This window comes from Vigna unguiculata, chromosome 3, assembly GCF_004118075.2.
Source record: "Vigna unguiculata cultivar IT97K-499-35 chromosome 3, ASM411807v1, whole genome shotgun sequence".
Classification (NCBI taxonomy): Eukaryota; Viridiplantae; Streptophyta; class Magnoliopsida; order Fabales; family Fabaceae; genus Vigna; species Vigna unguiculata.
In genome coordinates, this window is record NC_040281.1 from 44,349,048 (window position 1) to 44,421,136 (window position 72,089).

At 30.9% G+C, this 72,089-nt stretch overlaps 3 protein-coding genes across 3 annotated transcripts; 1 reads left to right on the plus strand and 2 right to left on the minus strand.

Moving 5' to 3' along the window:
- Positions 1 to 16,836: 16,836 nt before the first annotated feature.
- Positions 16,837 to 22,344, minus strand: LOC114176644 (glycine-rich RNA-binding protein 4, mitochondrial-like). The gene is made up of 4 exons (XM_028061753.1): positions 22,129 to 22,344; positions 21,981 to 22,049; positions 17,203 to 17,309; positions 16,837 to 17,133 (listed from the first exon to the last, which is right to left on the minus strand). The coding sequence occupies exons 1-4, from the start codon at positions 22,262 to 22,264 to the stop codon at positions 17,026 to 17,028; spliced, it is 420 nt and encodes a 139-aa protein (XP_027917554.1). The 5' UTR covers positions 22,265 to 22,344; the 3' UTR covers positions 16,837 to 17,025.
- Positions 22,345 to 40,533: 18,189 nt separating this feature from the next.
- LOC114175603 lies at positions 40,534 to 45,916 on the plus strand. Its single transcript, XM_028060366.1, has 12 exons — positions 40,534 to 41,125; positions 41,234 to 41,279; positions 41,637 to 41,709; positions 42,173 to 42,256; positions 42,411 to 42,527; positions 42,895 to 43,362; positions 43,640 to 44,046; positions 44,161 to 44,260; positions 44,359 to 44,418; positions 44,520 to 44,606; positions 44,764 to 44,892; positions 45,270 to 45,916. The coding sequence occupies exons 1-12, from the start codon at positions 41,116 to 41,118 to the stop codon at positions 45,570 to 45,572; spliced, it is 1,884 nt and encodes a 627-aa protein (XP_027916167.1). The 5' UTR covers positions 40,534 to 41,115; the 3' UTR covers positions 45,573 to 45,916.
- A 964-nt stretch (positions 45,917 to 46,880) lies between these two features.
- LOC114177348 (STS14 protein-like) lies at positions 46,881 to 47,729 on the minus strand. The gene has a single exon (XM_028062647.1). It carries the CDS (start codon positions 47,666 to 47,668, stop codon positions 47,150 to 47,152), a length of 519 nt encoding a protein of 172 aa, XP_027918448.1. The 5' UTR covers positions 47,669 to 47,729; the 3' UTR covers positions 46,881 to 47,149.
- Between the last annotated feature and the right edge of the window lie 24,360 nt (positions 47,730 to 72,089).

Sequence of the window (72,089 nt, forward strand, 5' to 3'; positions counted from 1 at the left end):
GGATTATGTTCATCCCTATTATAAGAAAAATGCATATCTGGCTTGTTATGGACCTGAAATAACCCCCATAAATGGACAACAAATGTGGCTTAAAAGTGATTTCCCAGAGCTGCTACCACCTATCTACAAAACACCACCAAGACGTAGGAGGGAAGCAAATGAACATGTTAGTCACTCAAAGATAAGTAAGAAAAATATTGCAATGAAGTGTACAATATGTAATCAGTTTGGACATAATATCAGGACCTGCAGAAAGAGAAACACAACTAGAACAACCAGACAGGTAACATTTAATCCAGTTTTCTATCTTTATTTTGTTATACAATATTCAAAATAATTTGAATACCCATTTCACAGAGTAACACACAAAGGAACACACAGAGGAAGACCCCTGCAGCAGCAGCAACTGAATCTGGATGTAGCAATTTTGCACAAGCAAGAAGGCAGAGGCCTCGTAGGAGGGAGAGATCCTCATCTTTGGCTGGCACCAGCAGACAACGAGCAACAACAATAACAACAAACTCAACTCCACAAGTTATAGGGTCCCAAGCAAGTAGCACTGCACCCACTGGACAACCCACGTGATTTGATTCATTGTAACTTTGTAGTTGGTTTGTTGGATTAAGTGAAAACTTTGTTTTTTTTTTGTACATGAATGCATTATTGTCCCCCACTAATGGAACATTATAGCGGTGGGTAGGCATGTGGTGGACCACCTTTTGTTATAGGCACCACTTTTGATGCAAGGGCCAGATTTTGATCATGGACCACTACTAAAACATTGCAGCCATGATGCTTTTTGTAATGACTTAGCAGTTGTTTAATTCATATGTTTCAATGTCCACTTTATATAATTATATGTTTGGATCAAACTGTCAAAATTTTCAAATTAGTAAAGAACTAACCAGTATGTAAATAAAGCCATATGTTTGGTTCAAATTGTCAAAAATTTCAAATTAGTAAAGAAGTAACCAGTACGTAAATAATTATATGTTTGTTTAAGCCATATTTAAAACAAACTAGTATGTAAATAAAGCTACCAAAACGGATAAAAAAATGGCCAACAGATTGTTAATTCCACAAGGGTAATGGAACACCAATTAAACCAAGTGAAATGAAACACCAATTCATTCATTAATAGCAAATCCCCACGAATAAAATACATATCTAAAACAACCCCTAAAACATAAAAACCTTCACTGCCATAGCTCACAACTACATACCTAACCTAATTACAATTCACCTTCAACAAGAACATAACCACAAATAAAACTGTAAACGCCCACAACATAAGAAATAAATATTGCAGGAATTTCCCTAATCTTCTCTTTGTTTGCAATTTCTTCTTCAACTTCTCATTTTTCTTTGTCAATTCCAGGATAACTTTGTCCCTATCTAAGCAAACTTCATCTTCCTCTACTATTTTTCCGCTGTTAGCTTCAATTTCAGATTCTTTACCTTCGAATTCAGATTCATCTTCTTTAACCCACTCAAAATAGTTGCAGTGTGAATTGGACTGCAAAAGGAAAAAATTATAGCATTTCCGTACATCAAAGTCAAGCAAAAGTGATGGAAATTGTTATACTTACAGCCCAATTTCTACATCTCCAAAACAATCTGCCCTTATTCTTCACAGTAGTTGCCTTTAGGAGCAACAATTTTTCCCCACACCCACATACTTTTGATGCTATTTCCGAAGACGAGGCACAACTCTGCGATATTTTCGAACCAATCTTCCTCTGCGTAAAATTGAAACCTTTGCTACCACTCTTCATAATTGACTCCAGACAAATGTTGTTGTCTCAGTTTCCCCAACACGAACCAATCTTCCTCTTCAGTCACACTCTTTAGCACATTACCACTATTCCAATCCCGTTCCAATCCTCCAATCGCAATGTTAGGGTTCAAATCCTGTATTTGAAGCTTATGAGTAAAATAAAGTAATTAACTTTTATTTTGCCACGTTTCACTGTAGCTTAATTGACCCTTAAAATAACGAGTGACATGGAACTCCGTTTGCTAGCTCAAAAAAAAAACTAACGGCATGCTAAAATAGGGACCAATTCCATGAGTTTCAGAAGATGGAGGACCAAAATAGATTAAAGTTTGAAGGAGGGACCAAAACCAAAAATGCTCAATAGTTTGATAACGTAAAACATAGTTAACCATTTTTTTTTGGACTCATGTGATACGTAAGTAGAATATCTTATTATAACATGACTATTTATAAATAATTTGTATTATTTACCCTATTTAAAATAATTTGTATATTTATTTAAAAAACAATATTTTTAATTATAAAATATTATTAAAAATAAACTATTTATACTGTTTTATTTTACAATTATAAATTTAATACTTAAAGAATAATTAATGACAAATGTATTAAAATATATTATCAATAAAATTATTTTACATTAGTTTTAATTTTTTTTTAAAGAAGGACAAATAATAATATTTTAATATTACATATAATTATCAAAGAAACCTTATAAAATCAGGATTGTTTAAAATGTAATTTTTATTATTATTTTTAAACTGCTTTGTCTATTTTTTTTTCTTTTTTGTCATTTTATAAAAAGGTGATGAATGCTAATATGTACTTCTTTTTGCCAAGACAAAAACTAGTTTAAATAAAATAAATTTTTCAAGCATATATACTTTTAACTAAAAGAATTGTATATTGAAAATAATTCATTCTTTTTAACAGCATTGTAACTAGTTTAATTTAAGAATGCAAATTCTGTTTTATGTTGTAACAACAGTTAAAAAAAATCCTCCATAAAAAATAATTTATACAATTTATATGCATTGCTCAATGAATTGAGTAGATAGATAAATAATACTTGGTGCATATGTATAAATTCAAATAAATAGTTATCTGGAAGATATTTGTAGGCTATTAACATTTTCACTGCAACAGGACATGTGACGTACAATGATGATCATATTTTTATTATTTTATGAAAATAGCAATGATGAATGATGATTACTTCTGGCTTTTTAATGTATGACATACAGTATATGCGTGATCTTGGATCCCAACCATTATTACTTGGAACACTGTTAAACTTTTAGCAGAAATTTAAGAATATTATAAACTTGCAGCGTTTGTTTCTTACCATTAATTGGATTCTTCGAGGGGGAAAAGAGATGCTTTGTCATCACCCACTCTCCTTTTTTGTTTTTTTTTCGTAAGACAGACCTACAATTTGATAAAGAAATGGAACTCAATAATTACTTTGTCTCCTCTTCATTTTTCAGAGTCAGTTTGAAGATTTTAATAAACTTTGTTTCTTTATGCACCAACAATTATTTTTCTCAACGTAATCCTATTTAAAAACTTTCATTTTATGGACTATTGATCTCACGAGTTATTTTTAGTGCAATTTATTTTTATAAAAAACTGAATAGTTTTGGAATTGCATTGTCTGAATTATGTTTTGCAAGTTCTGGAATTTTGTCAGATTCTTGATGATGTTGTGGAGTTGTATTGGAACCTTTAATCTTCAAAAAGAAAAAAATAACTATTGTATACTAATGCAATTTGCAAGGAATCTATTTCAGTTAGTTCAACACTTATAACTTCATTTGGGATAATTGGTGTTGTTTGCAAGTTTTTATGAACCATTTCCAAACATCTACATCTTTTGGACTTTATTTGGTGCAAGTTCTGCAAAATAAGAGGTATGTTGGAACACCTGGATGGAACTCCGCATCATCAAGTGCAGAGACTGAAATTCTTTTATTTAAGTATGGAACTGTGTTCTATTTGGATGAGTTAATTTAAAAAAATAATTAATTTATTTGAAGAATTTGAAAATTTTTGAAATAAAATGATTTGTTTAGATAAAAAAATTAAAAAAAAAAATTAAAATTAAGATATTTTAGGAAGATATTTTAAATAATTAAAATAATAATTTGAAATCCATTCAATAAGGGAAGAAAATTAAAGTTCCACAAGATGAGGAATTTATCAGTCAACATGAAGAAAGTTCAAAAAGTTGATTCATGTCAACCTTTAGTGGGGTCGAATCATCTTGACATCTAATACAAGCTAAGTTGGTTTGGGTCAAAGATCGACTCGAGCCGGTCCTGACCAAAGGTCTAGTGAGTCAAGTCGGTCGACGCTGAAGGTTAAGTCGGTCGACACTAAAGGCTAAGCTGAATTTGGTTTGATCGGAAGTCAAGCCAAGTCAGTTAAGACCAAATGTCGAGTTTAGTCAGTCCGGTTGAAGGTCAAGGTGTGCAGACCCCGCTCGAAGGTTGAATTGAGCAAGCCTCGAACATAGATAAGCTGAGCTTGCCTAAGCCGAATATGGAGTCGAGTCAGTCTAATCGAAGGTTGAATCAAGTCAGCTTAGATCGAAGATTGAGTCGAGTCAATCTGAGCCGAATGTCATGTTGAGTCAGCTAAATATCGGGTCGAGTTGACCTGCAAAGTCGAACTGAATTGTCCTAAATTGAAGATCGAGCTAACTCAACTCATACTTAAGGGTGAAGTTGAGTTTTTAATTGAGTGATTACTCCTTTATCAATATAGGTTGGATTATGAAAGAATGAATGCAATTTGCATCAAAGTCAAGGATTGATTATGCCAAAATACCCTCCCAAATACAGTGCCACCTTCTCCTAATTAATAAATTTTTGATTTGCCTCTATAATTCATCTCATATTTGAATACAACTTATATTGTGGCCCCTTTGATGTAAGATGCTCAACAAAAGAGTTTGATTGAAAAATTCACCTGCTATTCCTCAACTAAACATTTCGTTGTGAAACTGGTGCTAGCTTTACGCAATTTCTCATAATAGAGAAAAAAGAAAAAAAAAAAACTTGCCACACACACAATAATTTCTTTAACTTTTTGACTTGTTTCCTTTTTAATTTCCTTCATGCAATCACACATACCTGTGGGAGTGGCTTTAGTGCAATCAGAGAGCTTTGTAATGATTATTTCTATCCAATTTCTGAGCATGAAAGGCAGAGCGAAGAGAAAACGATAGATAGAAACATGTTAACTTTTTTTCATGAAGCATCGGAAGCGAAAATTACATGCACGTAATGTTTTTGTAAGACATTTGGATTGTGATTAATTTATTTTTAATATTTCAATTATAATTTTCAGATTTTAATTTAGTCTATTTTTAAACAAATTTTTTATTCTCAAATATTAAATTGTTGGGTTTTGATCACAGCTCCTGTGGGGTCCCAAGGGTTGAGATTAGATGTGATCAATAGAGTGTCCCATGTGTTAGTCTAAAGTGTAACCCAACAAATAACCAATTTTTGTATAGATTGTAGTAAAGAACACTCACCTAACTAATTATTAATCACAAACTTCACTCATTTTTGTGCTTAACGTGAACCACAAAGAACGTAAATCACAACCCTGTTTTAAACAGTTTCTATACCTTAGCTTTAAGAAAAATAATTATTTGAAAAGATGATTATCTAACATGATAAAGATCAAATGCCATTTATAGCAACTATTATAACTTTCAATAATTTTTAATTCACAATTAAATTGAAAGTTTCTTTCCACTGAAATATATTTAAAAAATGTAAATCAATACAAAATTATTTTTTAAAATATTAATTCAAAGTCATTTTATAACCGTTATATATATATATATATATATATATATATATATATATATATATATATAAATTGGTTCAATGTATAATTATTTATTTTACTTATAACTTGTATATAAAAGTAAATATAATATATAATTACATTCACCTGTTTGATAAAAAAAAAATGCATTTTGTAGAAAGTTATTAATAATAATGTAATAATTAATATCTATTCTCTCACATTTTTATCATCAAGGTAGAGTGAATATGATAATATCTTTGTATCCACGGACACAGAGTAAGAGGGAATAAAATACTAGCACAATATATTTTGGCGACATCAACTAAATTTTAGTTGTTGGTTTATATATCAGTTATGTTATTCTTTTCGAATAATACAGCATAATGAAAAGGTTTTAAAAATTGTTAAAAAACTAAAACCATATTATTCTAGAATTCCCAAACAAATATATGCAAATATATAATTATTCTAGAAGTCCCAAACAAATATATGCAAATATATAAATCTAAAGCACTAGAAAGTAGCTAGATTTGTTTGGTCTTGTACATTTTTACTTTGAAAAACGCCATATAATTATATTTAATATTATAAGAATCTTTAAGTGTATTTTTATGATTCAAAGTAACTTGTTACACGGGATTTTTTCAAAATATTAATATTAAGTATATTATATCATATACTAATACATGATATTAGGAACACATTGAAAAATTCACCATCATAATGCAGCGGAAGAATTTGGTGTATCTCGAGGAAGCTTTAGCACCTATTTGTTTTAATATATATAATTTATTTTAATTTCAATGTATTTTACATATTTGATATTTTAAAAACAAATTATATCATGATAATATTTCTCGAAAATCCACTATTAAGATAAGAATTAATAAGAATTATCTTGTAAATCAATCTAATACGAAAAAAAATTAAGAACTAACCTTCAGCTATTATCACTGTCATAAGAATCATTTAATATGTTTTTTCGTTTCAAACTCTCACTCTATTTAATGTGCTTTTTCGTTTCAAACTCTCAATCTCTAAACTTTGATGGTCTGTCAATGTTTGGTAGAGGGTATACGTCCTTGGGGCACGCACATGCGCCACTTTCCATTTGCCTTCTTGACTAATACCACGTTAGTTAACTAGGCCGTGTACTTTGCCTCTTTGATGGACTTTGCTTTTAAAAGTTTCTCGGCCTCAACCTTGGTGGTTGTCAGGGTTTACAAAGGGGGTTTCATTGCGGAGAACAACACCAATGAGATCTGAGCCTAATCACATAAGACACTGACACCACTCTCAACCCAAAACCTTAAGGCAATGAGTTTATGGGTCTTTATTCTTATATAGTGCTCCACTTTCTCATTTTTAGCCAATGTGGGACTTAGAATCACACTTGGATTCCTAACAATCTCCCCCTCAAGGGTGAGTCCCTTCAACCACATTGGTACACTCCCCCTCCAGCGAAAGCATTCCCCACCACGAGTACCCCTTCTCGTACTGTCGTTCATCTTAACGGGACACGCTTACCTGGAACCCTTGCCAGGAAGACTTTCGATACAGGGACCTGCACTCGTCTAAGCCGGTTTTAACCAAGCTCTGATACCACTTGTTAGGTTTATAAGGAGGGGGTATCACTGGGGAGATATAACACCAATGGAGGGGGAGTGTACCAATGTGGTTGAAGGGACTCACCCTTGAAGGGGAGATTGTTAGGAATCCAAGTGTGAGTCTAAGTCCCACATTGACCAGATATGAGAAAGTAGAGCACCATATAAGGATCAAGGCCCAAAAACCCATCGCCTTAAGGTTTTGGGTTGAGAGTGGTGTCAATGCCTTATGTGCTTAGGCTCAGGTCTCATTGATGTGTTGTATCTCCCAATGAAACCTCCTTTGTAAACCTAATAGTGGCTTACCTTCTTTCTTCACCCAACTCCCTCCTCTTTTATGACACCAGTTTCGCTTCGCCCCTTTGAACATAGATAGCTGGTATGATGCTATTATAGGGTGTACACTTGGCATATCATGTCTAAGCAAATAGGTCAACGTTGTCCACTAGGGTTTACCTAATTTCTCACCCTCTTCACCGATGGCAGCCCTTATCTTCAAACTTTTTCCTGATTGTGGTAGGGGAAACCCCTTGTCTCTCCTACTAGTTCCATCTGTGCATCATGTTCATTTTAGGGTTGAGGTCTTTTCCCTCCAACGTTGTGTCGTTGACTTAGGTTCTTTTGATGTTGTTGGTGTAACACCCCAGATGGATATTACTAGATAAAACTGATTTTTCACAAAATATACTTTAAGAGAATCAGACATTACAATAAATTCCCAAGCGCGGGAAATTTCAAACTTGTCTCGCTATAATCCATTCGTACTATCTCATCTTTATTACAAGTTCATAATGGATAAAACATCATAATGTCTATTACAAAAGGTAGGAAAGCATAACATAAAGAAAATCCCCCATCGGTAGCCCCGCTCTGTTGCTAAGCATCAGCATGATCACCTGAATTCACGTCTGCTCCCACGTAACAAGTCACGTGATCATCGCCAAACACAAACACACAAACAAGCAAGGGTGAGCTGAAAAGAAAAATAATACAAACAATAAAATAATAAGAATTGACCCTCACCCAGTCCAACTTAATCAATTTTAGATTATTGACCTTTCTATAACATTATACCCCAATCTCATAACCTATATGAGATAGATCCATTCACAACCTTGGTCCTTCGGGATTATCATGCTCCCACGAACCTACCCGCTCGTGGTCCAACTCTACGGACCTCCCCGCCCGTAGTCCAACTCTACGAACCTGCCCGCTCGTAGTCCAACATGCGTGAACACCTACTATGAACCTCCCCGCTCATAGTAGCCTCAAGTGTGAGCACGGAACATACGAACCTCCCCGCTCGTATCCCCACACAAGAGTACAACAGATACGGACCTCCCCGCCCGCATCAATCACGCATCTCAAATCTCCGTTACGAACCTCCCCGCTCGTAACTAATCCAGCATATCCCGAACCCACTAAGAACTTAGTCCTTAAATCCCAAAGGTTAGCACAACTACCTACCGCAGCAGAAAATAAAACACCGACACTGCCTAGACAATTGTCAAGTGGAACAACTTCACTGACCGCCTGGCGCCACCCTTAGCGCTGCCAGGCGCCACACATTCACTCAACAATACAAGCATCGAATCTCGCCTGGCGAGACCAACCACTAAAGCCAGGCGCTGGCCTAAGGAAGTCCAGAAATTAGAATACTCATTTACAAAACAATGTCAACGTTACTAACCGACACCTTTTACAGTTTTATCAATAATTCTCTCTACAGATGTCTAATTGAGGTGATTCCTTTTTGGTTAGAAACTAGACTTCCATATCTTTAATTTGACTACTAAACCACTATTTTTGGAGGTCTAAGCTATTGGCAATTTAAAAACGAAAATTAGGGATCCTCCAGTGTTTTTTTCCAGCTTTCCCGTCCCGACGTCTGCTCACTGTTTCGATCGTTACGTTTTCCATAGACATCCAAATGAGTTGATTCTTGTTGGGTTGGAAACTAGACTTCCGTAGCTTTAATTTGACTATTCATACGAAATTTTTTTTTTAACATTCGAACCAAGAGCAGTCCTCATTGTAAAGTGACGAAAAAGTTTAGTTTAATCAAAACTTTAAAATAATTGAATTTGTTTATTCTAGATTTGGTTGCCTCCACGAATCCTATGAAGAGAATTCCATTAGTTTGACTTTACTTTCATTCAAAAAGGTACTGACGCATTGTTTACAAAGAAAAGAAAAGAATGAAAGATTGGCTATGCAGTTAAGGTGGTATGCGTAAAACATAAGGCATGGAAACAAAATGTCGTGTGGGTCCGTATCTTCTCTTACTCTTGCATTATCACATTGCTAAGAGACCAAAGCTACACCCCATACCCTTTGCATGCCCGTGGGCCCCTCCCCAAAATAACACCACACCTTAACCAAACCATGGGAAGAATAAAGAACCCCTGTATTCATGTGATATCTAATAAAAAGAAATCTTGGTCCCACCTGGACACTATACCAAGACAAAATCTAATCCCCAATCTAGATATAGGCTACGTCCCCATAAGGTCTCCACTCCAAAAGCATCGCAAAACCATTTCTCTATTGGTATGAAGCTATAATAACAGTATAACTACATCACCTGTATATGCGCATATTCAACGTCGCACCATACCGAACAATTGGAAATATACTGCACGACCCATCACTATAGACAACCCCACAATTTGAGAGGTTTGACACCCTTCATGCTAGGTGGCTGCAGACGTTTTCCTGGTGTCAAAGCTCATCCTCACACAACACTACAAAACTCGAAATCAGGAAACTCGACCATCGATCAAACTTCTTCCACGTTTTAGCCGCGTACATGAAGAGAAATGAAAAGAACACAACATTTATCACCCCCCCTCATCGGGAAAACCGCGTTCATCACGCAGCAACCCAGACCCAACGGTTACTGTCCCAAAACAGACCGTAAAGAGACCCAACTTGGCCCATGTCACAAACGATTCCACATAGGGAAATTTTAAACATCACGCCAAGCAGAAAGGGATAAAATCATATAATCACAAGAATAGGGTCACCAAGCAGATTCAATACTACGGAAATCACATTCTTTATTGCTTGATTATCACAGTCAGACTCTCTCTCAAATCACATACAATAAGCATCAAGAGAATAAAGGACAAATAAAGATTTAAAGACACAATTTGCAGCTCCCCTAACACAAATAATTTAACTCAAAAAGTAAATTTCACAAATTTACCATCCCATAATCACTTTGAAATCTTAATTTGAACACAGTCAAACAATAACAGAAGAAGGATTAGCCCCCCTTACCTCTGATCCTCGCTCCAATTGAATTTTAACGAATTGTGCTTGTTGTCCAAGGCCCCCTCTATAGGTATCTTCTTCAATTCCTTCAACCCTCACTCACACCCTCTAGAGCACGAAAATTTCTAACCTCTTCTCTGTTTTCCTTTGCTATCACTCACTCTCACTCTTGGCCTTCTCACACACTCCCTTCCCTCTCCCCAACTCAGCCCAATTTAATAAATTAAAAGAAAAATAAATTAAATTTATTTTTAAGTTTTATAACCTAAAACGAATTAAATTCCTTTCCCTCTTGTTTAGTGCACCTAAACTGACACCCTCTGGTTTCTCATGGAATTCCTATAGTTTTTCAGATTTTCCATCACCTAGCAAAACAAAAATATAAATAAAGTCCATTTCCTTTAACACAAGGTTCGAACCCATGACCTCCCAACTACCAAGTTCCTGCCCAACCACCAAACTAATTCATGTTCCCTATCAATTTACTCCTTCGTATGGATTTAAATCATGCTTTCACATTCACAATATAGTAGCAAAGTAAAACAAAATTAAATAAATCTACTAATGACATACTCAAGACTTGAACCCAAGTCCCTTCAACCTAATTAAGTGCTCTAAACCACTTAGGTTCACGTTGTTTCTTGTCTAGGATTTATCAAAGAACTCTCCTAAGGTAGTCCCAACCTTTTATTTCTTATATTCTTTTAATTATTTATTTTTATGAATTTCCTGGATCTCACAGTTGTTAGTGGGGGAAGTGGTAGGTTCAAACTAGCTATGAAGCATTCCTATGCCGTCTTCTAATCTCCATGCATTGTGATAATATCTCCTATTGTAGAGGGAAACTTCATGGCGAGGTGTCCAAGGCCATAATATAGAGGAATTCTCATTAACAACACATTGTTTAACCCAACAGAAACATGAATTTAACTATAAGCAATCTAATTTGTAATTAGTGCAATAAATATCGTCACATAGTTCACAAAAAACCATTAACTTTTGGTTAGAAAATGATTAAACAAATAATATTATTAATAATAAAATTATTACAATAATAATTGTTAGAGAAATAATAATACTAACATGTAAATGAATCAAAGAATATTAATCAGAGACCCAATAAGTCTTATAACAATAATAAAAAATAGATAAAAAATAAAAGGAGGTAAGGAGTAGAAATAGCTTTGGTTAAGGCACGCATACATAACGCTATCCTTATAGAGAAAACGTCCCTACTGCACAAGGCAAAACAAAATCATATGCGCTTCTCTCTCAAGATACAACAACCTGTCAGATTGATCGAGTGTAGCAAAAGATCTCTGAACCTTATGAACACCATGGTTTTAAGAGATAATATAGAAAAGAAAAGAAGAACACTTTTGAGAGAACTCTAGTGTTTGTTGTCTTTGTTGTGTCTTTTCTCATACACCTAGGTGGTATTTATAGGTAGAAAATGGAGATAGAAGAGTAAATTGTAATAAAAAATATAGCCACTAACCATAAATAACATTAAACTATCAAATTAAAAGTCCATGCAAGAAATTAGTAACGCCATAATTTTTTTTAATTATTTATTTTTTAAATTATATTAAAATATTTCCAACACTTTTGATTTATTCAACAAAGTAAAATCATATTCTATAACATTAAAAGAAATACCCAAAAGTGCAAATCGCAAAATAGAAATTAAGTTTTTATAAAAAATATTCACAAATTGAGAAACTGCAAAATTTAAAATAAAAATACATGCTCATTATCATAATTTGAGACTATAACAAAATAATGTTTTATCAATGCAAACATGTCTTAATGAATGAATCTAGTGACATAAAACTTGTTTATGGGCTGAAGTCATACTCAATTAGACTCACATAACCAAATGATAAAACTATTATGTTTTGTCTATGCAAACACGTCTTAATGAATGAATCTAATGACATAGAACTTATTTGTGGGCTAAAGTCTTACTCAATTAGACTCACATCACACCAAATGGTAAAACTATTATACTATTATGTTTTATTAAACAGTATGTTAATGAATGAATCTAGTAACATAAAACTTTCTTGTGGGCTAAAGTCTTACTCAATTAGACTCATCTAATCAAATGATAAAATTATTATACTATTATGTTTTATCGATGTAAACACGCATCTTAATGAATGAATCTAGTCACATAAAACTTGTATGTGGACTAAAGCCTTAATCAATTAGACTCATCCAACCTGATAAAACTATTAGACTATGTTTCTTTTCTCAATTCTTGTGAGCAATTTGAGAAATATAATCCAATATTTCATCCTAATTAATCATATAGATATAAGAAAATTCTTGGGTAAAAATTCATCACATCACATATAATTAATTACAATTAATGTTTATTACATGATTATACATATCAATCAATCAAAAATGTCATGGTCACTCTCTAATTCATTAAAAATATATCCCATTCAAATATTTAAATAAATATTTGCATCAATATATTTATAGTGCAACTAAAATAAAGAATAATATTCATGTATATAAATGAATCATATAACATATAATTTATATTATCTCATCTTATGGTGCAGTAAAAAAATGAGTCTAAAGATTCACAAAATAATTGTGTCAAATCATATATGGTTTTATACTCTATTATATTCCGTACAAGAACATATATTATATACAAAAACTTATAGCATGTACAACACCTTATGGTACGATTTTCTCTATTTTTTATATAAAGGAGTTCTTTTATCAAAAGATTTAAAAGGAACAATCATATGTCAATCCTTAATGAACTCATACAATAATTCAACCAAAAAACATTACTTGACTATCACATCATACAATATTTCACGTTAAAATATAAATATAAAATAAAATTATATACTTTAAATTTTTTAACTACATAAAAAGTGTATTTTTAATTCATCTATAATCTCAAAATAATCAGCACACCCATTGTTCAGGAATGGTGTCAATTGCCATAAACAAGTGATAACATTATGCATTACATGAGTACACAAAAAAAAAATATCATATTCATAGAGCGATTCCACCAAAACCTCGAAGGACCACAATGCAAATGCTCTAAGATCTTTTGTACCCATAACCGCAAAGTTCAACCGTTGGTTAGCATCACCTCATCAATTGTGACACCTCCCACGCTAATATTATTATGTTCGACATCAAACACAGTAAAAACAACAAGTAAAGAATCCAAAAGGATAACCACGACAGATACAAAAATCAAGGCATAGGTATTAAACCCTTTTATACCAAGTGTAAAATTAATGCGGAAAAAGATTAAGGACTAGCATTTCACCATTGTCACTCTCATAAGAATTATTTACTGTGTTTTTTCGTTTCAAACTCCCACTCTCTAAACTTGGATGGTATAACATACGATAGGAGAGGATAAATTTGATGACCTAAAACACATAACACTTGTGAAATTTATAGAGATATATGTCAACCATAGTGTAATTGTCATAATAAATTGTTGTCAATTATATAGAATTACAGTATCAAAATTTATGCAACAATTATAAAATTGATTGACAAATGAATCCATTTATAAAAATAACTGACGATATGAATATCACATTTATCCCACATTTCGCATATTTAGAAAATTTTCAACATATTCATCATTTAAATGATAGTTCACCACTTGAATGATATACATCTGGAATTCAGAAACACTCTTTTTCGATTGTTTATTACAAATATCATTTTACCATATGTTTTTACTTTTCCAAGATAACAATTTTACATTCAATGGTTGCTATAAATTATTTCAACTCAAAATAGTCTCAAACTTCAAATTCAATGGTTGCTACAAATTCTTCATTCTTTTTCCAATTTTTATTATTTGTCTACAGAATTTCCAAGTCATACTATCTGTATCTGTTTTTAACTATTTTTTTTACATCCCATATCGGTTGCGTTTTATATATGGTATTTGTGTTATATTTGACACCAATTTTAAGTCTTAAATAAATAAATAAATCAAAGTTGCACCCTAAAATTATTGGAAACAATCAATATAATTTGAGAAGGGTAATATAGAACTAAAATTATATTTTAGCCAAAAAAGAGAAGAAATTATTGCATGTTGAATATTTTCCAAGTATATGTATTTAAGAAGGTTGTTAGAATTTCGTGGTAATAATTAGAAAAGACATACGTTTTATATCATCAAGTGGATATATTTATTAAAGTTGCAACTGGATTTTAGTGGGATGATGGAAATAATTTTTAAAATAAAGAGTCATCATCAATAAGAATTTAAGAAAAATATTGAAAAGCCTCCAAATTAGTTCTAATTAATTTATATACAATCATAATAAAAATGTATATATATATATATATATATATATATATATATATATATATATATATATATATGTGTGTGTGTGTAAAATTAGAAGTGCATGTGGGCCGACCCATTCAGTTCAATGGGTAAAAGGTAATAATCTCACGCACTCCATTAAATTTCTTCTCCCACCCATCAAAATGCATTCGAAAAGTGTTTTTCGTATAATGAGGAAATGTTTGCTTTCCGAAAAAGAATTTCCGGAATTATTTATTGTATTCCAGAAAAATAAGTTTCGGAAATGATGGGTGCAGGATATGGCGGGAAGTAATTGCCAAGATAAAAAGGGGTTCTAAACGTGATGTTCACCTGTTAATTCCAAAATTCAATTGTATTAGCATCGAGACTTGGTTTTGAAAAATCAATAAGAAAGTAACGTGTTTTAAATATAGAAAAAGCATTTCAGTTTAACCCATCATTTATCTTTAAGTGTAATATTAATTAAAAACCCATAGAAAATCCTTAACAAATAAGCTAAGCAAATCAATTTATAAAATAAAGTTTTATCATTAGTCCTGATCCAACTGAGGACTACGATAATAAGGATTCATTGAAATTACTTTTCTATTTTCTTGAAAATCGAGGATTTATCTTTTGAAATTTCGTTTTCGTTCTCAGAGACGATACTAATATTTCGATCTAAAATCTATTAAGATAATATCTTATTTGTTTGAAGCTTGGAGTATTTAAAAAAAAAATAGTAATATAACAAATATTTTCCATGAATTATAATTAATTTGTTTGTGTGTGTGCAGCTTGGATTCATAAAGTAAAATTACCTCTTATTGATATCAAAAACCATACAATAAGTCAAAGCTATCACTATTTCACAAGATTAGGTAAATCCATACAATAGTAAAATATGCTAATCAGTCCCTATGTACTAATTAAGGAAACACAAGTACAAACAAAATTCTTTAAAAGAATATTATTTTTTGTTAGAAATATAAAAATACATGATAACATAAAACACACATGCATATGCATTTTATGTTGTTCCATTTCATGGTATGAAAAATATACACAGATTTTACTTTGTTCAATTTTTAGGTATGAAAATATAATTTTTCATTATGAAAACTGGTAAACACAAATGATGATGCATTTGGATCACTTACTAAATATATTAAAGTTTGATATTCAACTTAAACATGAAGTCGCGGTGGAAAGAGCTACTTCATAGCTCTCTATGATATTTTCCATTTTTTTTTTTGTTTTCTTTTAAGATATTTTCACTTTTCATCTCACCTCAAAATGAACCAATTTGATAAAAGAAAACTAGTTGACTAGTAAATAGAAACCATGGATACCTGTGGTTCAAAAAAAAAGTATTGTGGAACAAAATTATTACCGCTCTAAAGGTCTATATCTGAATGATAGTTAAACAAGTTAAGAGGCAGCAATCACAAGAAAAGTGATGGGTCAGGTGAAGAGTGAGGCTTAGGGAACCACCACATATGTAGCAACAGTTGTTGTTCTTTGCGACAAGTAAGGATTTACGAAGCATGTAGGGTATTCTTACATTTTATGTTCTTTCACTGTTGCTGTATGAAACAATGACTGCCACTTTGAATATGACTAGTTCCTACACAAGAAACTTTTGACTCCAAAGTCCTTTATGTTGATTTAGTGTTGTATATGTATGTAGTGAGGTTTTTTAAGAGAGAATTGAGGAGAATCAATCAATGAGTCTTGAATAAGACATTACAACATTATTTGGATCATTCTACTAATACATTGTTCATTTTACTCATTTTTATCCAATGTAAACCTTTTAACTCAAACACATGCTAGTATGTAATGGTGGTCATGGATAGGATTTTCGGTCTACATCCAATAAAATATATTGGATCTATAATTGAAATCCATTTTAACTAGTCACATTGCTTGCAATAACCTGCTGCTTAAATATGCATTTTTGTTTGGGCTTAGTTTGGCTAAATCGTTTTCATTTCTCAAAAAGCACCATGATTCTAACAAAAATATGCAATTGCTTTGTAAAATAAGTTGAATTTAACACATTACTTTTGCCCAGATTTAAGGAATTGATTTCCAGTTGCTTGTAAATTTCATTTTCTCTGACTGCTAATCACGATAATCAATACAAATTTCGTAGGCATCAGCTAACAATAGATATGATGTTACCTACATGGATTTAGTGAGGCAAATTAAATTTAGCGCCTGTTCAAATGTCCAATATCTGAAAGTCGAGGAACTACAACAGGTACACCTCGGGCCTTCTCAAGTGCAATACTTATCCTCAATGGTCTGCCCAACAATGCCTGCAAAAAACATCACCTTCAGAAGGAACTTCTACAGGAAATGATATAATATGGTATTCTTTGTCTGACCTTTCCATCCATTGCTTCCTTTGCATATTTGGCATCATCTTCATTTGAAAAAATGACAAATCCAAAACCTCTAGACCTGCCACTGTCTTTATCATACACTATCCTCACTACAAGAAAAGGTCTCCAATAATTTAGAGCAGAAGATCAAGACAGTAACAGATTTTGTAAACTGGAAAGGAACAAATCAGATGATGGAAAAGGTATAAGAGATACACAACATGTTCACAGAACAGCTAAAGACAATTAAAAGCTCTCGATATACACAATGTCAAACATAAGCATAGCTTATATTCATCATCAGACTCGCAGAAAAGCTCATCAACTTTGTTCCCAATTGTGTAATTCCTCGTTGAACAATCTTCCACGTCCTGTTGCCCGAGTTTCTCTTTTGTGTAAACAAATTTGCTCCCAAGATTTTACATGGCACAACCTTTGGGTTTCGAAGCAGTTCATACCTCCTTAATTTTTTTCTCAAGTTTAGGGCGCGCAGGAAATTAGAAAACAGTTGTTTATTGGAAATTTTAGGATTATGTGAACAAAATAAGTTTTATATTAGAAAATATAGGATGACAGTTATTTGTGAAAATAATCTATTTGGAGTATATATATACTAGGGGAAACATAGGGCCTTGTTGAGCTGTGTCCACATTTCTTCGGTTATACAACAAAAAATAGTTACCAAAAGTGAGTTTTTAAAAAGTAATAACCCCTTTATTTATTGATACCAAATGTAACTTCTTTATATTGATACCAAAACTGAATTCTAATCCCATTATTTATTGTTATAAATGGCAGAAGAATACTCTCTGTGGGAAACTTTTGTCTCTAGGACGGCTAGTGCATTGATGCATTGTATGTGTTATAGGTGACTTTTGCCTCTAGGACAGTAAGTGTATTGCTCCAGTTGATGTGGGACTAACCTCACCGCTCTTGAGATTGCAATTAAGGCAATCCCAAAGAAGCCAAACCTAAGGCAGAATAGGGGTGACCACAATTAAGGTGGCTTTCAAAACTCCCCTCACACTTAGGGCTACTACCTTGGAAGGTGGCAAAGGAAGGTGGCGGCCCAATAACAGATCTATGATAGGCTTTGGTACTATCTTAAAAATTGGACACAGGGCTTAACTCAACCCCATAATGAGAATGATACAAATCAATTGAGTTCAACTTCTATCTAAATTAGATTTATCTCGAGCTTTGTTACCAGGAACCAATCAAAGGAGTTTGAACAATTCAAGCCAAAATAATTCCAATTCAATTGCTATAAACCCTAGTCAAATCCAACCAGTCCCAATTTTGTTCATTAGAATGAAAATCCTACTATGCAAGGACTCTAGATTGTCCTCCGCTAACAGGTAAAAATTCCAACAATTGTGCGCCTTCAATCAGGTGTTTGCTGATTTCGAAGAAACAACTCAAATTCGTTGACAGAAGCATTCAAATGTTAGATAAGTTTGATCAGATTTATGACCTCTGGGAGAGATGCAACAATTTGGTAATCTCCTGGATCTTGAAATTTGTATCACCTTCAATTTTTGAAATTATAGTTTACGATGATCTTGCCTACGATGCATTGAGGGAATTTTAAGAGAGATTCCCTCAAGGAAATTTGGTAAGAGTTACAGAAAATGGACGACAAATGTAGGCTTTCCAGCAAATATTTTGCCATTCACAAATTATTTCAATGAACTTAAGATTTCCGGAGTAACAGATTGACCACATGGATCACCCTACAGTTGTTCCGATTAAACCAAAGCTTCAAAAATATTATTTAGCCTAAGATCTCCCTTGACTTCCTCCACCACCTTTTTGGTCTTTCTCTTGACCTACTCATAGGATAAGAATCAAACAATCTACACTTCGGCCACCTATTGTGATCTTTTATACATGTCTAAAATGAAGGACATCTAGTAAACTAAGTTTATAGAAGTTAAGAGGCACAGCTTAAATCCTTGGGTTGCTGCATCTATAGATATCAGCCAGGTCTTCTATTGTCTATCTGATAAAGATTATGTTGACTGGACTGAACAAGTGTGCACTTCTTTTATCTTTATCACAAAAATACAATAGAATTACTACCATGTCAATTAAAAGGACAAATGATGATGTCTTTAATGCTGGATCTGCTGATGATGTAAAATTTTCAGCAATTTATTCCTGAGGATGGGTTAATTGTGCCAGCTACAGTTCTATTTTAACGTGGTGTCAATATCACAGCTTGCAAAATACGAACATAACAGATTTTTATTTGCTGATAATGCATGTTCAATTCAGGACATTCAACTGAGGATGATTGGTTGGCGAGCTTCAACAAGGACTCTATCACTTAGATCATTGTTAGCTGGGATCTCACATCAAGGCAGCACACATTTCAAAATTCTCGAAGGGTACACATGGAAAGGGCCACTGCTTTCCGCATTGCTCTTCCTTGCAGACATTGCATTTCTGTGATGCAAATTGAGTGGATGTCTGGATACTAGGGGTGTTTACGATCTGGCCCATCCCACTAACTCAGCCTAGCCCAAAGGGACTCTGACGGGGCAACTTCTTCCTGCACCTCCATAGTTTCAACTGGCACCCCATAAACTTTAAAGTTCCAAATTTACCTTCTAGTTTAGGATTTTCATTTTTAGTTCCGGGTTGTTTAATCCAAAATACAAAAAATACTTTCTAGATTGCAAAATCCAAAATACAAAAATAAAAAATGCATTTTGATTGCATAATCCGGAATACAAAAAATACATTCTAGATAATGCAATCTAGAATACAAAAAATGCATTTTGGATTGCACAATTCATAATACAAATTTTTCATTTCGGATTGCACAATCCATAATACAAATTTTTCAATGGATTGCACAATCTAGAATGTATTTTTCAGTAAACATAAAGAAGAAGAGTAAGGGTGCGAGGTTGATCTAGGAAGAAGATGAAGTGTGGGGGAGAGGGCTGCAGGGCTGGTGTAAGAAGAAGAAGATGAAGCATGGGGGAGATGGGTGCAAGCTGGTGCAGGAAAAAGAAGATGAAGGGAAGAAGATAACGGTAAATGGGTCATTTCACAAACAGGCTGAAATGTATGGCAATGCAGGAAGAAGCTGCCCCTGACGGATTCGGATCTAAGAATAGACCCAGTGAATTTTGAGGATGGCTTCGAGTTACAACTGTTCCAACCCGAACTCATGTTGTACATTCTTTTGAAAAGTATATCTTTTAAAAAATAATGTATAAACAAACAATTCAACTTCTTGACTTAACAAATAATGTTTTGTAATATGATATTATAATTACACTGATGTCATTTTATCTTTTATATATATATATATATATATATATATATATATATATATATATATAAGAATATTCAATGTTTTAGTTGTGTTTTACTTTAATTCAACAATTTAGATGTATATAAATTTAAGATCAATTTGTAATGTCGAGTTAACCAGGTCTTGTCTTGTCCTAAATATTGTTGAGTCTTGATCAGGTCGGGTTTTAAAAAATGACCCTATCAAAATTTCGGCCGAGTAGGAACGTAAGTTAACCCATCCCGACCCATACTATGTATACTCCTACTACATGCTCATCCCTCGGTTACAGGTTATTGCTTCTTCTTGGGATAATCTTTGTTGTGTTGGCGGTCTAAAAGACCAACTATAGCTCGTTCTTCATCAGTGGCACAGTATCGCGCTCTTGCTCCTGCCACCTGTAAACATGTCACTAGTCTCAAGCAACCTGTTCAATGCAGTGACAGTAAATGTGCACCCCGTATTGCTGCAAACCCGGTATTTGATGAATGCGCCAAACAGACAATGACAGTCACATCGTTCCGGAGAAACATATTACAATCCTCATGAATTTGATTTCCATTTCTACCGGTGATCAGACTGCTCATGTCTTCTACAAGAATCTCTATCCTTGTTACCTACCGTCAGTAGGTTTCTAAGCTGGGAATGGTCAATATTTACCGGGCCTCAGCTAGCGGGGTATTACATGATGAAAAAAAGAAACGGGGAAAAGGAGGGAATGAGTTTGTTAATTGAATCTAGCTGTCGGTTACTAGAATTGGTTAGTTACTAACTTTTCCCCTGCACATGAGCCCATATGCCAGTACATCACTGATTGATGAGAATAATACAGACAAATTGAGTTCAACTTTTTCTCTTCAAATTAATTTTACGAAGGGGCATATTACGCGAGAAGAAAATTGAATTTTGGTCAGGTGTTTACATGTATGTATGCATGTTTGGTCTTTTTGTCCCATTCACTTGGGTGAACGCGAACTTATGACAAGTGCAACTTACATGACAGTATGTCAAATTTGTGAGAAGAGACAAAAAAAAATTGACCAAATGCAGATGAAATACAAGAACAAGGAAGGAAAAATTGAATAGTGCTAAAAAAAAATAACAGATCAAAAGTAGAAGTAATCACAGGTATAAAGAGAATCAAGGTTTCAAAGTGTGGTTTGCAAGTTATCTGAATTTGTCTGCGATTTGGGAAACCACAAGGCAAGGCAATCAGAATCTAAAACATCTACGGTGATTCTGGAATGGTGGAAAGAAAATGGGGGAGTAGAGAGAAATATACAATGATATCAGAGTCTTATGAGCATGAAACAGCAGATTAAATTTCACATGTTAAAAAATTACACTTCTAGACAGCCATAAGTCCCAACGCTTGCAACAACAGTTCAGTGAGACAAAACGTCGAACACGTAGCTTCATGTCAGAAACATTGGTAAAAGACAAAGACCTAGAAGAATATTAAGGAGCATATTACCTTCAGTGACGTCTCCGAAGGAAGAGAAAGCGTCTTTGAGCGACTTCTCGTCCACTGACCATGACAACCCTGAAAGAACCACAGAGTCAATAAAATCAAAAGAATGAACATAACACACACACAAAGAAAGAGAGAGAAAGAAAGGGACCTCCAACAAAGAGCTTGTTGGATGAAGGATGAGAGGGTGAAGAACAGTTGAATCGGTATTGAATTTGAGGAAGAGGAAGAGGAACGCGGAACCTTGTCGAAATGGCTGTAGCAATAAACGCCAGAGATTTGTTCATATTTCCAAATCAAAAAGCCACATCTCTGTTTTTACATCTCCAACAAAGCTATTGGTTTCCCAGTTTTTTTTTTTAGCTATTTCAAGTTGGGATCGTTTTAGTTTTTATCCTTCAAATTTTTTTTTTTTTAAGATAGTACTTCAAAATAAAATCAAAAGTATAGTACTAACTTCAAAACATTAAATTTAAGAGGCTAAAGTAGGTTTAAATTTTAAAACCTTAAACTTTAAATTTTAAAAAATTATTTTAATTTCTTAAATTTAATATTTATTAACTAAAATAACGTTTTATTCTTAATCTTGAGAGACTAAAAGAATATTTTAAATTTGAAAATAAAAAGCTTTTTAAATTTGATTGAAAACACCATCAAACTTTTTTAAATGGAAAGAAAATAGCTAAATTAATCTTAGAAAAATAATTCATAAACACTTTGATTTTGTCTACATCTATTACACTTTTTTTTTCTTAACTCTCACTTCTTGTCTAATCGCATAATTCATATCATTTTCGTTTTCTCTCAAAGTCTAAACAAGATATTAATATACTTATTTTGGCACCCATAAATCATTATACTTGTTTATTTTATGTTTCGAAAGACTTCAATAGAAAGGCATTCGAGTAACAGAGAAAGAGAAATGATAACAATAATATAATGGATAAGCTGGTAGAACCCGAAAATAAGTGGGGGAGTTCTAGTGTAAAATTTATAAGTTAAACTTTAAAACTTGATAATAGGATAAAATAAATATGTTCCATAGTATTAGATTATTTATTGATTGAAGATTTAAAACGAAACTTATCGCGCATCATCAGCAAACATATTCAAGGGGAAGACATACTATTTTTTTTTTCTTAAATATTTTTTTTATCCTCATTTTCGTAGTGTTTGTTGCAGATGGTCATTCTTTTGATAGAGTGTTTAAAATGATTCTCATTTTTACCAAATGTTTAAAATAGTCATCATTTTCGCAATTCGTGTTTTATTTGGTCCTTTTCTATTACGCCATTTAAATCAGTAACGAAACACTATACAGGTGACATTATTTGTATTATGTTGCATTGGAGGTGTGATACATGTTTTATTTAAGCCTTTTTTTTAGAACGATGAAAATATATATCTTGTAAAGTTTTATTATTTTAGATCAAGTAAGGGAGTGAGTGTTTATGGATATATAATAGACTTTAGGATCAAGGTTTTAGTTATTTCAAATTAAAAACACTTTAAGTTAGTGTTGACTTTTTTATACTCTTGTAAGTAGAGTGTGGTGAGGTAATTAAATTTTTGCTTTGAGAAGTGTGAGTGTACTTAAGATCAAATGGTTAAAAGTATTTTTCTGTGTGTTGTAAAATTTATACACAATGATCATTCTCTGATTGCCTTTTGAACAATGACTGTGATTTTTTCTTTTTATCTGAAGTTATCACGTTATATTTGTTTGTATATCCTTGTTAACATTTATTTATTTCTATGTTATTATATGGTCTTGTTAATAATTATTTCTCTTTTATTATATGATTTTTGTGGAATTAAACTACATGCTTCTTTTTCAACACTATTTAAGTAGAGATGAGAGAAATAATTGATTGTGTTAAACATAAAACATTTGAATTATATAAAAAAAATTATATCTTTTTTACTGTGTATGAATTTAATATAAAAGTCAAAATAACTTATTATATATATATATATATATATATATATATATGATTACGAAGAGATTGTATTATTTTTATATGTATTCAATAATATTTAATGCTTTTGTTTGTTTTCATTAGTAAATAGATGATAATAATTAGGAATGTAAACGGGGCGGGAAGAGTATGGACAATAGTTATCCCATACCCTACCAATTAGATAAATATCTATCACGTATCTGTATCCATATTTGTACAAGTATCCATTATGTGGGTACCTGCATATTTTTTAATATCCACGGATATTTACAAAAGAAAATTTTAATATTTAACAATATATTGTAACCATAAATTCAAATAAAAATACAGTGCATAATATTTATAAATTTCAAATAAAGTGCAAATAACTCCTTTAATTATTGTTCGATGATAATTTACAAAGAAATGAAGATTTTTTAAAATCAATTGATAAAAAATAACCCATCCAAAATCCATGTGTTAATGTTTTAATCATGTTTTTTTTATATTTAAATTAGAGTATAAAGGGTATGGGTATCCACGGGTACGGATACTATGATATCTGTACCCACCCCATTAACATGTGAATATAAAAATACACATACATGTTATTCGCGGGTATCCATTTTCTACCTGTTGCAGGTTTTATCTACAGATACCCGCGGATATGAATTTTTTTGGCATCTTTACTAATAATGGTTATTGGTAGTATTTCATTTAATCTTTTATATTATATGATGTATTAATAGAATCTCAATGTTTCATAAAAAAAATTTCCATTCAAAATGTATTTTATTATTTTTTTTTTTATGTAAAAGAAATTCATTTACATTTTATTCCTGCCACGTTCAATAGTCTTACATCGCTTAGAAGTCGAGGTTTAAGAGGTTTAAATACTCCTTCCCCATCCACCCTCCGAGACGTTTTTTAAGGACAAACTTGTGACGAAGCACACGTCCCAAAACGAACAATACCTTGGACATATGGTGATTGACAACGACTTTACCATTAAAATTGGGATCAGAACATTAGCATCCACCTATGGGGTTGGTAATGAGGTTTTAAGACCCAATAGTCTCACATATCTTAGAAGGCAAGGTCTAAGGTAGTTTAAATACCTCCTCCTCCTTCCACCCTTCAAAACACATTTTAAGGACAAATTTGTGACGGAGTACATACTCAAAAGTGAACATTATCTTAGATGTATGGTGATCGACAATAATTCTATCATCAAACTTGGGATCGAAACATTAGCGCCCACCTCTGGGCCGATAATCGAACTATCGGTCCCTTAAACCCTCCATTGGTGATGATTCATTCATTCCTTGTAGACCTCGACTAGGGGGTCTATGTTCCTATCGTGCCTAATAGTTCCTACATCGCTTAGCAACTAAGACTTAAGAAAGTTTAAATACTTCTTCCTTCTTCCACCCTCCAATTAGGCGTGATCATGGATTGGATTTTTAATGATCCAATCCACATCTATTTTGGATCCAAATAATTGGATTAGATTTTCGATCCAAATCTATTTTTTCAAAAAAAGTAGATTGGATTTTTTTAAAATCCAGATCCAAATATTTAGATCAAGTTTAAATCCAGATCTAAATATTTGGATCAAATTCAAAATCCAAAATCCATTTTTCATAAAATAAATTCAAGTTAAATTTTTTAAAACTTGTGTCCATAGGACTGACACGATAGAATTTGACAATTTTTTTGTCGGGCCAACGAGGCCAATTTTCAGCATGGGATGAACTTAGATGACTTTCGAACGAATTTCGGTCGGGACGACGTGACCAAATTTGGGCCAAGGTCGACTTGACAAAATTTCAGTCGAGATCGACTTGACTGGATTCGACTAAATTTTGGCCAGGGCCGATTTTGCCTAATACGACCAAATTTTGGCCAAAGCCGATTTGGCCAAATATGGCCACATTTGGGCCAAGGACTGATCAGTCAAATTTTGGTCAGGATTGACTCCACTAAATTCGTCACCCGGGACCGACTTGACTGAATATGACCAATTTTCGATCACAGCCGACTAATTTGAATATAATCAAATTTCGTTCGGGATTTACTCGACCGAACACGGCTAAATTTGAGCTAGTGCCGACTCGACCAAATTTTGGTCATGACCAACTCGACTGAATTTGGCCAAATTTAGGTCAGGACAAACTCGCCTAAAAATGACCAAATTTTGGTCGCGATCGACTCTGCCGAATACGACCAAATTCAGGTTAGGACCAACTCAGTCAAATTTTGGTTGAGGCCAACACGACTGAATTTTGATCAGAGCCGACTCGATTGAATTCAGTCGAATTTTGGTCGTGGCTAACTCAGTTGAATACGACCAAATTTCGATCATGACTGACTCATTTGAATATGGCCAAATTTCATCCTAGGTCGTCTCAGCCGAATACGACCAAATTTGGGTCAGGGTCGACTCTGCCAAATCTCAATCGGGGCCAACTCGATTGAATTCAGCCGAATTTTGACTGGAGCCAACTAGGCTAAATACAACCAAATTTTGGTCGCAGTTGCCTCAGCCGAATACGGTCAAATTTTGTCTAGGTCGACTCAGCCCAATGCAATCAAATTTGGGTCGGGGTGAACTCAACCGAATACTTCCAAATTTTGTCCAGGATCAGCTGGGCCAAATTTTGATCGGGATCGACTTGACAGAATTTGGCCTAATTCAGCCAAATTTTGTATAGGGTCACGCCAACTCAATCAAATACGACTAAATTTGGGCTAGTCCGTCTCAACCTTTAGCCTAACCTAACCAAAAATATAAAATGAAAATTTGGATTGAATATTTTGGATTATCCATTTTGAAAATCTAGATTTAGAGTATGGATATACAATCTATAAAATATATAAAATATAGATCAGATTGATATCCAAATCCAATAAAATGGATTGGATTTTTAATAAAATGAATATTAAATTGATTGGATCATAGAAAAAATGGATTGGATCATGAAAATTATATATTTTGCCCATCCTTAGTTTAACTTTTCAGATCATCCTCTGTTTCCTTCCGCTTATTTAAGAGTTCAATCAATATAAATATTTGTTCTTATCCTCATAATTTTTATTTATAGGTGTTAAATAAACATTAATTATTACTTTTACCCTCATATTTTTATTATTTCACTTTTATATGTATTTAATATTTTTTTATTAATACATTTTTTTACAAAAGTATAATTTAAATTTGTTAGTACAAATTTATGGATACATTAACAATTCTTTTATTAAACTTCTAAATTTTTTAATTAAATTGTAAGGTTTAAAGTTTATGAATATAAATTTAAAGGTTTAGTGTTTACGGACGTCTCACGTCGCACGTCCCACGTCCTTCGTCTATCACGTCGCACGTCTCTCACGTCTCATGTCTCACGTCCCATGTCTCATGTCCCACGTGTCACGTCTCTCACGTCTCACGTCCCACATCCCATCCCACGTCTCACGTCCCACGTCCCACGTCTCACATCTCACGTACCATGTCTCACGTCTCACGTCGAACGTCCCATGTCTCACGTCTCACGTCTCACGTCTTACGTCCCACGTCTCACGTCTCACGTCTTACGTCCCACGTCTCACGTCTCACGTCTCATGTTTCACGTCTCACGCCTCACGTCTCACGTCTCATGTCTCACGTCTCACGTCTCACGTCCCACGTCCCATGTCCCACGTCTCACGTCTCACGTCTCACGTCCTACGTCCCACGTCTCACGTCCCACGTCCCACGTCCTACGTCTCACGTCTCACGCCTCTCGTCTCACGTCGCACGTCCCACGTCCCACGTCCCACGTATGACGCCCACGTCTCACCTTCCACGTCCCACGTCGCACGTCTCACATTATTGCACTGAAATACTTGATTCTTTCGTAAAATAATGGTGCTTTGGTTTACTAGTTGCAGTATAGCTAAAGTTCTTCTTTGCTCTTTATCCTTCTTTAGATAATAGTTTCTTATTGATCGAAAGAATGAAGAGAAATGACATTATTTTACCGGAAATAGGAAAGTTAACCTTATGCAACAACATTAATTTGAAGCTTTTGCAGATGTATGTTATCATTACATGGATGATTTTAGAAAAGTGTTTAGATGTTGGCAGACAATATTATTTTATTGGTTTTCTGTTCCGACATTTAATATGCGAAGAGATGTGTCACAAAATTCTAATCAAGGGTAGGCAAAAAATCCATTTTTTATAATCCAATCTATTTTTTCTATGATCTAATCCATTTAATATCTATTTTATTAAAAATTAAATCCATTTAAAATCCATTTTATTGGGTATGGATATCAATCTGATATATATTTTATATATTTTATGAATTAGATATTCATTCTCTAAATCTAAATTTTCAAAATGGATAATCTAAAATATTCAATCCAAATTTTCAGTTTATATTTTTGGTTAGGTTAGGCTAAAAGTTGAAACCGACTAGTCCAAATTTAGTCGTATTTGATTCAGTTGGTGTGACCATATACAAAATTTGGCCGAATTCTGTCAAGTCGGTCTTGATTGAAATTTGGCCCAGCTGGTCCTGGACAAAATTTGGAAGTATTCGATTGAGTTCACCCCGACCCAAATTTGACTACATTGGGATGAGTCGACCTAGACATAATTTAACTGTATTCGGTCGAGACAATCGCGACCAAAATTTAGTTGTATTCAGCCTAGTTGGCTCCAGTCAAAATTTGGTCGAATTCAATCGAGTTGGCCCCGATTGAGATTTGGTTGAGTCGGCCCTGATCCAATTTTGGTCGTATTTGGCTGAGACGGCCTAGGGTGAAAATTTGGCCGTATTCAAATCAGTCAGTCACGATCGAAATTTGACCGTATTCAACTGAATCGGCCACGACCGCAATTCGACCGAATTTAGTCGAGTCGGCTCCGGTCAAAATTCGGTCATGTTGGCCTCGACCAAAATTTGACCGAGTTGGTCCTGGCCTGAATTTGGTCGTATTCGGCATAGTCGATCGCGACCGAAATTTGATCATATTTAGGCGAGCTGATCCTAACCTAAATTTGGCCAAATTCAGTTGAGTTGGTCATGACCAAAATTTGATCAAGTCGTCACTTGCCCAAATTTAGCTGTATTCGGTCGACTAAGTCCCGAACGAAATTTGACTATATTCAACTTAGTCGGTTGTGATCGAAAATTGGCCATATTCAGTCGAGTCGGTCCCGACCGAAGAATTTAGTGGCGTCAACCCTGACCGAAATTTGACTGATCAGGCCCTAACCCAAATGTGGCCATATTTGGCCAAGTCGGCTTTGGCCAAAATTTGGTCTTATTAGGCAAAATTGACCCTGGCCAAAATTTAGTCGAATCCAGTCAAGTCAATCTTGCTTGAAATTTTGTCGAGTCGACCTTAGCCCAAATTTGGTCACGTCGTCCCCGACCGAAATTCGTTCGAAAGTCATCCAAGTTCATTCCATGCTAAAATTTGACCTAGTTGGCCTTGACAAAAAATCTGCCAAATTTTATGGTGTCAACCCTATAGAAAATCTAATATACATCCATTTTGGATCCAAATAATGAATGGGGATCCAAATTTGTGTCCATAGGGTTGAAACCAAAGAATTTGACAGATTTTGCCGAATACTTCCAAATTTTGTCCAGGACCAACTGGGTCAAATCTCGATCGGGTCCGACTTGACAGAATTTGGCCTAATTTGGCCAAATTTTGTACAGGGTCACGCCAACTTAATCAAATACGATTAAATTTGGGCTAGTCCGTCTCAACCTTTAGCCCAACTTAACAAAATATATAAAGTGAAAATTTGGATTATCCATTTTGAAAATCTAGATTTCGAGAATGGATATCCAATCCATAAAATATATAAAATGTAGATTATATTGATATCCAGATCTAATGAAATGGATTTTAAATGGATTGAATTTTTAATAGAATGGATATTAAATGGATTGGATCATAGAAAAAATGGATTGGATCATAAAAACTGAATTTTTTGCCCATCCTTACCTCCAATGCATCTTTTCAAGACAAATCCATGACCAAACACACGCTCAAAAGAAGACAATACCTTGAAGGTATGACGATTGACAACTATTCTTCATCAAACTTGAAATCGGAACACAATCTAAATTAACTTCAATTACAATTACTTCTTTAAAAGGATGATCATAAAGCCTCTAAATTTCTATCACAAATATAGAATTATCAAATTTATGTACATAGTTTAATTTAATAATATATTTTAATAAATATTTTATCTCTTCTATTATTATTATTATTTGTGTTTACTATTTACAAATAGAGATGTCAAAATGAGTTTCAACCTGTGAGCCAACCCGGCTCACCACGGGTTCGAGCCGGGTTGGGTTGAGAAAAATTCAACTTTTTCAAAAGTGGGTTGAACTCAACCCGACTCACTTAACACACGGGTTAAACGGGTTCGAGTCGGGTTGAAGGTGGGTTGACTCACTTAACCCACCAACATTTTTTTACAATTTTTTTAATTTTTTTAATTTTTTTAAATTTTTTTAATAATTATTTACTACTCCTATTATATTTGTTCACAATTTCATATTTTTAAATGCTAGAATGTTGTTTAATTATATTTGAATAGTTTGAATGTTTAATTAATTTGATTGTCGAGTTATATATGTTGATACTTTAATCTTTAATTATAATCTTTATACTAAATTACTCAAGTAACAGTCTTATAAACATTTTTTTCTAAATTAGCATGAAAATATTGTATAGTTTTTTAATTTATATTTTGTTGAATAGCATGACAGAAAATTTTTAATATTAGCCATTCTTTCTTAGACTATATGGATACTTTCTTGAAAATAATTCTTCATATATTGGTGGTGAGCATGATCAAAATATTGGTTCTTGATTTTGCTATGATTGTTATGTCATGGGTTACTTAAAAATTTATTTAAATATTTGAATACTAAAAAATAAATAAATAATTTTTTAAGTGGGTTGGTGAGTCAACTCACTTAACCCACCAACCCGTGGTGGGTTGAGCCGGGTTACAAAATTTCTGGCTCACCATAAAGTAAGCCGGGTTGGGTTCACTCATTTTCAACCCGGCTCGTAATGAGCCAACCCGGATTGGCTCACTTTGACATGTCTATTTACAAATATCATTCCTCTTATAACTTAAATATATGTTTGTTTATTCATTAATATATCGACCTTTAATTGATTTTGCTTGTACTTTGAGTTCTAAATTTTATTTCTTATCTTAATAAAAAAAACTTTAAAATATTTTATCATAACTCAATTACCTATTAATAGGTTACACTGAAAAAAAAAAAAAGTCATTCAATATCAGTAAATATCGGTATATAAAGTAACACATTAATAGAACTATCAACTTACCTAGTAATATTTTTTTAACAACATATAATATTTTCCTTTAAAAAAGAAGTATTAAATAAAACAACAATTTCAATTTATTCGTAATCTAACATGAAAATATTTAAAAAAATAAAATTACATAATTTCTTAAAAACATTGGACTCCTTTTATTGATGGGCCGTAGAGCCTTACACTTCCGAACTAGACCCAGTGTTGGCCTTGCTTGAGTAATGTACCAAACCCAAAATAGCTACTGCTTCCTGCAATTCCCTAATTACTAACTGCACCCCATACTACACCATTGCACCAAACCACTATCATCACTTTTACCACTATCGCTCCCGGCCACTTATGTAAAAAAGAAAAAAAAAAAAAGGAAGAAAACTGCACAAGAAGAAGAAGAAGGGAAAAAATGAAAAAAAAAAAATTCAGCAATTTTTTTTCTGAAACATATTTTACGTGTTTGAGAAAGTTATTTCCAAAACATATTTTATATATGGATATTTCGGAAAACTCATTTCAAAATGCATTTTATGAGTTTCGAAAAATTATTTTCAGAAGTTTCATTATGGAAAATTTATTTCCGAACACATTTTATGTTTTGGAAATTTTGCTTCAAAAATTATTTCTGTAAATTTTAAAAAGCTTGTTTTAAGGGACGAACCTTCTTTATAAGGGAAAATTTTCTCATTTTATATATATATATATATATATATATATATATATATATATATTTTTTTTTTTTAATTATATTTTTATATTTTTATATTATTTTTAGAGAATTTTTTAGTATGTAAGTAATGTTATACACTACAAATAGTTTGACTTATCTTAATATGTTATTTTGGATCTAAAGAAAACAAGTTTATAATTTATTTTGGAAATTACTTTATATACTTCAATTTGTTTTATGTTAGACACTCTGAAAATTTTCACCGGAAATATATGTAATCCCGAAGTAACTTTTTCATAAGGTAAATTTTGAAAGTTTTAAAGGATGCCCGACGAAATTTAGGAGGTGCAGGAAGTAAAAGGCAACCAAACTTCGACGGTTATATGATCGTTCACGTTATTTTATTCTTTCTCAAATTTCATACACGGCATGCTAAAATTCATACTCTTGACCTATTAGACTCAGTTTATTTACTAAATTTCAAATACATAAACACCTGTTTATTTTAAACCATTTTAAATTAGAGATAATAGTTTTTAATATTCAGTATCTAATACAAATTCAACTCAAATTATAAATATGTAGTAAATAAAAGTATTAAAGTAAATTAAACATTTATGTGATTCAAATAATTAGACATTTAACAGGACAATATTGTATAATTTATTTATGTTTTAGAATATCAAAATGCTAATAATTCAACTCAAATTTATTTAATTTATATATTTAGGTGTGGGTTGGGATTGTTTCTGTTCCATAATTTATTTAATTAGCAAAAAACTTATTTTTTCAATCCAATCCGGCTTAAAAGTGTATTGAATTGACTCAAGATTCAAATTTATTTTGACATCCACACACAAAAAGAGAAAAATATATAAAAAATAATAGGAAATAGATAATAGAAAAGTAAAGAAGTCTTCTATATGTAATTTTCTATAGGTCTTAAATTAACTAAAACAGTAGTACAAAATAAATAAGTTTAAAACATTATCTTTTAGAATAGAAATAAATATAATTAGTTTTTATAAAAAAAAAATGTAGTTTGAAAAATGAAATACTCTTAATCCAGCAACAACTCCTTTTTGGGTTAGTTTGTTTTGTTACATTAAACATTATTGATAGCATCGAGTGGCCCAACAACTTCATCTGCTTGATTCAATTCATTTCAGGTTGCAATTTGGAAAGGAAGCAAGTAACACATTAATGTCAGAACATGTTTCATTTGGTTCCTTCATCTCTTCAACCTCTCCTCAACTACCCTCTCTACCACTCAAAGTTTATAACAGTTTTGTTTAGAGCCGCCACTAAGTAATGGTGTTGGTAGCTCTAACTAATAACTAATGTGTAACGGTTATTTTTATGTATGTCATATTATAGTTGTTGTTCGGTTAGGGTGTCACCAACTCCTCAAGAACAGAAGAAAGTCTCTTCTTTCATGGATTTCATCTGTTTGACTTAGTTTTTTTTCATAGTATTATTCTATTCTTGGTGAGTCACTACACAGACCGAAGTTCATGTCTTTTTTACATTAACTCCAATGGAATCAGATTGCTTTTAAGAGGTAAAAGAGATAAGACACTATATCTGCTTAAAAAGACTTCAAAGTTAAGGAGATTATATTCTGATTTACTTTAGCTAACTTCTTTTTCCATGATCACTTTTTTTTTTCTTCTATAGCCTTTATAATATTTGCATATCCTAATGCTCTTTATTTTCTACAAAGGAGAATGGTTCAACAAATGTTTTGTTGTTCTTTAACGTGAGTTTTAGGTATATGTTGAGAACAGCTTGCGCAATGATTGAGGATAGGGTTTTAGGAAACATGAAGCATTATGTTACTTCTTTTGTTTTAGTCAACCGTTCTACTTCATAGCTCATAATTTTGATGCTAAAGTCAAGAATTGTCAAAAGTAGTAAAACTTTTAGTGCCACCGATTATTACTCATTTATGGGGAAGGTGCATGGATACGTACATCATCATACATGCGGTAGATGTAAGAGTTAGTTTTCTAAATTAAAAGAAAAAAAAATTAGGAGATTAGCGAAGCAGAGAATTTGGTGAAAAGAGGTGTCAAAAACAGAGAAGTATGAAAAAGGGAGAAAAAGGAACATAAAAAGCATTAGGAGCCAAAGAAGATGTTCCGCGCAAGCATCTCTTCACCAGGTTGTGTGACTGACGTTAAAGCCTGCGGAAATACCCTTTTGGTATATATCTCATATCTGCAAAAGGACCTACTTTTTCTCATGTGATCTAAATTGCTAAAAATCCATTTAAATGGAAGTTTGAAATTTAAAAATAAGATGAAATGAATTTTAAATTTAACTAAATTTTACAAAATTAATTTAAATTAACTTGTAAAATAAGTTTACATTCTTTTATATATTATAAATTAGTAGTTTTATTTTTAAAAATATGTGAGATTTATGATTACTTATATATTATCTTCGATTAATGAATAATTCCAAAAAACAAGACAAAGAAGATGTTGGTTGCTATAACGATTAATACTAGAATTGTTGTAATATGGGAATTAAGGAAATAAATACTAAGGGCAATGAAATCAGTGTTGGAGAGCAATGGTTAAGTATTGCAGAACATTAAATTTTATAGGTTTGGAGCTTGAACAACAAGTTCATGAGGCTGGGAGGAGGGTATATGCAGCCATTAAGATAATGGAATTTGGACCATCTTTGGAAGGAGAGAAGTGGGGACAGTAGGAGTAGGAAAAGAGAGACTGAGAGAGATGCCTTTTGCTTGTAATATACGATTGGCATTCACTGCCTTGTCTAAACGTCTTTGGAAACTTCGCCTTTTATGTCACGCAACCGGGATTCCAACAAAATTTCTCAAAACCAAAACATTTTTTCTTAAACCGTTTTTCACCACGATCAACATGGTACCCATTACCCATGAAAAGAACCAATTACACGGTAAACATTTTGATAACTGATTCTGATTCTTTTCACTACATATTTGTTACACTACGATGTTAATCCATTAAATGAAACCGAGAAACATTAGCCTTCGAAAAATATACAGTGAATAAAAAAGGAGTCCATAATAGACTGACAATGAACAGTGAGTCAGAGTGTCCCCTCTCTTCTTTCCCTCCACGTTTAGCTATTGGACATAATTTGTGGATTTAGGTGTTGCCATTACGAGGCAGTGAGAGACACTATTCATCAGATTCCATACTCAGTAGAGTAGCAGATTTATGTTTGATACTGCACCAGCCAATTTTTAATTCAGAGTTTGGAAACAACTTTGATTTTCGCACTTCATCATGCTCTTATGATTTGAGCAACATTTGTACTCTTTGGTATCAAAAGTCACTTTTAATTAGTTGTACTCATAAAGTGCATTGAAGTAGACGGATTTCCCCAGTGACAATTTTACCAACAAGGCAACAACAAAACCCTTCAACACACACTGAATTCTCAGGAAAATGAATCTGCTTAAGTACAAGTAACAACAGCACTAAATTCATTTTTTTTTTAAATTTATATCCTTTCAATACTTTTCATAACATTGTTCTCTCTCTGTTTACAATTCTTTTACATATTTGTTGTATATATGCAATTTTTTATATTTTTTATTTTACAAACACAAAGTGACCTCGTATATCTAGTTGATACAAAAACCAAGTTTGATTTGTTTTACAGCTATTCAAAATTATGTTTGTTTTCCGATGAAAAACAAACAAATGCTAGCTAATAAAATATGACTAGGAACACAAAGACAAGAGATCTCGTATTACACAGTACAAGTACCACTCTTCAGACAAGTGTGGAAGCCCTCCAAGCTTCATTTGAATTTACATTCAAATGAAATACTTCTAATTTGTCTTTTTATCAGTTCATTCATAATTGTTCGTAGTTTGTAAGATAAACCAACTCTGCAAATGAAACAGACAAATCATTTCACCCTTTCAAATCCTATCTTGGTAGCTAGTGTTTGCACTCTAGTAGAAGCCTTCAAGATATAATGTTTATGCAAAACAACTATTTTACCATTTAAGCAATGTGTTTATAAAACTGACTTTAGCAGATTTCAAAGGAGAATCTCATCTTTGTATATAGAAACTATGAACTTAGATCCTTATCTTACGGATACTATGCTTTGCAATCCTCAATTAGAGAATCTAATTAGACAATTTCGACGGTTACATGGATCTAGGAAGCATGTCTGTCAGATTGATTTGAAAACGGATCCTCTCACTTGGTCTGAAACCACATATTACACATTGTTTTTTCTTGTAATCTTGGTGTTTTGTGGCATAGAAATTCGTCCATCTGACTTATATGAAATTTCCACGATAAGATAAAATAGAAGTTTCATTTGTTTATTTATTGGGACCAGAATTTTCGACTCTGTAATGAAGTTTAGAATATCATATCTGTCCAAAGAAGAACCCCTGCATGTTTGTTTTGTTTTTACTCACTCAACTGAGAAAATAACCCAACGATGCTCTTAAAAAATTTGTCACTATGCCAAGTTTAAAGGGAAACAAAGTTTGAATGCGATAGAACACTTTGTCATTTACCCAACAGCACAACTAATTAATTCTATATATCACACGTAACTAATCTACTTCATCAAGATAATGTTGTTTGAGCAAATAACTATTCAACACAGTTAAGCTCACTACAGATGTTTACTAAACTTTGCCTGTAGTCTCTCTTGGCTTTGTTATCTCTTAAGCCCTTTATTTTATACCTTAAATGAATTAACTACTCTCACTTTCAATAAAGAAAGAGAAATTTGGACACTATGCTATCACAAGGTGCATGTTTTTCTTATTTGTCCATCTTTTTTCCTTTTATCTCCAATCTTGAATTAGTTGAAAGATAATGATAAAATGTGCATCAAAAAAACCTTGCATGTGACTAGATTTTACCAACAAAATCCTTCCTCAAGAATTTTCTCTCACCCAGCTTCACCAATTAGACTTTTTTCCTGTGCCTGTTCCCCTCCTTTTTCATTTCTTTTTCTCTGTCTAAGCAATGTGTGCAGCAAAAAGGAAACTTTATCTGAGTAGGTTAATGTGACGACAAAAAGGGAGAACTGGCCACCTTCCCGCACTCCCATCCTTTTCTTTTTGTATTGGTTTTGGCAAAGGTCAAGTTCCCATTAATCAACATATTGTATTATTTTGTGGATTCTTTGACAAACGTTAGTCTCTTTGATACTGAAGGACAAAATGGGGCATCTCTTAATTCCTCCAAAAGACAATTAGACAAAGAGATACCCCACAAAACCTCTTCTCCTTTCTACCATCTAAGGTCTATTACCCTTCACCTTTCATCACTTTTGAGATAAACCCTTTCTTTTCCTTCTTGCAATTAAGCCACTGTTTTGTTACCTAGTCACTTGTTTCCCATTATTGGTTACAATATGTTAAAATCTAACTGGTCAGGTAGGAGTGCAAACAAAATGCCTTTTTCATGAATGGACATGACAAGAACCATACCAAAACGAAGGAATTCAAATCAATTTGCGAGCCTTCTAACATTGTATACAGATTAATCCAATGCACCTAAACAAATAAATGGTTCTACCACTGTTGGCACAGTCAAAATGTATCTCTCTGGGACCAAAAACAAACATCTTATCTTCATCTCTGTTACCGTTTTCATTTAACTAGATTTTGGTGAATCAAATCAAGTGGCATAATAATTAAAGATATGATGCAAAATGAGACAAAGGTGGAGGGACTATCACCAACTCTTACCAACAAGAGCAGAAAATGTTGAAATTACGAGAGCCACCTGTATAAACATGTATAGGGTCGTATGCACAGTCAATGAAAGAGAATGCTTCTATCTCAATCCATTCATCATCTATGTTTGATTGTTAGAAGGAGAATTTTGGTAACTCATCTTCAAATGCTATTTGCAACGGGACAAACCTTCTCAGTTGCAGAGGAGTCATGTTACATGACTTTTTAATTCAAATCAAAATAACCCTCTGAATCTAAAAGAAAAAAATACTAAAAGATTGATATAGACATATAAATTGCACAATGAAAGGATGAAAGCATAAAATTGCAATTTTTTACTCTGAAGCTTGAAATTCAGCAATTGGTTCTGGTTCACCAATAATTATGGTAAGTGGGCTCTTGATTTATAATAAGTGTGTATTTAAGTTAGTTGTGAATTGATTATTAAATTGTCAGTGTTATTAAATTGACAATGAGAAACTTATATAATGTTTAGTTATGATTCTTAAAGTGACTCTTGATGTGATTAATTTGGATTCTTTGAAATTATTAAAAGGATTGTTGTCTTTATTTTTTTTCTTTTTTCATATATGTATGCATTCTGGCAAGGGGATGTAAATAAAGGAAAAAAGAACTACTTTCAGAACATTTAAGACAAAAAATACTATACAATTGATATTATTATAAATATAATTGATATTATTATAAAAAAATATAACAATATTGTAAAATTGTTACATGCAAATAAAATTGTCGTAAGATATTACGATAATGTTCTCACGTTTGAAAATATTTGATGCTATTCTTTGCACTATAAGTGAAACCGTTACAGTCCATTTATTTTATCTATTACAATAAAATGGTTTATTAGTAATAATTAATTTTAGCGATTACAAGTTATTAGTCATCATAATAATTAATTTTAATAACAATTCACAAAGTAAAAAATTATTGATTATTAAAATAGTAATTATTATGAATAAAAAATATAATTAATCTCTAAATTAGTTTTTAAAGTCAGTTACCATAGTTTTAGCTACTAAAAGAAATCGATCACTAAAAATTAGTTACTTAGGTTTTGACTATCAAAATAACTTAATTTTTAAATTGATCTTTAATTAATTAATGATCAATTTAGTGATTAATTATAATTTTTTATTGGCTTAAATATCTTTTTGGTCCTCATTTTCGCAGTGTTTGTTGCGAATGGTCCTCATTTTTACAGAATGTTTAAAATATCCTCATTTTTACCGAATATATAAAATGGTCCCCATTTTCGCAATTCGTGTTTTATTTGATCCTTTTCTGTAACGCCGTTTAAATCATTAATGGAGCATTGTACAGGTGACACGATTTGTATTAGGGTGTGTTACGTGTACTGTACATGTGTGGTAATTAGATATTTGGGGTTAAACAAGTGAGCTAGGGTTTTGGTAAGGAATGTTTGGGCAGTTGGTGAGTTTTGGTAATCTTGTTCCTCCATTCCCAATTGTGGTGTTGTTGCTGCAATCTTCTTCTTTCTGCAATCCCATTATATAGGTATGTTACTGTCCCAATCTTCTTCCTTTACCTCTAGTTGTAATCGTTGGAGGCAATCGTGTTGTATAACTTCGTGCACTGTTGGTGGTTCAACGAGAAATGGATTAACTCCAATTTGTAGCTGCGGAGGGATGACGACTTTAAGGATAACAAAAACTCCAAAGAATATTGGTAGAAAATTTTGGGTACAATCTGTTTTTATTGTTGTGTTAATAATAAATTGGTTTTAATTTTTGATTTATTGATTTACAGAGTGGTGATTCCAATAATGTGGGCTGCAACTTTTTCAAATGGTGGTGTTGATGAAAAGATGTCATCATCATGACACAAATGAGGCAGATTAATGATTTTAAAGTCCGTCCAATATATTTTGTACTATTGTTAAATGAAGAAATGAATTAGTTTGATTATGTTGTTATTAGTCCCAACATGTTCAAAATGACATCTTAATCTGAGCATTGAAGTAAGTGATATTGGTCTAAGCTTTGGGAGAAATTAAATTGATCTAACTCTAGAAGAAGTTAAATTCATAACATTAATTCATCATCATCAAAATGCACTACATCAATGTTTGACAAAAGTGAAATTGAACGAAGTTTAAGGAAAGTCCAAATGCAATACAATGCTTAACTCTCCACTTCATTCCGAACTCAAGAAAGACGAAGATGAAAAAATTTCCCTAATTGCAAAATTTACCCTAAATTGAAAAATTAACGTTAATTAGCCACATGTACAGTACACGTAACACACCCTAATATAAATGGTGCCACCTGTACAATTCTCCGTTAATGATTTAAACAGCGTTACAGAAAAGGACCAAATAAATCACGAATTGCGAAAATGAGGACCATTTTAAATATTCTGTAAAAATGAAGATCATTTTAAACATTATGTCAAAATGAGGACCATCCGCAACAAATACTACGAAAATGAGGACTAAAAAGGTATTTAAACCTTTTTTATTTATAATAATGATTATTTTAGTAACTAATAACTTTCTATTTACTTGGTATTTCAAGTCATTACAATGACTAACAATTTTTGGTGTCTAAAATTAGTTATTAATGAAAAATTTTGTTGTGCTGATATATGGATACTTAAAACTTCTTTGTACTTCTTTGGTAAAATTATTAGCTATTAAATTTATATATTTTTATTCTAATATTTGTGTGAAATATTCACAAAACTTATTAACAATTGATTTGTGTAAAAAAATTAGCTTATCACTTCCGTTACAGTTATTTTTTACAATTTTTTTTTTCATTTTCAAGATGATGAGAGATTCTGTTTAAAGGTTTGGTAGAAACTACATAAGGCCGAGTGTTGATTGAAGAATGAGACGTGGGCAACTTTATGTCATTCATAACTCGTATGAATATGTAATGTGTATTCAGCCACTATTTTATTTTCTTCTCTAACGGGACCTTGGATCTGTTGAGGCTTTTACAGGGAGATTTTGTTAACTTTTGGTAAACGTTTTGACATTTCACACCGGTCTACCACTGCAAAAGGCCACCCTTTGCATAAAGGCTACGAGCATAGCACGAAACACTTACCACCTCACCAGAGGGTTGTCAAAAGTGAAGGCTCATTCGTCAAAAGCCTAATTAATCTATTCTACGCATTCGTGGGTTGGATTTGGTTTCCTTTGGTCTATGCAATGCCCATTATAGTTATGTTTATGTCTGTCTAAGATGTGTTAGCACCAACCACTGCAAATGATCCCTTTTGTGTGTACTAAGGAAGCTTTTCACAGCTCAAATGCAAGTACTCTAGTCAAATCAACTCAACTCTTGGAGTTTTGTTTGTAGATTCTTTTGGCTAATTTGGTATCTGGGCTATATAGTGTTTCGGCTTTTTGGCTCATTGCATTGCTCAACTGTTCTCTGCCTGATTTCTTGGCTGTAATGTTTCAGGGTAGGATGCTGACCCTGTGCTGCTTTCTTTTCCCAATTTTTTTTTTTTTTTTTGGTGTTGTTTTATCTTTGTTCACTGGAAATGACTTTGGTTTTGGATGGCTTTTAGGCATGGGGTATGAAGGGTTGATTCCAAGACACAAGCGTTCAAAGAGGTGCCCCTCTCTTCCTTACGTTCTTCACTTCACTTGTAGTACTCTCTTGATTGTGAACTTCAGGCATTAGGGTCTTTTTTTTTCTTTTCTGGGAAAATGGACAATAATGCTTTTGCATTTATTTTAATGTTTCTCCAATTATATTTTCCTTGTCTCATCCATTGGAGCACATCCTTTTGAAGAAGGGGGTTTCTGGTTGAAAGTGAAACTGAAGGCTCATACCTCTCAGAATCGATGAGAATTGGGGGTTTCACGAATGTAGCTTGGGGACCTTGAAGAGCACCACAACGTAAAATACAGAATCAGACATCGACTAATAATACATATTAATTGTGTTTTACTGTTTTGGTATGACAGCTTTCCTGATAAGAAAAGAATGGAGGATGATAATGCAGATAACCACCTCGAGACCTCAGATCGAACAAAGCTGGTATAATCAATCACTACGTTATTTTATCAATATATCCCCTTCACTTTTTCTTTTCTTTCTTTTTTTAATTAGGGATTTGGAGGTTCTGTTTTTATAAATGAATGTTTGGCATTTATGATGCTGAAAAAATGTTGGTTGTTTTCAGGGGTGATGATGTGAGGGGATGTTTTGTTGGTATAAATGGTAATACAAAAGCCAAGGGGGAGCCAGAAATTTTTATAAAAAATAATTGTCAAATTTATGTATGGGAAAGGGATGGACGAACAGAGAATTGTTCTGTTTTTTTTTTTTTTTTTTGAAGTGGAAAGCATATATGTCTGACAAAATTAGTTCCATCTCATACATCTATGCTAATGGTTGTCTAATTTAATATAATGGTATCGTACACAGTCACAAGTCACTTATAGACAATTATTTAGAAGAAAGGTTTTCACACCTATGAGTGGCTTTGATATGGTTTCAGGATACAGGGTACCTCACGGAATGCGGTAAGCCAAGGAAAAAACAAACCCCTACAAATGATGTTCAACTTACACTGAAGCAAGAGGTACGACACCAGAACTATTCATCAAAATTCTTTTGTTGCATATTCTACTCAAGCAGTCATTTTCTTTTAATCTTTCTTCAGATTTTTCTTATGCTTCATGATACTTCTACCTAATAGCCATGTCTATTTTTGTGTTTAAATAATCTTGTGCCAGATTTTACAATTAGAGAAAAGACTACAAGATCAATTTGAGGTCAGATGCACGTTAGAAAAGGCTCTTGGATACAGACCTAAATCTCTTGTTACATCAAATGACAAGATACTGCCCAAGGTTGGAACTTCAACAAATTTTTAGCCAATAAATATGCATTTTCTTCTGATGTCATAATTTCTACATGATTACCAACAGGTCTATCATACTGAGAATTAATGGATTGATTTTATATGTGCTTTCTAAACCATTTAAAGAAAATTGATGTTGCAAACGTACTTAGAGTTTTTCTTTGTGTAATCTAGGCTGATGGCGGATATGTTTGTAGCTCAGTTCTTCCTTGTATGTGTCTGAAAATCATAAGGTTGCTTTGTAGCCATAAATGATTATGCATTGTTTAGGATTATAGGTCTGCTATGATTTTCTTGTCATGTATGTCTTTCTGATTGTCTTGACTCATTTTTTACTTTTATTTTTTTTACTCCAGCCAACGTCCCAATTAATTAAAGAGATTGCGGTGTTAGAGTTAGAAGTTGTGTATTTGGAACAATATCTTCTCTCCTTGTATCGTAAAGCATTTGATGAACAATTACCCTCTGTAGTTCCATTCACCAAGGGGGAAAAAATAAAGTCTTCTCCAACTGCACCTACAGCAATATTCGTTGAAGTATCTAAGCCTGAGCTCTTAACCAAAAGAGGAAGCTCTGCGGTACAATCAATTCATCATGAGCTTGATGCTACGCAAAAGGAATATAGTGTAAATGAACCTCAGACTTTAGGGAAAGAATACAGTGTACATCAACCAGAAGGAAAACATTTAGACTCAGGCGTATATCGTTGCCACTCCTCGTTATCACAGTGTACAGCATTTACAACGAGAGTATCACCTCCTGCAGCAGATGAATTAACTGAATCTCTGCGTGCTTGTCATTCCCAACCACTGTCCATGATGGAGGTAAATCATGTTCATGGAAATATATTTCTATCTGTTTTTTGTATTTAGTATGGTTCCTAGCACATTAAGTTTCTCCAATCATACCATTATAGATTACAGTTGTCTTCGTTACTTTGACATGTTTTTATACTTATGGAATGGAAGAATACATGACACTACTCATTTTGTTGTGAAGTTCTGTTATGTACACTTCTCTTTGTAAACATATAGTGCTGATTTCAGAGAATAATCTTTGTGAACACCTTTTATGGATTTTGACTCAGTTTAATCTGTGTAGTATGCCCAAAATGTTGATGCTTCATCAAGAATAATCAGTTTGGCAGAGCATCTTGGCACTCGAATATCTGATCATATTCCAAATACACCTAATAGGCTTTCTGAGGATATGGTCAAATGCATATCAGCTATATATTGCAAACTCGCAGATCCATCTACGACAAATCCTGGTCTTTCATCTCCCAGTTCATCCTTGTCTACAACTAGTGGCTTTTCTATTGGAGATCAAGGAGACATGTGGAGTCCAGGGTTCAGGAATTCCTCCTTTGATGTGAGGTTAGACAATCCTTTCCATGTGGAAGGACTCAAGGAGTTTAGTGGGCCATACAGCACCATGGTTGAGGTATCATGGATTTACCGAGAGAATCAGAAATTGGGTGATACTGAGCAGTTGCTCAAGAATTTCAGGTGAGTTTATCAATATCTGATTGAGATCGAAGCTTTCATGTGAAAGTACTTAGTTAAGCTGGACTCTGCAGTCTCTTGGAGTTATAATGGCCATCCACTTTTATGTTATTTCAGATCACTCATCTGTCAACTAGAAGATGTAGATCCTGGGAAGTTAAAACATGAGGAGAAATTAGCTTTCTGGATCAACATACACAATGCTTTGGTGATGCATGTAATTACTATTTATTCTCAAAACCATGTTTCACTCTAATAGTTCTCCATTTGTCACTTATTAATTGAGGTTGTAATATGTTCTTTGGTTTCTAATAGGCATTTTTGGCTTATGGAATTCCGCAAAACAACGTGAAAAGAGTCCTCCTTCTGTTGAAGGTAAAAACTAACTATGGTAGCTTAATGGTCCATTAAAGGATGAACCCGTTTAGCCTATTTGCTTTTGGTGACATACTCAGTGTTATGGATGCCCTTTTCAGGCTGCATATAATGTTGGTGGTCATACAGTCAGTGCAGACACAATACAGAAAGCTATACTCGGGTGCCAGATGCCTCGCCCCGGACAGGTGGTGCTTCATCTGCTCATGCAATTCCAACCTTTCCCTTACAGAAAATTAAAAAAAATAAAATAAAATAGCCATGCATTTAGGATATCTTTGAAATGTCGGTATTTATTTTGTAAATCCTATTGAGTGACTTCTTCTTACTTGAATCCTCTTGTAGTGGCTACGCTTGTTCTTTTCTCCAAGGACAAAATTCAAAGCTGGAGATGGACGACAAGCATTTGGTATTGAGCATCCTGAGCCTCTTCTACACTTCGCTCTCTGTTCAGGAAACCATTCTGATCCAGCGGTACTTATTCCAATTCTTCTGTATGTGTGGTTTAATTAGACTTGTAACATTCTATTTTTCAACAGAGAACAAATTAAATTGAGGAAACATAACAGATAATTTCGACATGAAATAATTTCATTTTCACTCGTCTAATTATATAGTAAACATGGTTTGGGCTGCAAGAATTAAATCCCTTATAGCAGTGGTTCTAATGCCTTCATAGGTAATGTGGATTTTACTGTAAAAAAGTCTCAGCCTGTCCTTGGAATGTGTTAAAAACAAAAATGTTCACGGATAAACTTGTTCATGGATATGGATAAACAGATAAAGATTACGTAGCCATTTCTTACATGCTTAACTTCAACGAGTTGCTTATCTGTTTAAAACTATGGCAGGTACGTGTATATACACCCAAGAGAGTAGTTCAAGAACTAGAAGCTGCAAAGGAAGAATACATTCGAGCCACCTTTGGGGTACGTAAGGATCAGAAAATACTCTTACCTAAGCTTGTGGAGTCATTTTGTAAAGACTCGAGTTTATGCTCTGCTGGTACCCTGGAGATGATCCAAAAGTCTCTACCTGAATCTCTAAGAAAGAGTGTTAAAAAATATTGCCTTGCAAAATCTAAGAAGAGCATAGAGTGGATTCCACACAACTTCACTTTTCGATATCTCATACCCAAGGAGCTGGTAAAATAATTGCTTGTTAGCCTTCCTTCTTATTATGGGAGACAATCTACATCAAGCTTTAAAAAACAGTCCAAAGCTGCAATTGTAGTCGAATTTCTCAGCAATTTTTCAAAATATCGAGGATGACAATGGAACTGCATCTACGACTGCCACTGCAATTTTAAACCTTGATCTACATTGTTTGCTCTATTATGTATTCTTTTGTACAAAGTTGACAGGGTAGCAGCAACAGCAAAATCTAATACTCCAATGTGTTGCATTTTGTGTATGCATTGTGTAACAGTTTCATTGTATTATCTGTAATTGATGTAAGCTTATTCATAGAGTTGAGATTATGATATTAGCAGTATAAATGAAGTGTGTAATCAATTGTCATTTTGGTTTTTTTTTTTTTTGTGATTTATAACTGGCCTGTGATTCATTGCTCTAATACCTTTGCAAAATTTCTTACCTAAAAATATAAAAAATACTATTATTTTGACACCCAACAAATTTTTACACTTATTTTATATCTATTATTTACTCTTCAATCTTTATTTTTTTATAAATACAAAAAAAAAATAACTCTTTTAACGACTAAAATATCCATTAAAATGGGTTGTGGCAACTGGTGTCAAAAGAAAACATTTTCCCGAGTATAAAAACAGAGGTGCATTGAGATCGCTACATACAATATTATAGCAATCACGTGACGCTACTGGTCTGTCCAGTCATTAATGGACAATGGTTGCTTGTTGTCATGTGACGAGTTCTTCACCTAACTATCAACCTCAACTGAATTTCCTTCGCCAGATGGTCCAGTTTATGGAAAAATATTTGTTTAACTTCAAATTAATCATAGTCGTGATTTCTGTTTGTCAAATCTTTAAAAAATGTTATAATTTCTTTGAAAAATATTCCAAAACGTAATTATAGCATTAGATATTTGCGGGCCAACTTGAAAGAATGGAGTTTTCACCATGAAAAGAGCACAAGAGGCTGAGAAAACTTACGGACGGAGTCACAAGTGAACAGTGAAGGATTTGAGAGAAGCAAACAGACACAGAAAAATAACGTACATGCACATAATGGCGATTAGATATTTTGGATCGAGCTGAAACATGAAACAAAAAGTTCCGTGTTCAACGGGATGATCTACAGCGTCCCGTTTGCACGTGAGCCCCCAAATAATTCATCCATGCCATAAAGTTACTGACATGCATGCAGTTGACGAAAACCCCACAAAACACCACGTCAATGCCTTAATAACCTTCCACAAACATCATCGATCCCTAGATTTCACTCGCTCTGGCCCACCTTACAGTTATTATTATAATGTTTTCAAGATCAAGATACACTTACAAAATTATTTTATAATTTTCCATGGAAACAAGATCTGCTAAGGAAATCCAAATCAAGAACCACACCATGCAATGTGGTTTTCATGGCGTCTGATTCTACTTCAGAAAGAACTCATTACATTACACATATAAATATATCAGTTGCAGAGGATTAATTAGCAGAACTTCACGACACAAACAAGCATCATTAACCTAGATATTTCAAAGAAACTAAAACCGATCGAGAGATACTTAGAAGAGGAAGAATCAGTAAGGGCTTTCCCCAACGTAGTTCCCTGGAGGATTGTAGAAGCAAACGGTCAAGCTAGCATCCTCTTTCACGCACGTCGCTTGAGCGCACCCGAGCTCCATCGATTTCCTCCACACCACCTGCGTGTACACGCCGCACTTGTGGTTCGGCACGCACGAGTTGTCGGTGTGGTTGTAGAACTGCTTCTGCTTCACCCACTCCTCCACCGCCATGCGCGCCGTCACCGCCGTGCCGTGCGCCCAAAGCTGGTTCGCCCCGTACTTTCCGGCGGTTAGGTTGGCGAACTGGCACCCCATCCTGTCCCTCTGGTACCGCACCAGCTTGCTCGTCACGTTCGCCACCTGCTCGCTCCACCGCAGCGGCTCAACGCCCACCGCCGCCCTCGCCTCATTGTGCGCCTCCAAGAAATCTCTCGCCGCCGCGGGGAGCGGGGCAGCCACTGCCGGAGTCTCTCCCTCCGATGAGCCGTGGAACGTGGCGAGAGCTGCCAGCAGAAACAGTGCACGATAAAGCATTTTGGTTTTGATGTGAAGTGTGGCCTACTCGTCTTCTGTTTGTTGTGTTACTGTTTTTACATTGTACCATATATATACTAACAGCAATTATTCCTTGTCCCTAACTCCTTTTATTACTTGTTCATTTTTTTGTGATTTTTTCTTTGTATTTCAATATTTAATTATTTATCTTATATCACACTTTTAATATTAGAAATGGTGTATACAACAGTGAAATATGTTTAATCTTTTGTAAGTTAAAGCTGGTTGAAAATTTAAGATCATGTTAATTTGTTATGTGGTTTTCTGTACCATTTTGGAGTGAAAATAAAAATTTACCAAAAGGTGCAATGCCAAACCAAATTACACAAATAGATGACAAGGCGCCATCTTTATCTCATGTGTCATTTGTTTAATTTGTTTTGTTTTTGCAGTAGTAAATTTTTCAATGATATAAAAGTCCTTTTATATTAGAGACAGGATAAGAAATTAATGAACAAATTATTGAAAATTTTAATGATGAATACAATTTATATATTTTTCTAACATGACTTTTTACTGTGATCATATACTTTTGTAAAATATTTTTTAACTCTCTATGTGTTAAGTTCAAATGTTTTCATTTTCTTATACATTATTATTTTAAGAGGCCTGTTGATTAGTGTTTCTTGATTAAGAAATTAATGTTGTTTTTATTGAAAAAGATATAGAGGTGTATTAAAAGCTATAGTGAAAGCTTTTTTTTTTCTTCAAAAAGTATTATAGTAATACTTATTTGGTTTATATATATATATATATATATATATATATATATATATATATATATATATATATATATATATATATATATATTCTTAAAAATATCTAAGTTTAATCTCTTAGATAATATTTTGAATTCCTTTCAATACTTAAGCGTAGGATTAAAAAAAAATTAAAAGTATATGTTTATAAGAGGGGAAGATATTAAAATATCAAATTAAAATGTAACATTTTTAATATAGATTTAGGCGTATAAAAATTAACTAATCATTAATAAATATTTATCGATCATTATTGATGGATTATAATATAGTAAAAATTTGATTCGTTTTGTTGATAATTTTATCTTTTTCTTCCTCCTCTCATTCTTTTTTTTTTCTATTTCTCTTCTTTCTCTTTTTCTTCCTCCCATCCTCTAATTATCCTCCTTTTTCCCTTCACCATGCCTCTTTCTCTTGTTGCCCTTTCTTCTCTTTTTTTTTTTCTCTTTCTTATCTTTACTTTCTTTTTGTTCGTCTCCTTTTAATATACAATTTTTTTTATTAGATTTAATTAAAAATTTATCACTCATTTTACATATAGGTTTATCAGCAAAAATATTTATCGTTAATAAAAGTCACAAATTAACGACAAAATTTACCAATAAAATTAATCATAAGATATATTAAAGGTTAAAATATTAATTGTTAAATTATGGACAAAAATATTCGTTGATAATTTAAATTTTGATATTTGTTGTTAAAATTCATCACCAATTTAAATTTGCCAACGAATTTGTTTTTGTTGATAAAAGTCTATCGATAAATATAAAAAAAATGTATACATTTAATGTTAATAATTCTCTTAATTTTTAAATTAAGGAGATTTATATTTTAATTTTGATAAAATTACGTACTAGTTATTTATAAGTATTTTATTAAGAAAATTATATAACAAACACTTTTAATTTAAGAAAAATTAGTTTCATAATCAAATTTAAACATATAAAAGAATTTAAAATATGAAATGCAAAGAATACCAGCACTAAAAATAATAAAAATATATTTCCAACATCTTATTCGCACAATAATAAAAATATATTTAACTCTTTTACATATAGGATGACAAAGTGAGACGAGTTACACAGACCGTCACACAAGTCCACACAAAAAAAATGTGGGATGAATTGAGATTTTAAGCATGTCGGCCCACATAGATCAACATCTCGTGCGAACTAAGGAGAGGCAGAGTGAGCCAACCCGCGATCTGTATAAAAAGAAAACTTGCAGTTATATATGTTAATTATTTTTCTTTTGGATTGTTGCATAAGTGTTTCAAATTTTTGTATAAGTGAGAAAGACCAGAATTATGTATTTCTAAATATGCAAAAATTTTAAAAATTCATTATGTATGTCAAAATACGAAAATGAATATGATAAAAATATTGAATTTTTAATTTATCATTCAATTCTCTAAAATCTTTACTTGATTTTATGAATTTGTTCCAATTTATAAAATATTAAAAGCTTATCACAAAAAATAAATTAAAAAAAATAAATCAATTAGTAGGCCTCTGAACCGAAACCTTTTAGGGACAAACTATACTCTTAAATCCGTATTTTCCAAAAGAACCAAAATTACCATCCTCTCTACGTATTTATATTCCCTAAAATTATTGGAGGCAGTAATGAATTAAGAGGGTCGGTTGGGAAGGGTGAAAAGTCAGCGCATGGGTGTGTGAGCTAACTCCTCAAACAATGCCACTGTCATGTCTGTGGTGGGCAGAGGACCACTTACTCAACCAACACCATATTCTTATCATTTTTTATCAACAAAATTAAAAATATTGCTGCAGTCAAAACGAAACAATAGAGTTTCTTAGTTATCCTTTTTCGTTCTGTCAAATTTTCAATAAATTTTCTGTATTAATAAGACAATTTTCAAACTCATTAATAACTATGTTTTATTAACATTGGAAATGTATTTCTTTTATAACATAACATGTGTTGGTTTAAACAGTACACATTAACTATTTCGTTTTGAAACGTAATGTAATAAAGGTGAATGTGTTATTTATGGATATTAACAATTAAGCAATAAGAACAAGCATCACACGTGATGGAATATAACCTCATTTAATGTTTTAGACCTAAGTTAATGTTTTTGGAATATATACAAATATTGATGATTTTAATACATTAAGACTTTCAATTTAAGCAATATGATTTATACGTAGTGCACATGAAAACACAAATGACTATACCAACTTATTCGCTAAGCTTAGTAATTATTACAACAATTGAGAAAAATAATTGGATAAATGGGAAAACTTGGAAAAATACAAAACGAAACTTTGGTATTCAATTAACGACTTTAAATATAATCTATACTTTAACTCCCTTTAGTAGGATATTACTCTATTCTGGTGTAATAATATAATATTTTTTATTTTACATATTACCCATTTTGTTTGGTCAGTATAGATTGTTTTTTAAATTGAGAAAAAACTGTATTGGAAGACAATACAAATAAATTACTTAATTTTTGTCTTTTTTTTCATAACTTAATTTAATTATAACTACTATTAAATCGATGGTGGAGTTTATTGGAGCAGGGGTGGCGATGGCCCCCTCAATTTTTAATTTTCTTTATATTATATTATATATATATATTAATTATTTTTAATTTTTCAAATTATATGTAATATATAGTAAAATTTATAGAAATTTAATTTAGTATTTTTTATTTATTTTAAATATAACATTTAATATTAATAAATAATAAAACATAAAACTAAATATAGCAAAGAATAAAAATATTTATTAAGATATTTTTTATTTTTTTATTGTATTTTTAAGTTTTTCACAACTTATTATGATCTCACATTCTCACATCTTTTAATTTTTGTTTTGAAAAAAAAAAACAGTTAAATACAAATTTATTAATTTTGCTTTCATTTCTCATTTGTTTTATTTTTTCATTTGTGAAGAAAAAAAAAAGCAAATTTTTGATGTCACTTGATAATGAAATATTTGTTTAATAGTTAACATTATTTTTTACCATATGAGTCTTATATTCATTTTTTTTATGATTATGAGAGAGAAAAAAATGATTGTTCTATATGTTTTTCCATAATTATCTTTTATTTGGAACTTCATTGTCATTGATTTTTTCTTTTAGTGACTCTTAATTTTTTATTTTTTAATTAAATTATGATAAATTATTTTTTAATCATAAACTTAAAAAAGAAATAGATATATTGATGCAGAATAAAAGAATGATATTATTTTTCAAAAGTGATAAAAAGAAAGTTATCCATGACGATGAAAACAATTCAAATTCAATACCTTATCTTAATGTATCCTAAATTACGATACAAATGATCATATTGTTCAATTAGAGAAACATGTTTTATATTAATTATTTGGAACGTGTTTATATTTACATTGAAAAATAAATAGTTGAAAATTTTAGTTTTAATTCAATTATTGATGGGTTCAAAAATCTGAAAGAACAAAGGACAATCCTTTGTATATGTGTGATTTCTTTTGTAGGTACAATCATACTAAATCATTTATTCATTTTTATTTTTATTGTATTAGTAACAATAATTAAATATATAAATTTTGAATTTTGAATATATTATTTTGGCTCTCCCAAACTTAGTGGTCAAGATCCGCCATTGATTACAATCATTACATCTATTATCGTCATCTATACTATTTTCAACATTTTCATTATCACTATCATAAAATTCATTATTATTATTATTATTATTATTATTTCAATGATAATTATTATGATGATTATGACAACAATAATTTTTAATATCAAAATAATTATTATGACAATTAGGACTATTTTATTATTGTGATTAAAAACTTTTATTAACATACAATCTTATTGTTAATATCAAGATTAAATATGTTTTGGACTCTTAAATTTTACTAAAAAATGAAATTAGTTTCTTTTTCAAATTGTGATCCAATTTAGTTTTATAATTTTAGAGATATGTATAGTTATTTTAACTAAATTGTATTAAGTTTATTTAACGTTTCAAATATATTTAATAATAGAAGTTGTTCACTCGTATGATATATTTCGCCTCAATGTTAGGTGAAAATGTGTTTAAAATTTTAAATAAACTTAACAAAATTTGTTTAAAGTGACTAAATCTAAATATTTTCAAAATTGATTTACTAAATTGAATCAAAATTTTTGAAACAAACTAATTTTAATTTTTACTTAAATTTAAGTAAAAAATATATTTAACCCCAAATATTATTTTAGATGCTATAACAACCATTACTATATGTTTTCAACTATGAAAACAAAGAGAGGCATGGAAAGATACAGAAATTTCATAAATGTACATGAAAAACATTTTTTTTTATTGTTTTTAAACTTTATCTTTTATGCGGCAAAGAAAATTTACATTGTAGATTGATTATCATCAAATATATAATCGGTCCATCATAATTGATTATATATTGGAATATAATAAATTATATAAAAATAAATATAATAAAATATTTGTTTAAATAGTAATATAATAAATAATTAAAATAAGTAATATTGTAATAATAATTAAAATAATTTAAATTTAATATATTGTAAAATAATTTTTTTTAATTTTTAATAATTTATTTTGGAAGGAAAGAATAGAATAAAACAATTAAATTTTAAATTAATTTTATTATATATTTTTAATTGATAGGTAATATATAATAATTAAATATTTAAAAAAATATTTTATTATCATAATAAAATGAATAATTAAATTAATAACAACGTAAATTTCATATCTTTTTAATATATATTTTAAAATGTAACTATTATCATTTCTATCAATATTACAATAAATTACTATAATTTCTGTTGTCATTATAATAATTAACACCACTAAAACTATTATTATTATTATTATTATTATTATTATTATCTTTACCATCAAAACCTATATACATTTCATCTCTACTGATACATATTTACCTTTTAAATCTCATTCTATTATATTTTTATGATACTTGTATATATTGTATTGAAACAAATTTTAACACGAGGTTGGATAAGTGATACATAATTTTTCTTTTTTCTTAAGAACTTAGTTTCAAATGTGGATGATTTTTTTTTTCTCAACTCATATCAATTTTCAATTTCTTATTTTTCTCGTCAGAGATTACAAATTTGACGTGACATTTTGTACCATTTTATCCATATTGCTTAGTAAGAAAATTTGGTTTGTGTGTGATGTAGAAATGTAATGAGATACTAATTAATTGTGTTTGTTACTTGATAGTGGTCAATGGTGGGATTTGACCTTCTCTCCTGCCATGAAAATTAGTTTTCTACAATCGGTTCTTCCTCTTAACATTCCATGAGAGCCTCCACCATGAGTGAAACCACAGATCATCTTCAACCCTCCATCGCAAACAACCCCACAACTAAAATCTATAGCAACCCATAAAAGATGTTCAAAATTGAAACAAGATCCTTAACAACATTATTCTTAGCAATCTCACTAAAAATCCACATTTCACAAATTCTTCAAAAAAATTCAAAATCATTGAATCTACAAAAGAAGATTCCTTGAAAAAGGAATGAAGGTGGAGGATAGATACAAAACAGAAAGAAATGAAAGTAAAAAAATACCACGTAACAATGATGTCATTGTGCTTAGGAATTGATTTGAAGTTTAATTATTTTTATAAAATTTAGAAAATCGGATTAATAATTAGATAAGATTGTCTTCACTTTATTTTTTGTTAAAGTAAAATTTTTATTACACATTTATGTTGAGACATAAATATTACTAATATTAATAAGAAAGCATTTACATAAATATTATATTATGACATGAGAAAAAAAAATGATAGTACAACTATCCCACTACTAATGAAATTTTAAAAGTAGTTCAAAGGAGAAGCAGTTGAGATAAAGATTAATACACCATAATATAAGCGGTCTTTTCAAAACTAGCTACCGGTCTTAGTTGTCCTTCCAAACCAATCCCACAGTTACTCATCTGCCACACCTACATTATCATCTGCTCAAATAAATTATCATGATCACAACAGATAGATAAAAATACCATTCATAAAATACACTGGGTAAGTTAGAGATTATTTAAAAATTATAAGTTTTAAATAACAAAAAAATAGAACAAAGCTACAAATTCATAAATTTGGTTATTTACAAACAATGTCCACTACCAAAAAATTTCATATTTACTGTCAATTTTGTTTTGAAAATTTTTTCGTAGGAAATACTTACAAATTTTGTTGTGAATTTTTTTTTTGCAAGAAATTGCTACCAATTTTTTTGTAAAATATTTTGTATAAAACACTTTTCGCAACAAATTTTGTAGGAAATACTTGCAAATTTTATAATTTTGTAGTAAATAATTATCTACGAAGGAATTACCTGTCAATTAAGATTCATAGAAAAAATGGCAGAAAAAAGTCTTTTCTTGTAATTTTTTTTAACAAATTTGTAAGAAAAATCTCATGTAATATGAGAATTTCTAGTAGTGGTCAAACCATCTCTCATCCATTTTCATGTTATCAAACTCTTACGAATCATTCAATATATATCATTACTAACACAACCTCTGGAGGACTGATGTATTGACTAGCACCCTAAGATTTTGCACATGTCGTTGATCAATCACTCTTACTTCATAAGAGTTATAGCTATAACATGTTCGGACTTTTCCTGATCTATAAAGTATGACAAGGTGAATTTTATGCCTATCGAGCTTAACTTTTGCAGACACTCTAGACAAGAACCTCATTCGACTCTCACCTTTATCCATTTTCCTCTATTTTATTTCAAGGATTAGTAGAAGATAATCTTATTTCAGTCCCTATCATCAATACATCTCACACAATCCACAAACCACAAACCAACATGATAGTATTCCTCATTGGGAATAACTAACTTCATAACTCTTACAATCATATGTAGATAAAAATATGCATTTAAATTGTACCATTAGGGGCTAATTGCTCAAACCTCAATATCTTCAAACAATTTCTCACTAAATTAATTGAATTCAACAAATCAAACAACCATAAACCAAAAATCTCCAATTTTACATATTTAACACAGTTGACTTCATCCGTTGTAGTTACAAATTTAGAAACAGTAATGTCTAATCAAAACTATTTGCTTAAACAATTATATAATGTTTAATCAAACTAACTTCCCTTACCTCTAGAGCTCCCAACGAAACCTCGACCCTTAGTCCTATATTCCTCCAACGGTTCTAAACATAAATAGAAGTTTTGATTTAATGATTTGAACACACCTTTGAATTTATAGAGGATCAAGAATTTTAAAAGAATTTGTTGCACACATGCAACACCCTTAGAGTCACATAAAGGCTTAACACGTATTATATGTAGAAATAGAGCATTATCTCTAGAAATAGAGAAAAAATAGAACTTATCATATACTTGAAATTGATTGGTTGGAATAATTGTCCTTGCTACTAGGATCACAGAGACCATGTTCAAATCTTCAAGAAGATTAGAAACACAATCAAGATTTTAGAGATAAGTAAAAGAGTTACCAGATAACTATGTTAAGAGGTTAGAAGCTTTATGAGAAATTGAAAAAATGAAAGTGACTCTAGAGATATCTATATATACCTTTCTCCTTGCTTTTTCTTATTGATAATATCTGTACACACATCTTGTAAGATTCATCTTCTCTTCTAATTATTTTATTTTATTTTAGGATCTCATAAATATCTTATGTATGAAACTAAATTTTGGTTGGTTTTGATAACATGCGACAAGATAGGTTCTAACAAGCTTTTTGTTAAGATCAATTTTATTATCGTATTAAAAAGTAAATTTAAACTTAATCTATTATAATAAAATCGATATATAAGGTAAAAATTATTCTCTCTTTTAGAATATAAGTTAATTTTTTTTAATCAATGTTAAATGTCTCATCTACGCAACATCAAAGATAAATTATTGAAATGAATATTAACTTTAGCAAGTTTTATTTTGGAGGAACAAGAGATGGTGGATTCTTCACGATGAAAATTTTGAGAAAAAAATTATGGTAGAATGAGTTATAACTTATTTGAAGGAAAAGCTATAATAAAGTCTTAGTAGCTAAATGGAAAGAAAAAGAAGAAAAAGTTGAGTTTGATCTTGATTAATAATTTGAAAAAATACTATTGGTTTAGTGTCTTTAAAAGGATGATGAGAAAGGTTTTGAATTCAATTCTCACAAATCTCGCACCAACAACAATTAACAACTAAGATTGACTAATAAAAAAAATTAACAAAATATGCAAAAGTCATACCATCTATGATATGTTGTAAAAATAATGTGACAAAATGGCATAAAGGAGTAACACAAAGTAATGATAGAAAAAAAATTTGTAAACTTTAAGTGAAAATTAGACAATTCCACAATTAAAAAATAATCTGCCATAATCGACGGCTGCACAACTTTTAAATGTAATACTCTATTATATCATCATTTTTCATAATTTAATGAATTATTCGTCGAACAGCTTTTATGAATATTGTTAACATACATAGTGAACTCTCATTTCCGTTTGTGTTGATGCAAAGTTTTTGTTGCATTGGAAAAAATAAAGTTAAAAAGCAGAGTTAATTAATTCTGGTGGAAGACGGAGAATAAAGGTATGAAAATGAAAATAAAGAGTGTCGGGTAATGAAAACTGTGTGATTTCTCTACCTCCAACTTTTCTTCCCCCACCTCTAAATTTTTCCAAAATCAGTTAATTTTTTTGACAAAGTAAAAAGTAATTTTCTTTTTCTTTATATTTATCCATCAGCACTCATCCCCTCACACACTTACCTCACGAATTAGAGAACAAAATATGTTTAGGAAAACATCTGATTTTGAAATATAATTCATATAATTACCAAATTTTGAAATCTAATTAATCTAATTAAGGAAATTACTGAATTGAAATTTGATTAAAAAAATCAACGGATTTCAAAATTTGGTAACCTTTTAAATAAGATTTTAAAATCTGATAATTATCTCAATTGGATTTCAAAATCTGGTAGTTCTTAAATGAATCTCGAAATCCTGCAATTTTTTTAATCAGATTTTGAAATTCGATTTTTGTCTAATCCAGATTTTAAAATAGTATTTTCTTAAACATTTTTTTCTCTAAATCAAAAGAAAAGTGTGAGAGGCCGTTAGGGTAGGGATGGCAACGGGGCGGGGCGGGGACGGGTTTCGCTATCCCATATCCATCCCCGCATAAAAAATTCATCCCCATCCCCATACCCAAACCCAACGGGTATCAAACTTTTTTCCCATCCCCATCCCCACCGGGTAACGGGTATAATCTCGTACCCATACCTGTACCCGTGTTCTAACTACTTCAATATTAATTTTTATAAAAAAAAAAAATTACGGTAAAGAAAACATAATATTATGAAATATTCAATATTAGGAGGATTTTCTTCGATGCCAAATACCTTAAAATAAATTATAATTGTTTACATTTTATATTAGAATACCAAATAAAATTTCATGTGAACCAAAACATTTATTAAATTTGCAAACTACAACATTGATGAACTTAGTTGATAAAATTAAAAAATATTTCAAAAAAATATAAAAGTAAAACAAATATTCAAATTAAAATATATTTTAAATGTTTGTTTACTTCAATTTTTTAAATTCTAATGAATCTCTTTTTTATACACTAATAAAAGTTATAATATATCACTTGATCAAAATGACACAAAGAACAAATAATAAACATAATAATAAAAGAAAAATAAATATTCAAATTAAAATATATTTTAAATGTTTGTTTACTTCAATTTTTTAAATTATAATGAATCTCTTTTTTTATACACTAATAAAAGTTATAATACATCACTTGATCAAAATGACACAAAGAACATATAATAAACATAATAATAAAATTTTGACATAGATTTTGTATCTTTTGAACTTCAATATATGTTGGATATTGACAAAAAAATATTCATAGCAATTACATTAAATTTTTATATTGTAGTAAATAAAAGTTATTTATACAATTAAAGTGAAAAAAATTACAGTATGATTAATAGTGAGTTATAAAATAACAAATAATTAGATAGAATATATCGAAATATTATTCTACATGATGAAAATAAACAATAAATAAAAATATTAAAAAACTAACAAATGTGTGTTTTAGAAATAATTTGAAAGACTATCGAAAGAAATCGCACAAAGGAAATCAAATGTATAATTAAGGTATGATAAAATGAAAAATACCTTAGAGAACTAATTATTAAATTATGTTTGAAGTGATTAAAATTAAATAAAAATATCATTAGTGACCAAAAAATTTGTCATTAAATTACAAATAAATTAGTAATTAAATTGGTCACTAAATCAAGTACCGATTTGATCATTGAATCGGTCACTAATTTAGTCATTCATTCAGACAATAAATCAACTACTACCACCAATGACGAAAAATAGTGACTGATATGGGTTACTCACTAAATCAGTCACCATTTCATGTTTTTCTTGTAGTGAATTATCATATACTATTCCTAAATATCATTATATATATATATATATATATATATATATATATATATATATATATAATTTTAACCACTTCAAACAGAATTTAAAGTGAAAAATTTACATTATGATTAATAATGAGTTATAAAATAAAAAATAATTAGATAGAATATATCGAAATATTATTCTACATGATGAAAATAAAAACAATAAATAAAAATATTAAAAAACTAACAAATGTGTATTTTAGAAATAATTTGAGAGACTATCGAAAAAAATCACACAAAGGAAATCAAATGTATAACTAAGGTATGATAAGACGAAAAATATCTTAGAGAATTAAGACAACTTTTCAAATATCAACATATATACTTAATGGTTGAAAAATAACGAAAATTATTTTAATGAAACAAAAGAGTTCTTCAAATTAAACATATATATAATAATAATAATAAGTAAAGAATTTTTTTTATATTACCTTAAATTGAGAGTATAAACATTCTCATGTGAAAGGAAAATTTATAATAAATAAAAATATTAAAAAATAATATAAATATTCAAATGTGAGGCATAATTTTTTTTTTTAATTAACATACATCATTTTAACATAATTACATAAAGGTTATGATAAGATACAAAATATATTGGAATGAGAATGAGTTTCATGACAAATGAAATAATTAAAAGAAATAAAAAATAGAATATATATATATATATATATATAGGGGTTACTTGATTAATTGTTAATATTTTAATAATTTAAACGAGAATGGAGATATGGCAGGGACGGGTATTATGGCGGGTATATGTATATCCCCATACCCATCCCCATACCCAACTGAAAAAGTCGGGGATTCCCCATACCCATACCCATACTCAGTCAATGCGGGGATTCCCCGTCAAAACGGGGACGGGTTCGGGCAATACCCACGGGAACGGGTTTATTTGCCATCTCTACGTTAGAGCTATCCTATCAACGATCATTTAGGAAATTTTGAAAACATTTAGAGATAGAAAAAAAAAAACGTTAGGAGGTGTAGAAAGAAACCTCTAAACAAGTATTGTGAATAACAAATTCCTTATTTGAATGGGCCACCTTCTATAAAACACTACCTTTTAAGAAAGGACAATTACTTTCTGCATCCATATTTTCTTCATGTATCTATCAATTTCAAAATTTATTTTTGAAATACAAAAAAGTTAAAATATTTATTTTTTTAATTTTTATCAAATCAGTCTTAATTTTATTTTAAATAAATTTTAATTTTTATACATAGAACTGATTTAACATTTGATGAAAATTAGAAAAAAATATATTTTAACCTATAAAAGACAATTCCAGAACTTTGACCAAAAATTTAATGTCCTCCCCTTTTACGGAAGGGCAGGTTTCTGATGGGAGGAGAAAAAATTATGCAATGCAGGAAGTAGTTACCTTGAGAAAGAACCAAATAGGAGAATTACGATTTACACAACCCGTGTTTGTTTTCCAAATATCTGTTGTACTCATGCAACGTATCCATAAATATATTCTAAATGATGTAATTTAAAACAATAATATATATTTACATTTTTGTATTTTCATATTTCGTAATTTATAAATATATTTTAGATGGTATAATTTAAAATATTTTTTAAACTATATAATTAAAAAACAAATTATAAATTGTATAATTTAAAATATTTTTTTAAATTATGCAATTTAAAAAATATTGTAAATTATATAATTCATAATAAATTTTTATATTCAAAATATTTTTTTTTGAATTTGAAATTGTACTATGTGAAATTTATTTTTAAATTATATAATTCAAAATATTTATAAATTATAAAAAAAATTAAACTTTTTCCATGGCTGTGAAGATGTAAAAAGAAGAGAGAAGTGCTAAAAAAATTACCTCAAAAGATACCTAACAATTATACTAATAAATGCAAACTGCATAAACCAAAAGAGTTTTTTTTTTTTTTTTTTCAATAGTAACCCACTTTTCTTATCTATGTACTAGACCACTCAGTTTATTTCCCTGAATTGACCGTTTTAATATGTTAGTTAGAATTTCTGTTCCACCCACACAAAATTCCAAGTGAGTATTTTGTGCATTGGAAAGCAAAATACTGCTAGAATTCGGATCCTGTATCCCGAATTCAATGCAGTTTTTTTTTTCTTTTTCTGGAAAAGTAACTTTTTATTTAAGAAAACATAATTTAAAATTATAAATAAAAACTTAAACTTATATATATTTAAAAAAAATATAAATTTGTTCAGAAAAAGTTTTATTTAAAAAAGGAATTAAAAATTTAACAAAATATCAATTTTTTAATTAAATGTATTGAATTTTTAAAATACAAAAAATGTATCAAAATTTATTCAAAAAGTTTTACTTTTAGAAAAAATATAAAAATAGAAGTTGGACCTTTCTTTTTGCAACTTTTTAAAATTTGTTTAAATGTTAAGAAGTTTGAGGATTATACCATTTTGTTTCTTTTCTTTTTAATAAATATTTTGAAATACATTTATTTATTAAAAATGATTAATTAAAAGTTTAAAACTTTTATAGTGTAATGTAAATTTTTCTTTTTTATAAATTAGTTAAGAGTAAAACATTAAACAAAAATAAAAATTCAAAAAATCAAAATCAAAATCAAATTTAAATTTAAATTAGATAATTTTTTGAAGTTATTGGTTATTAAATTAAAGTTAATAATTAGAAGAAATCAATTATTTAGTCATAAAATTTTGTTTTTTTTTGAAGTTATTGGTAGATGTATAGTAAAATAAGAATAAAGAATAGCATGAAGGGATTTGATTTGAAATAAATTTAGCAAATGTATATTTATGATTTGAATTAATGATTTGATTTACACCTTGGTAAATGAAACATAATCGATAGCTAGAAGGGGATATCTCAGTTATGTATGTTCTTTTATTGTGTCCTAATGTTTGACGGTATGAACAGTTTTTGGACCCACCATATATTGTTTTGTTAAGTCAATTTCTGTTCCTATCCGACTTGACGGATGTTCTTTTTATTTGTAGATTTGGACATAATTTGTCACCCGTGTAAGGAGGTCAATAATCTCCATTTCTGAGTTCACCATATAAGCCTTCCTATACTTGAGAGACTTGATCCAATTTATACATAGGTGCGATTTCAAAATCGTGGTGTAAATATTTGCATGCAACAAGCATGTGTGCACATGGTAGGTGTACTTTTTTGAATTTACCACAGTCAAACCACAATTCGTATAAGCGGACTGCAAATCTCCCTGATGGTCATATTGTTAGAAATGATTAAACAAATAACATTATTGATAATAAAAAATATGAATAATATAATAATAATTATTAGAGCAATAATAATACCAAGACATGTATATGAATCAAAGAATATTAATCAGATCCAACAATTCTTATAACAAGAATAGATAAAAAATAAACAAGGAAAGGAATATAAATATCCTCGGTTGAGACACACATATGGTGTCCTTAGAAAGAAAATGCCCCTATTGCATAGGACAAAACAAAATCATATATGTTTCTCTCTCAATATATAACAACCCGTCATATCAATCGAGTACAACGAAGGATTTTTGAATCTTATGAACATCAATGCCTTATGTCTTAAAAGATAATATAGATAAGAATACAAAGAATACAACACACTTTCATATGAGCTTTAACGTTTGTTGTTTTTTTTTTGTTTACAAATAGGGAATATTTACAGGTACCAGAGAGAAACTTAAGAGTTAATTATAATAAGTCTGATTAAGTAAAATATTAATTCGTAATAAAAATATAGTTGTTAACCAATAAATAACATTTACCCATAAAATTAGAAGTCCATAAAGAATACAAGTAATTGTAGGATAATATTTTAATTATATATCTTTTAAATTATATTAAAATATTTTCAACAATCTCCCACATAATTTAAAAAATAAAATAAAAAGAAAATGTATTATCTTTTAAAATAAATTATTGTAGTTCAGTATAAAGAACCTTCCGGGTTTGAGTCTTACACCTAGTGCTTATAAACTTCCACATGAGAAAATGCAGACTTAATTGTCCTGAGCTACATCCCCTATGACCGGATTTTAGTAAAGAACACATATCGATGTTCATTTTATATTCTAATTAGTGGTTTCACATTACGGTCATTTGCATGTATCTTGTTTTATGAGTGTGACTTAGAGACTTGTCCAGGTCTCACAATGGCAACCCCACCATCACACTCACTAGTTAAACCCTCAAAGGGTGGTTTGTGACTCAGACCTCCACAATAATTTTCATTGGGTTTATTAAGAGGTATTTATATATATATATATATATATATATATATATATATATATATATATATATATATATAAGCATAATAATGCAGATACTTCAACCTAATTATTGCCACAATTTATAGTACATCTCATCATAGGAATGAGACAAAATTTAATCAAATTAGTTGGTGAACTTTAGTTAACAACAACTTTGTTGTTACCCATTGAACTTCATTCCATGGGATCACCATTCATGTAGAAATGGGTGTCTATTGTCGCAACTTATTTATGGGTTTTAGTCTCATTTCCCTCGACGACTCAAGTACTTGTTGATGCATCAACCCTTTGATAAGCAGATCTGCAATATTTCTTTTTGACTTGAGAAAGTCAAGAGATATAATATCATGAATAGTTAAGTTTTTAATAAATTTGTCTATATTTCTCGTATGTTGATTTTTCATTGACATTTTTACTTGAAACTTTAATAAATATTAAAATTTGATTGTCATGATGCATTGAAATAAAAACAATTTATGATTGCATAATAGATCATGACAGAATAACAACTTTTTAACATATTTTCATGATAGTGCACCTCCATCCAAGGTTAAAACATAACCATAATCAGTAGTTGATTTGTGTCACCATAAATAATATCCAATTTACATTAATATATCATTCAATCATCTCAAGAAATTAGACATATTGAATGCCATAACTAGAAGAATCACAAATAACATTATCACTAGAAGGCAAAATAGTACTATATTCTCACTCACTTTAGAATATATAACCAAGAAATTTTATTTATTTTTTATTAATATGTATATTAACCATTACAAGACACCCCCACACTTTGAAATATTTTAAATGTGGCTCTCCTTTTTTTTTGTAACTCACAAGAATTTTATCACAACCTTGCAAGGAATTCTATTTGAGAATATGATAAACAAAATATAAAATTTCACTTCATATAAATTTAAATGAGTTAGAATTTGTAGAATAACACTTACCATATCAAAGCATTTTTTTTTCTTTCACTGCACTAGATTAGCACGATATGAAGATGTTACTTAAGGAATAAAAACAATTATACACATAAATTTAAATTTTTAGATTTAGTTGAGACTGATTTAATTATAATTATAACAAACACAATAGTTCATAAAGAATGTTTTCATTCTTCTGCTCTATATTGTCTTTAATGTTAGAAATGAAAAATATTTTTCTCTCCTAGAATGTTAGAAATGATTAAACAAATAACATACTAGTAATAAAAAAATATGAATAATATAATTATTATTAAAGCAATAATAATACCAAGACATATATATGAATAAAAGAATATTAATCAAACCCAACGATTCTTATAACAAGAATAGATAAAAAATAAATAAGGAAAGAAGTACAAATATCTTGGGTTGAGGCAGACAAAGTGATGTCATGAGAGAGAAAACATCCTTACGCACATCCAAAACAAAATCATATGCGTTTCTCTCCCAATATATAACAACCTATCACATCAATTGAGTGCAACTAATGATCTCCTAACCTTATGAACACTAATGTCTTAAAATATAATATGGAGAAGAATACAAAACACTTTTGTATGAGCTCTAGTGTTTGTTGTTTTTTGTTTCTCATACAAATATGGAGTATTTATAGGTAATAAAAAGAGACTTAAGAGTCAATTGTAATAAGTGATTAAATAAAATATTAATTCATAATAAAAATATAGTCGTTAACAAAAAATAACATCATTTACTTGTAAAATTAAAAGTCCATAAAAAATACAAGTATCCGTAGGATAATATTTTAATTATATATTTTTAAATTATATTAAAATATTTCCAACATATATGTCACTTGGATTTTGTGCTTCTTGTATTAAAAATATGGTACTCCTCGAGTCAAAAGGAAGCACTGTATGAGTGTTTGCCTTTGATTGTGCATCTTCTAACCTTTGTGCAACTTCAGAGTAGACATGATCAATATCATGGTTGCGACTTGTCTACCGCTATTAGTGAAAAATTTGTTGCAATAGGTATATATTGCTATAACCATATAAGAGATTGGAAGATTTCTCCTCTTCTTCAAGATTGAGTTGATGGACTCGTCAAGATTAATAGTCATATGTCTCCACTCCTTTCTAATTGTGTTATAATAGTAAAAAAATATTATTTTGTCATTCGATATGTTGTAAGTATTTATTGAAAATTTAATTAGTGATCAAACAATATTGAATGTAACTAAAGATATATTAAATCAAAAATGAAAAGCATGGACCAGTTTGTTACTGGAGTTAAATTATATTTATTTGGTTCTCTTTATCTTTGTATTTGTCTCCCCTTTGATCACTGGCGGACCTATGTGGTGACAGGGGGGAGCTGTGGCTCCCCCATTTTTTTTTCTTTTGATTTTTTTTATATGTATTTATATAATTTTTAAATTATATTTATATATTATTTATATTAAGTTTATATTATGAAAAATTATAATAAAAGATAAAATAAAAAAATTTAATGGAGACATTGATTTATAAAAGAGATTAGGATTTTTTTTTTCGCCATAAGATCTTTCCACCATGTAAATTATGATGAAAGTGTGTGAAGAGAAATAAATACAAAGAGATAGATTGGGAAATAGAGGTTGAAAAACACATAAAATGAGATTGAAATATACATTATTGCATGATCTCTCAGATCAAGGTTAATATTTTATTATGATTTATGTATGTTAAATTTATGATTTTTTTAGAATGTTTATCCCAAATTAAGTTGATCCTAAATTAATAAAACCCTAATTATGATTTTAGGGATTCTTTTATGAAATTGGTATGAACCCTAGTTATAATTTTCCCCATATTATTATAATCTTTAATTGTGAAATTTACGGATTTTGTGTTTTTTGCTGCCTATGGTAAATTTTTTTAAAAGTTTTGAATTTCATACGGTGTTGCTTATTTAATTAAAGTGGTATGAGTTTTGTTATGTTTTGCATTGTGATGATTGTGATTTCTGAATATAAATTTTATTTTTTTTAGATAGGTGAGAGATGATAAATTTATATTAGAAAGATTATGATAAAAAGTAAAAAAATTGATTCTCTTTTTTTTTAAGAGGTAGGTTTTATGAGAACCAAGAATTCAAGACAATAAAAAACAAATATCTAAAGTTCTTAAAGTTATAATATAATGAATTTAAAAATTCATTACAACGCGAGAAAAACGGTCTCAAATTTGACAATACCACAAAATCAAATTGATAAGGTACGAAGGGTTTATCTAAAATGGTATTCATGGTTTGGTATCATAAAACAATAACATGATATAATAGTGAATGATAGTAATATTTTTTTAAAAATTCTACTATTATGTGTGCTTATTTTAAGCAGAGAAAATGAAGAGAAAAGATGAAGAGCTTTTTTTCTAACTAAAAAAAATTATATATAACAAATCTATTTGACTCCCCTACATTTTTTGTCCAAATTCCGCCACTGCCTTTGATTCTATGTTTCTCTCTTTTTATCTTTGTTTTGCTTTTTGTCTCTCTCCTTCTCTCTTTCTTTATGTCTATGTATTTATAACTTCAAAATATTGCTATCTTATCTTGAATTTTAAAAGTCAAGATTATATGTAGGTCAAGTAATCTTACCTTATCCTCTTTTCTCATCTTCTTACCTTATTCCCTTTTTTTTTTCATTTTTTCTTCTTTTCTCTTGTAAGGTAATTTTTTATAAATATATACATCTAATTAATGTATTTTACTATAATATATACATGTTATCTCTTTAGACGAATATTGTAATTCATCTATTTAAATTTATTTTCAATTACGTCAACTTTATTAGGTATATTTGCTTTTCAAGAATTGTTATTTATTTCCATTTCGATTTTAAATATATTTTCATAGTGTAAAAGTAATTTTACTATTAACTATTCTTTAACTATATTAATATACATTTATCAAATTTAATTCAAATTAATTTCGTTAAATAAATTCAAATTAATATTTTTTTGTTAAACAATAAATTTTGGTCCAATTACTTATTCCTATATTTTTAAACTATAACTTTAATAACCTATACATTGAATTTAATTTTCTAATTTTAAATAAAATGCACTGGTAGAAAATTCCTACTTTATAACTTTCAACGACAATATAATATTGAACTTAAACTATTTAACCATATACATTTTCAAATATTATTATCTCAAGAATTTGCAACAGGTACAAAATATTACTAAATTACCTTATACGTATATATTTTTCATTTCTTAATTAATGATTTTCCATCTCCTATTGTTGAATAATTTAAAAACATAAAATAATACATTTAAAAATATTTTATTTTATAAAATCAACCGTAATATCAATTGCTACTTTACAAAGTTTCAACAACAAAAATAATAATTAACTTAAATTACTTAAACATGTACTTATACATTTTCCAAAATTATTTTCTCAACAAATCAAAACAATTACAAATTATTACTACATTAATTAATTATTACTACAAATAAAAAACATTAATTGTTAAAAAAATGTATATCCATGGACAATTTTTTAGTATGCGTTTTTCTTATTTATTTTAAAGTATTTTAGATCAAATTAAAATAAAAAATATTCTTAAGAAACAGAGCTTTGAGCTTTGCTTGAATTTAAATGGGTTTGGCTAGTTTAAGACTCTGATTTGATTTTTGAACTTAAAAATTTGACTATTAAACTAATGTTCGATTGGATATGGAACCTAGTTGGTTCCCAATTTTAAAAACTACATAGTTAATGATATCAATAAAAGATTAGCAACGTTCTAACTCATGAAAACCCTAAACCTTAGGTATAGGTTCAACTTCTATTGGATGCAAGTTGTTTTTTATATCTATATGCAATTTCAACCTTGACTTTATATATTTTTTAATTTATAATATTTTGACTCAAATTCATTATATATAGTATTTAAATAAAATAAAAGGATATTAATTATAAAATTTGAAAAATTGCATTACAAAATCATTCCACTAATTCAACCGTCCTTACTTCATCAAGATTATAAATAAGAGTCATATCATCACTTATTTGAAGTATGATACTTTATTATAATTTTTACTTTACTTCTGTATTATGAAAATATTATTTACACGGACGAATTGTTATTATGAAAATATTTTAAGTTTATTTTTTATAAAGAGAAAAATTGAAGCCAATACTCTATTTTATAATATATATATATATATATATATATATATATATATATATATATATATATATATATATATATTCTATTTACCGGCGAATTAATTTAATTAATTACTTTTACTCATGTATTTTTATTTGATGAATTTAATATAGAAAACTGAATTTTGTTTACATTCATAGTTAAATGGAAAATTAAATAATGGGTGTCATACAATTTATAATATGTTTAATATATAGCATAAAATAGTTGTTGTTTCATATAAGATATTTTAATAGATTAATAAGTTGGAAATTTTTGACTTAGTAATCTTGCATATATTATTGTGAAATATAGTAAATATAAATTAAAAATGCTATTATATATTTTTTATTCAAGAAAAAATAAAAAATTTATATATTCAACTTGAAAGTGTAACGTCCCATTTAATTAATACGCGTAATTAAAAGAAACGCCACACATAAATTAGTATAACAACGCAGTCCTGGGGTTCTTAACACCACCCCTACAAAAACTAGGCACACCATGATGCCATTAGGAACAGGATAACAGTTTGACTAAAAGTATACAAATCCAAGAACAACGAATACATGGGCCATAACCCTAAAGAAAAACCCAAAGAAAACTAAAGTCCAATCCACGCGGACTATGCAGCGGAATTATCACCTCCCTGTTGTCCACGGGTGTTCCTCGTCTCTGCTCACACCAACAAGTTAATGATCATCGCGAAAGAGAGTACCACACAACAGGAACACACAACACAACAAAAGTAGGGTAAGCTAGAGCATAAAATCATTTCATCAATGAAGTCAGATACATATTCACAGTCCATCATACATACGTCACACAAGCATATTACGACCCTCCAAACAATACACTACGACTCGACTCGACTCATCCGGATACATATAACTTGGTCGGATTCAGCGGATGCTTGCACTTGTGGTGGATACCTCTGCTCACCCCCGAGCTATGTGTTACAAGTGTTACGATAGATCAATTTTCCCTCACTACAAGGTTAGCCCTTAATGAATTTCGGGCCTCCTGCTACTCTCACCACAGGAGTCAGTCCGCTCTAGGTGAGACTAACTGACCCCTTAGAGTGTCAGGATGCAACCTTACCTAGAATCCTTACCTAGTTATACAAATGGGGCACCACCATAGACACCCACTAACAGGGACCATGAAATTACGTCCTGACCATTGAAGAACGACCCCGAAGTCTCACCTAGAGACTCCAAGGGTTTACGTACTGACCACTTACCAACATATAAAATCATCTAGGAATAATCACATACACCATGCATGGAAGATTCATACCAACATCCATAAACAACCCCCATATATCACATGTTAATCAGTACCAGCTCGTATCACCAACCTTGAGGAAACATCTCCCCTCATGTCAATATCATGCCACAAAATTACCAATCACCAAGGTTCATCGTTGTTCATGCCCGATTTGTGATCACATACATATCTAACCACTCATGCAATATTCACGTAAGATCATGCCACTCTCACCCGTCATCACATATGAGCCCCCCTCATCATATATATATATATATATATATATATATATATATATATATATATATATATATATATATATATATATATATATATATATATATTCAAACCCATCATACCATCATGCAATAATCTTATTAATCACATGCCAACCATCCAAAACGGAAAGGAATACCAAATTAGACAACACCCTCGCCCAGCCCCTCGCTCAAGCAGAGAAGTCTCGCTCAGGCGAGAGAGTCTCTCGCTCAGGCGAAACCTCATCGCCTAGGCGAGAGCTCAAAATCCTGGAACAATGGCCTCTACACTGTCTCGCTTAGGCGAGACCCTCCTCGCTTGGGCGAGATGCTCGCTCAAATAAATGGAGCTGGTCGCCTGGGCGACCCTTTGCGCGAGAATTACTGGGCAAGCCTCAGCTCACCTCGCCTGGGCGAGACAGCTCGCTTGGGCGAGATTATCAGTCCTCGCCCACTGCTCATGCGCGTAACAGACCAGAAACACAGCCAAACAGTTCAATAACACATTCCACACACTCAAGACAACATACAGATCGTCAAATCACACATACATTTCATAAAATCATGGACATCAATTATTTCGCAAAACCCTAACTTCTCGTACCTGGAAAGGGTTTACGCGAGGCTTTGACACTGGGCCACGGAGCACAGCAGCTCGAGAGATGGACTGGAAAACTGGCGGAACAGTAGCAGAATAACATTATTATGGGACCTTAAGTGAAGGAATACAGAAAAGAGCTCTTACATGGAAAAGGCATGGGATTGGGGATCACTTACATGGAGCAGAAGACAAAAACTGAGCTTGAGCGGACTTGTTCGAGATGAAGAAGCGAACCCTAACAGAGCTCTTTTGGCAGTGGAGGGAGACGGCTACGTTTCTGTGAAGGAGTGAAAGTGAGTGGGTTAGGGCGGATTAGGGTTGGGTTTTATCACTTGGGCCACCCTAGGCCCATTTACAAGGGCAGCCCCTTTACTTTAGGGCAGAAAGTATTAAGCCAATTTTAATGGGCCTTACAGAAAGAAAAGTAATTTTTCATCACAAAAATTAAGTTTCAAAGTTTGTCGGACAAATTCCTTGGTAGTTTCAAAATCGAAAATTCATTGATAAAATCTTTGTTGATGAATTTTATTAACGAATCAAAGAGATGGTTAATTATTAAAGACAAAAAAATTCATCGACATGTTTTGCCCTGCAATAAATATCATGATTTAGTTTTTCTTCCTCTTTCTTTTCTTCTTTTTTTATCTTCTTTTTTTCCTTTTTTCTTCTTCTCCTTTACTATCGTTGTTATCGTTGTTTTATCTGCTACCTTTAACTTCTTCTCCTTCTCCAACTCTTCTTCTTTCTCTTCCTCCTTTATTGTGTCACTACTAACTTGTCTATGTTACCTTCATAATTGTCGTTGTTGTTTTTCTCGATGCCTCTGCCTCCTCGTCTTGCTCATCCTCCTTCTTTTTCTTTTCTCTTATTCTCTTCCTTATCCAATTAATTATTTGATATTTGATATTTTAGTCACTGCTTTACAAAAAAAATTTAAAAAAATCAATTCATACTATTACAAAGAAATGCACACGTGTGACGACATATTGTATCTCGTTATGTTGTGATTTAAGTAGGGTTTGATATCGAAAAAATTGATGGCCATATGATGTGATTTTAAGAGTTTGCAAAATGATTTTTTTGAGATAAAGTTTGCAGTTGTACAAAATCCTACTTATTATAAACTAAGACAACACACAAACACACACAAATTAAAAAATTATTATTTTTATTTCGATAGACTCAGAAACTAATACTACAGCCAACAGGGACTTATATATCCCCTCAACTTGCATGACACTATTTCTCATCCACCATATCTATTCACAATCAGATATTTGGTTTCATATGCAATTATTATTCAGTAATGGACAACAATTATGAAGTTATGTGAAAGTTAAGTATAGAATTGAGTTTATTTCCTACTTTGTGACCTGCTATTTCAAAATCATACATATATATTTGAGTGTGACTTTTGATCAAAAGTAACAACTTGATCAACAAGATCATTGCACCGTCTTCACTATTGAGTATATATTTATTTTTCACTGGATAGTTACGTCTACTATGGCCAGTAACATCCAAATTCAATTTACTTCATCGTACTTCCTAC

Excerpts from the sequence above, each read along its gene's own strand:
- LOC114177348 (XM_028062647.1), bottom strand. The coding sequence starts at position 47,668 with ATGCTTTATCGTGCACTGTTTCTGCTGGCAGCTCTCGCCACGTTCCAC.
- LOC114175603 (XM_028060366.1), top strand. Across the intron at positions 44,261-44,358 it reads ACAATGCTTTGGTGATGCAT|GCATTTTTGGCTTATGGAAT; the intron begins GTAATTACTATT and ends GGTTTCTAATAG. Across the intron at positions 44,607-44,763 it reads AGATGCCTCGCCCCGGACAG|TGGCTACGCTTGTTCTTTTC; the intron begins GTGGTGCTTCAT and ends ATCCTCTTGTAG.
- LOC114176644 (XM_028061753.1), bottom strand. The coding sequence starts at position 22,264 with ATGAACAAATCTCTGGCGTTTATTGCTACAGCCATTTCGACAAGGTTC. Across the intron at positions 17,310-21,980 it reads CTTCGGAGACGTCACTGAAG|TGAGGATAGTGTATGATAAA; the intron begins GTAATATGCTCC and ends CTTTTCTTGTAG. Across the intron at positions 17,134-17,202 it reads AGGAAGCAATGGATGGAAAG|GCATTGTTGGGCAGACCATT; the intron begins GTCAGACAAAGA and ends TGTTTTTTGCAG.